Raw genomic sequence first — 72,089 nt, forward strand, 5'->3', positions numbered from 1 at the left:
TCACATAATTCCTTCGCTATATCTAGAACAAACCCTTTACTAGAATATCCTTTAGAACAGATCCTTTGCTAGAATATATTCTAGAGCAACTGTAGTGCAAGAACAAGGGACCAAAGCCACCCACGCAAGAAATAGAGAACGCAGTAAATCCTTCGAGACAAGTATTTTCCAAAGGCAAGAATGCAAACCCGCTCGCAGATTCGGAAGCAGGAGCGCCATAATATCCCTAATAGTTTCCTTTCTCTCGGGTTTTGGGAGGCTCGCTGTTTGTCTTAAAGGATCAGGCTCACGTATTTGTAATCATTTCGGGGACTTGGATGGCTAGCTTAGCGTGCGCCTGGGGCTAACGCGATATGACATTTTAATTTACCGATCTTCCACCAGAGTGAGCCTTCTGGCAACTCGTCCGCTGTGGGGCTAGATCAAACTGACTAGAGCTTCGTTTAATGAAAAGGTAAACAAGTTTACTTTTGTTTTACGAATTCGTGATAGGCAGGTAGATATAACTACAAGTGGAAAAATTATATAATGTTGATTGTTCCCCCGAGATGGTTGGAGGCTGAAGAGGAAGCCGTAGTCCCATCATCGTAGTGCAAGTTTCGGATGCGTGCGCGCGGCAGAGCGAGCGGGTGAGCCAGCCAATCAGGGGCTTTCCCGCGTAATCTCACCAAATTGATTTTCCAGAAGAGAAAAAGAGTGCGGAGATGGAAACACAGGAGACACCAGAAACTCCTCTCAGAGCCACTTTCTAAGATGCTGGGCTTTTGACTGCAACATGGACGCGGACTTGTGCTTGTGTAAGATGCCCTTCAAGTAGCACTTAAGTTGAAGGAGGAGGATTCTGGAGGTGAGCCGCGTTGCTCTGTAGATGATCTATAACGGATTTATTTTTAAGTCCACGAGAAGTGGCTTTACATGATCAGCTTTTTGTTTGTGTGCGTCTTTAAAGAGAATGGTAACAGTAACGTTTTGCATATATGACACATATTCTTTTTGACTTTGTTATTTCAAGGTTTACGTAACCGTAATCTTGGTGTAGTCACAACACAGCAAGGTAAGGCATCGCGCCATCTTTGCCTTGGTTTTATAAAAGCTTGACTCGTACGTTAATACTACGTAATGAAGTCTCAGATCTTTCCCATTTCTTGTCAGTAAGTCGCGTGTGTAAGAGAGAGAGAGAGAGAGAGAGAGAGAGAGAGAGAGAGAGAGAGAGAGAGAGAGAGAGAGAGAGAGAGAGAGAGAGAGAGAAAACAATAAGGAAGCACGTATTTACCTGCATATGGGCTGCGGAAGGAATGAGTTTAACGCAGGAAAAGAACACTGTAGAGATTGATGTACCTTTCTCCTGGGCGGATCTGACGTGGCAAGAGACGAATGAAGATCAACACTGGACCAAAAAGTTTCAGTTGAGTTTTCTGCTCAGGAAGGGGAGGAGTAGAGCAGAGAGGCAGAGGAAAGAGAGACAGAATATCTACCAACTTAAGAATACCTTCGACAAGGTTATGCAGTCAGGCAGAGCTAGCGCTTATCGCTGACCGCAAGAAAATTTAGAGTTAAGAATGAAGAGTCCTTTGAGTTACGCATTGGTAAGTGTTATGTGTGTGTGTGTGTGTGTGTGTGTGTGTGTGTGTTTGTGTGATGACCACCTGCAGTAAATTTCTATGTTTAGACTTTTCCAGCTGTCCACCATCCTTACACTGAAACATTACTTTACGTCTTCTCTAACAAACTTCTGGCCCAGCGCCTCTGGTTACTCTGTTGCTGAATCTCATAAAGAACTGTTCACCGTCATCGTCATGCAACTGATCTAGAAACCTGAGGGTTGTCGTCACGTCACGTGTCTCATCTTTTCTGTGGTGGAGAAATTTGTAGCCCTCAACCTGTGGTTGTGGCTGAGTCTCGTTAGGTACTGTGGTAATGGCTGCTCACTGGACCTCCTCAAGTAGACCGTTTTGCTTCTCTAGAACGGTGACCAGTTCTGTGAGCCATAACCCATTTTTGTTGTGTTGTGAATACCTTGCCAAACACTTTTCTAATTCATAGACATGAATGTCATTCTAATATTTGCCAGCATACTGTTTGATTCTCGTACAGTTATCTTGGCACGTAACTGGTGGCAGGTTAGGCAAGATTTCGACGCTGGGTTGTCAGTCAAGAGCCTCGGAACTGTAATTAAACAGGAACTCACAGACCTCTCTGAAGCTAATAGACACTACAGACAGACACATGTAGAAACACTATCACAGTAAAATGTGTAAAGTGAGACATGTATATTGAGAGAACAGTAAGATCAGCGAGTTGTAAGATGTCAACGCTTGACTAACGTTAGGCTATAGTGCTCTTGGCGCTCTGACCTAACTGGAGATGTTATCACATGAGTCAAAGTTTATGGCCAAAGATAAGGACACAAACCAGAACACTGTGTCTAAAGGCCTGTCTACACGAGCGGGCCTGATCGGCGGGTTTGCCCGTTAACGGGCAAATTCTGGCGGGCCTGCCTGTGAATGTTGTCCACACGACCGAAGTGATGAACAGCCGGGCCTGCCCGACGATGTTGCCAGTAGCGGGTGGAGTGCGGTACGAGAACCATGGTGCCTAGCATTGTCAAGAAAAAGATTTTGTGCTCTATGATGATAGCTTTGTGTCTCAAGAAGAAAAAGAAGAAAAGGATATGGTGTAAAGATTGGTTAAAGAAAGGAAGTATGTTTGCAAGCACTGCAACAATACTTCATAAACTACAAAGTAGTGAGGAACGACTTCAGAAATTACCTGAGGATGAGTGTAAACACTTTTTACATCTTGTCATCAAAGGTGGAGCCATACATAGTGAAGAAAGACACAGTTATGAGAAACAGCATTACAGCAGAAGCTCGTCTGGAAGCAACTCTGCGATTATAAGCAAGTGGGTCTACTTATTCAGCTTCACATTCCATAAACATGGATTCTTACGATAAAGGTCAATCAAAGTACTAGTAAGTGCTTTAGACCAAAAAATTGTTGGTGGCTCACTAGAGTTATCCTGGGCTGCCATCGTTAAATGTTCACTGTGCTACTATGCCGTGGGATGTGGGCCCGCTGTGGGTTCACGATATTATCTTGCGTCTGGCACGGTAGAAACTCCAGCTACCGGGCACCAGCTCAGTGATTTCGCTCGGCGGGCTTTCGGGCAATTTGATCGTTTGCCCGTCAAATATGCCCGTTAACGGGCAAGCCCGCCGATCAGGCCCGCTCGTGTAGACAGGCCTTTAGAATGTGAAAAAATCGCCATTAGGGATAGATCTAAACTAACCCTGCAAGAAATGTCACAACTTATTGTTAATAACAAAATACTTGAAATACATGCTTATATTCACTTTTTGCATCTAATCGGTAAAACTTAACATGTGAAAGACTGTTAGCTTATGTAATAAACCAAATGTATAAGTTGATTTAGTATTTAGTATCTGTCCACTAGGGTCTCGATTTCTTTCAGTCTGTCTCATCCTCATTATCTTGCTCTAACTTAGACTGAATCTCATCATCCATTTATCAGGCCACCACCTCTGTAAGCTCTTGCAATCATCGCCATTGTTTATTTCTCTCATGATGTTAGAATCATCCGCAGACATGCCTAGGGATGAATGCATTCCACTAAGGAAGACTTCCACACTCGCCGAGGGCAGCAGTGGATCCATGATGGAACTCTGGGGCACAATGCCCCTCTAACTAGAATCCTTTGTTTCCATCCATTACGATACTTACTCTTGTATCCAGTGAAAATGTCTGCCATTGTTCTTGCTTCTTGCTCTCGCTTCTTAGTGAACCTCCTGTTGAACCTCCAGTGGCAGTTCAGGAATGCACAGTCTAGCCATCCATCTCTGATCTTCCGTGAAGCTTATCCTGTCATGGAAGCCGAGGAGCTCCATACTAACATGACCTAAGTGGGCAGCACAGCTTGTTCACGCTGCAGGAGACTTACCCTACTTCTGCAAGAAGGTTCCATCCAACAATATGTGACCAAGAAACCTAACGCTGCCCTCACACATGAAACTGATCGAATATATAAGGATACTACGCCATGAACAAGACACAAAAATCCTGCACATCACTGAAGTACAAATTACCAAGGAACAACACCCATAGATAAACAACGACGCCATGCCCCATCATCGTCTTACAACCACTAAGCACGCAGCTCTACATACACCTTCCGCTTCAGGTATTACCCAGCCTCGCACGGCTACCCACATTAATGCTCACCTGCTTCGGTGACCTCCACACACTCCTGAAGATGATTGGATGGATTTATATCGAGACAGTCTGTGGAGGTATCCTACACATCCTTCCCAGCCATGTAAGAAGAAACTTTACATAACTTGAAAAATGATTAGAAAGAAACTGATAGAAATACAGAGAGAGAGAGAGAGAGAGAGAGAGAGAGAGAGAGAGAGAGAGAGAGAGAGAATTAAATTGATTTTCTCTGACATAAACTAAAGAGTTTAAAAGACATTTTTTTCAACGTGATCAAAATATTAAAAATTGTGCCCACTTCGTCCTGCTTTAATTATAATCGTTATAAATGTGAAAGTATTAATTTATGAGCAGTTCCAACCAATTTATTGTATTACATGTGCCAGTATATTATTTCAATATAGAATATTTCAACATGTATATACGGTAATTTGAATATAAATGTACAATCCTGCATGATTCATGGATGGAGTTATCGATCTCTTTGTTGACGTGGAGACCCAAAACGTATGGAAACAACACACCCTGGAAACCCATGCTACACACCACACAAACACCATTATATATATATATATATATATATATATATATATATATATATATATATATATATATATATATGTGTGTGTGTGTGTGTGTGTGTGTGTGTGTACTTGTTTCTCACGTTCTGAGTAGTGACAACAGGAAGAATGACCTCATTTGCTCGCATCTATTCTGCTGTAGCTGTCATGTGGAAATAATCTTAAGCTTCCCAGGTTGCATCCACAGTAATTTACTTTTCAAACACTCGATGAATAATCAGAACTCCCTACCTACAGCTAAGCCCATCAGACCTTTCTTTGGTTTCTCCTAACCACTTTATATACACTGGTTCAGCCCAGACTCTGACAGCAAGTCGTCCCGTGTATGCCACGTTGCTCCATTTTCTCTCGTAAACGTCTCCTGCGGCTTCCTCTTTGTGCAGACCACTGACCCTTCAGAGAGTATTTAACTCCATCATTCTATATCCAGTTCGACCTCTCCCTTATCCTTGACCCCCCCCCCCCTCTTCTAACATTTATACCTTCCTAATCAACTTCTCCCATATACTCTACATGTTCAGTCCACCACCGCACCCTCTTCAGCTCTCTCGAACTTACTCTTATTGCTGCTACACATCTTTCTTCCCTTGCAATTTCTTATTCACTTAACCCACCTCACCACATACTTTCCAACCTGTTCCGTTCTTTTTGGCCTAAAGTCCGTACTTTGCATTCATACGACATCGCTGGGAGGACTACTGTACCATCATACATACCCATCTTTGCCTTACAGACAGTGATACCTCGTGCACTCCTCGGTTCACTGAGGACCTGTCTCACACCTACCCCATGCCTAACCACAGAGGCGATGCTTCCATCCACCGCCATGTCCACTCCCGGGTATCTGAAACACTCATAGTGTTTCAGATTCTCTCCATTCATTCACGCCGCATCCAGCCTCTCTCTCTCTCTCTCTCTCTCTCTCTCTCTCTCTCTCTCTCTCTCTCTCTCTCTCTCTCTCTCTCTCTCTCCCCTCCTAATCGTTATAACCTTACTTTTATTTACATTGATTCTTGTATCTGTCCTTATAGACACTGCCAGACTCATATATCCACTTCTGCAGTTTGCCTGAGAGACGCTGGCCCCACATTTACCCTCAGAATGCATAATCGTTTTACTAAATTTACGTAATGCAATGTACGCTTAGCATCTCAGTATTCATCGAGTGTTTGAAAAGTGAATTACTGTGGATGCAACCTAGGAAGCATAAGATTATGTTAAGTTTCGTGTACTGTTGTCTATCGAGGTTTTGAATATTATGGCGAGTGCATAGCAGTTGCCAATCACTGAGTAAAAAAAAACCGTAGTCATTTATTATCTGGGTAAGATGTATACATGATGGCTCCAGGCTTAATAACTGGTCAAAGATTAATTTAACAAGCATTAACTACAAAAAGACCTATTTTTTCTAATATCTTAAGAAAATAAACTAAAAAGTCTGGTTAGTTAGGCAAGAAATTGGTAGGGCAGTGAACTTCATGTAAACGTTGGTTCGGACTTTTAAAAGCAGTTCCGTATCAGAGTTGACCGTATTCTTAACTTCAATTATTTGCATTTCAGAGGTGGTTTCGATGTTGTATATTCATTACTAACGTTCTGAAAAGTAAGTAAATCGTACACTCTTAGCAGCATGCAGACGCTTGCCCTCAGAGTGATACATTTTCCGGACAACAAGCTCGCTTCCGAGCATTTCCAAACAGTTCCGAAACCGTTACCCGTTCGCAGTTCCGTGTACCATTTTCACTGTTGAGAGGAAGAGTTAGAGGAATATAATGCAGTTGTGATCTCGTGTTTTGCGATGTTGTTATGTTGTTACAGTAATAAGCTGAGGAATAGACTTACTCAGGCCGATGTTAAGTGGCTTTCTGTGTATCGCATTCACGACTATGAAACGAGTGAACGTTGACGAACGTTGTGGATCTTGACCATTGTGCAGCAGGATGTAGGCAAATGTAAATGAGTTTTGAAACTAAAGTAATATTGTTCTTCATGGGTTGTTTGAACCACACAACAGTATCGGAGGGTGAGATCTAAGTCTCCAAGTGTTTCATTACACAGCAGTATAGATGAATCTCAACTGCCGAATCTATTGAAGCTCAGTCACTGCATCACACTACGTAGATAATGAGAGTGGTTGAACCTGCTGTGAGATCATCTTATTGTTACATCAGGTTAGGATGAGTGAGTCTGTTTCTAGAAACATATGATGTTTAGGTTTGGTTGGAGTGGGCGTTACTGTTTCAGAAAGTTAGAACAAGTTTTGTTACATGTTTGGTAAGGTTAGAAAAAGTTGTGTTTGAAGTTTGGTAAGGTCAGAAAAAGTTTCAGGTATGTGTTAGGTTAAGGTTAGAATAAACTATGTTAGATGTTAGGTTAAGTCAGAACAAGTTGTATTGGATGTTAGGTAAGGTCAAAACAAATTGTATTAAATGTTTGATAAGATTTACTTACGTTATTCATCACTGAGTGTGTAGTATACTTAACATATGCAATAGATACCTGATGTGCAGTGTATATAACATATCTAATATATGCACCGTATGTATTATATATAACATGTACGGTAAATATAGCATGTGCAGCATATATAACATACCCAGTATATACAATTTCGTGTAATTATCACATTGTTAGGAGAGATACGAGACTGAGATAGCAGACGTACAACATAAGTTGACATACAAGGAAGAGACGTGGTTAAGACCCCATTGGCTTGCTTCATTGCGCGAAAGTGCACTTGGGAACTTATCGTGTTTCATTTTCCTTATGGTTTTACGCTGGTGTGTGGAGCCTGGCGACCTGGCCACACATGCTGCTAGTATGTAGAACCTGGTAGCATGGCCACACCTGCTGCTGGTATGTGGAGCCTGACGGCCTGCCACATCTGCTGCTGGTACGCGGAGCCTGACGGCCTGCCAAACCTGCTGCTGGAGTGGAGCCGCACCTGCAGGAACCTCCAGTGCAGTCCTCTAGGTAGTAATGAGCTCGGGGAATATACAAGAGAGAAAAGTGTTGGGGATGTTCCCTTCCTCCTCCACCATACCCAAAGGGTCCTTCATCCAACCTTAGTGTCACTCCGAGCGCCTCTTAGCAGAGGGAGTCGACCTGGTGTACCAGAGAGCCATCTCGTCGACCCTGTGGTCATCTTGACACTGGAGAGCTTTACTTATTACGTTGGTAATCGGTGGTAACGCTGACGTATTATAACGCTTTATATTGTCATAATGAGGCACTTGTGTCTGTTTCATTGTTCTTTGTTCCTTTATAGATACATCCTCATGAGTTCTCATGCGATTCCCCTCATGGACCTTTCCTACCTTGCATGTTCTCATGTGACTCATCACTATCCTACATTATGATGTTGTACTTGCTTTTTCTTCATCTGCAGCAGTGCACCTCCCATACACTACTATATGACTAAACAGCGACCCTTACGTTGCCATGTTTCAAGTTCTTTGACCGTTTTGCTTCCTCGTTGGTACCCCTCCTAATCCTGAGCCTTCCCAGTTCTCTTAGTAAGTCGTCATGCTGAGTAGTTGTTCATCATGTATTCTTGTCTCGTGCGTTGTCTGGTCCCAACCTCTCTCTACAGGGTATCATACCCTGATACTTCACGTTGCTCACTTCCGTTACCTGATTGTCTTGTGACTATGCGTTTCTTTCACCAGGACTTCTCAGTCTGCGTGCGTTGCATCTGATATCCTGCTAACCTGCGGAGTTCTATCCACTACCAGTTCCAACTAAGACCGTTCTCTCATCCTGCTCATTTCTCTCCGTGAGCACATCAAACTCTGTATGTTTTCTTTCTTATGTTAGCTGAGACGTCACGGGCAACTGAAAGGAACGCATAGTCAGAAGACAGTCAGGTAACGGAAGTGAGCAACGTGAAGAAGCATCAGAGTACGATGTTAACTGTGGACCGGCTGCTGCAACCAGGATTCAGACCTATGCGCTGGACCTGGGCGGCCCGTTAATGCTTCATGGTCAGCAATATGAAATAAAGCTCCTCTCATACCCCTTCCTAGTTGCATTCCCAGGGCTCACATTCCTGAACCCCATCTCCCGTTGTCCCCATTTCTCTGGACCCTACCCCTCCGCAATCTCCCCCCCCCCCCCCCCCCACACACACACACACACACACACTCCCCAAGGCCCTTCCCCTTCTTCCCTCCCACGTCGCGGTGATAAGGGATCCTGGGTGTCTGCCTCAACTTTTAACTCCCATGAATAATGCAGGTCGGTGCTCAGTTCCTCTCACGCCCCGTCTCGCTCGCTGACCTGGCTTCCTCAGTGACTGGGATGAGAGACCTGTGACTAGGATGAGAGACCTGGAATCCTCAGTGACTGGTGCGAGAGACCTGAATTTCTTTGTGGATGAAAGCAGAGACCTGGCTTCCCTTCCGTCTAGGATGAGAGACTTGGCATCCTCATTTTCTGGGGTGAAGACGGGGCTTCCGCAATGGCATGGATGAGAGATTTGGCTTCTTTAGCGGCTAGGAAGAGACCTGCATGCTTTTATGGACAGAATAAGAGACTTGCCTTTCTTTGTGGTTGGGATGAAGAACCTGTCTCCCTCAGTCGTCCAGCTAGACATTGCCTTTCTCAGTCAGTAAGTGATCTGGCTTTAGATGAGACTTAGTTTCTTCAGTGGCTGTGATGAAAGGCTTAGGAAGGTTTGTTAATGGACAGAATGAGAGACTGTCTTGTTATGTCGATGAAATGAGATATCAGGTACTTAAGATTGTTAGGATGAGAGACGTTAACTTGTGTAGGTGAGAGCCTAGCTTTCTTAGGTGTTAGAGTGAGAAACCTGGCATGTTCAGTGTCTAGTGTAAAAGAATATGGCTTCTTTTCTGGTAGTGGAGGGAGACTTTCTCTCAGAGGCTGGAATGAAAGGCTTGACTTAAACTTTTGGTTAGAGATCTGACCTCCTCACTGACTGTGATGAGAAACCTAGCTTCCCTAGTCACTGAGCTCAGAGCCTTGATTTTTTTTAGTCAGTTATTTGGGAGAGTAGGCTTCCTCAGCAGCTGCGCTGAGAGGCTTGGCTTTTGTTGACACTAAGAAAGTTCTCATTAGCTGAGATTTCGAGGCTGGACGAGTGACTTGACTTCCTCGTTACATGAGATGAGAGCTGGCAGCCTCATTGGCCTGGTGTCCATGCTGGCTGGAATGAGAGACTTGGCTCTATCATTTGCTGATATTAGAGCCTTTGGCTTCCTTAGAGGCTTGGAAGAGAAAAATGAATTCCTCAGAGAATGAGTTGGATACCTTGACTTTCTCAGCCACTGTAGTGAAAGATTTGATATCCTCTTTGGCTGAGGTTAGAAACCTAGTTTGTTTAGTGTATGAATGAGAGACTGGCTTTCTCAGTGGCTCTGAAGAGAATCTGGCAACCTGAGTGGCTAGAATGGGAAATCTTAACCTCTTTTTGGAGTGGATGAAAGACGTAAGTTCCTTGGTGATTAGGATGATAAACTGTTTTCTTAGTTAATTTAGCAAGACTTGACCTTCCCCTTGCCTAGGATGAGTGACCTTGCTTCCATCATCATTCAGGTAAGGATTATGGCGTCAGCAGTAATTACAGTAAAAAAGACCTGACTTTCTTAGTCGTTAGAATGAGAAATTTTGTCATTCTTATTGGCTGAGATGAGAGATCTGCCTTTCCCAATGGCTTAGATGAGACGGCTTCTTTAGTGACTTGGATGAGAAACCTGGCTTACTTTGTGGCTGGGAGAAAAGTCCACGGCTTCCTTAGCGATTCAGATGAAAGATGTAGCTTCATTATTGGCTTAGTTGAGAAACATAACGACTCTTGGGAAGTACTGGAGAAGGAAGCAGCTGGAGGCATGAGAAGCGTGACGGCAGTGACCTCTTGCTACTGTTACAGCCAACAATAAATGGACTGGACTGTTGCCCATGAAGAGAACTGCTGTAGAAATTAGGCAGAAAGTGTTCATTGGTATGTGTCACAGTGACTACCCTCTGTTCATGTTGCAGAATCTGTAGAGGGACGTTGACGCCTGGCAAGTATTGTCAGTCAAAGGTTGAAGGCCAGTAAGTCTTGACAGCGATCCCAGTGAGATGTGAACCATGAATGATCACTTGCTACTGTCGCAGTGTGGCTGTTAGTTTGGCATTAACTCCTGAGGATGATGGCCACCTCACTGATAATATAGTGACGAATGAAAGTCGCAGTTGCACAGCAGTAATCTGTCAGCTGTAGGGGCGTGAAGGTGGATCATTGCCAGTAATGATGCAGTAACCCACATGTCGTAGCCAATGTCTGGACCCCGGCAGTAGCTCACGGGTGCCCTTGGGAACAGCCATAAAGTGAGAGAGGTAAGCTGGCCCGTCAGCGATGTCCCCCACTCCGGATGATAGAGGGGCGCACCTCATGGTGGGTTAGGGAACGTAAGGTCCAAAGGGACGGGTCTTTGTGTGATTCTGTTCATGCTGTAGGATTCAGCGGTCAGAAGTCTGGGTCCTTGTGAGAGTCCTGATGCTGTTTAGCGAAGGCTCTGGAGGCAGGGTCCTTACACAGAAGAGCTGGATCCAGAGGCGGGTTTCTTGTATGGTTTTGCTGATGTTGAGGGTGAACGATCCAAAGGTGGGATCTTGGTTCCGTCCTACTTATGCTAAAGGGAAAGGATCGAGGGTCGGGTCCTCCTAACATCTTGCTGACGTTTGTAATAGATGAGGAAACGCGGAATTCAAATTTGAGGTTTTTATATGGTTCCCATGTTGCCAGGTGCTGTAGGGTCTGGAGCTGGGATCCTTGTGAGCTCCTAATGACATTGTATTACACAGGGATGGAATCCTTGCGGGACGTTCCTGACTCTGTCAGAGGAGAGTTTAAGTAAGCGACTTGGAATCTAGGAGGGATGTCCCTGTCGGCTTTCTGGTGCTATAGGGAAGGTGCAGTAGAGAGATCCTCGTTGTGGACTTTTGGTACTCGGGAAAAGGAAGGCGCAAGCCTTTGGAATGAGGTTCTTGTGGGGCTCTGCAGCTGATGGGTTGTCACAGAACCAGAGACGGTGTCCCTGAGGGGTCCCATTGATGTACAGATGCAAAGAATCCAAAGGAAAAGTCTTTGCTCAGTCTTGTTTATGCTTTGATGAAAGAAAGAAGTCCTCCTGGGCTCCTGATGATGTATACTCGTAACGGTGAAATCCTATTGGCTTGGTTAAGGTCTTGCTGGCCTGTGTATGTCACATTGGAATCCTATCGGCCTGTGTCCATAGTGCTGGGGTCCTGCCGGTCTCTGTACGTAGTGCTGGGGTGCTTCCGGCCTGTGCTGGGGTGGTAATGGTGGGGTTTCACTCACTGGTGTCGCGACGCGAGAGTCCTGGTGTTTTGTGGTCTGCCTGGGGGTTTGTTAACACAAGCCATCTTCAACAATCCATAAAGAGTAAGATTTGGTTTTAAGATGGTAAACGAACAGACAGATAAACAAAAATACAGAGATATCACACAGACATATACACATATACAAACAGAAAAGATAGATACAAACCATCAGAAGGCCAGTTCTTAAACTGTCGAAGGCTCGTTAGTGGCAGGGAGGTAAGCTACCGCCTCTACTTAAGCTCAGATTCCAAACATATGATTATAACACGAGATGACTCAGGGCCGGCGTGACCCTCCTCCTCTCCTACACTTCATCTTGTAGGAACAATCCAACTGTGTTTGGGCTAATGGTCACAGCTCTGTCCACCCTGCTGCAGACCTTCTCTCCTCCAGGAAGCTTCTGGCGGTAGAGAAGAGTAAGGTTCAGGGGTTCTGGGTACAGTGTAGGTTGTTTACCATACGACTGCCTCCCGTGCATGGATTTTTTTTTATTTTATTTACATTGGAGGCTCCAGTCAGGGAGAAACGTCCACATCAAGGCCGGGGCTTAGTTGAAATATAGAGAGGTTAATGAAAGGGGAAAAGAGGAGGCAAGGAAAAGGACATGCAGATTTTAGAGGAAGTGTCAAACCTGCCTCTCCTCCCTCATTACGTAGACACATTTGTGATATTTTTTGATAATATCTTGAAGCACAGAGATAATGATGTGAGCAGCAGACAATACTAGTGACTACATTAGGAATTGTATGACCAGGTATTATCGTTATTATTATCATTATTATTATTATTATTATTATTATTATTATTATTATTATTATTATTAATATTATTATTATGTAGTGTTCGACTATATGAGATGTATATATTATTATTATTAATATTATTATTATGTAGTGTTCGACTATATGAGATGTATATGACCCTCATAGTGACTACAGTGCCTCTGTCAGCTGTCGGATTATGAATTTCTTTAACGTTTAGGATGTGTAGTACTGTAGTGGCGAGTAAAGCAACACAGGCAGTAGGAAGGAGTAGGTGGCAGGAGTGAGAGAAATACTGAAGAAAAATACCGTTGAAGATGCGGTCGAACATGGTGAATCATCAATCAGGAAATGAACTTAGTAAAGTATAGATATCTTTATTTGCCCACAGTGTAAGAGAGAGAGAGAGAGAGAGAGAGAGAGAGAGAGAGAGAGAGAGAGAGAGAGAGAGAGAGAGAGAGAGCATATCCCAGCATTGCAGAAGTTTCCCACTGTAGTGAGGAGAAGAGAGACAGGGACATCCTCGTGCTGCAGCTGTAAGTGGTGCTTGCGTCTCTCTTGGTTTCCTCAGGTCTGTGTGATTGTCGTAGTGCTCGCAGACCTCGATACGAGTCATGATTTTGGTGTATTGCATGTGCTTCATTTTTCCTCTGACGTGTTGCAGGTCTACTAGGTGACAAGCCTGTCTCTCTGGCTCTGCCCCTGTCCAATCTGTCGTACATGTGAGCATTAGCATCCTGGACGGTATTTGCAGGAGAAACACCAGGCTAGATCCCCGTAAGCTACACTCTGGCACCCACTCCTTTCCCAGGTGTTGACAACACCATACGCAGCCATCGTCGTAGATTATTAGGAATTATCTTGCTACTCGAACTGGTGTCGGTGTCCTGCTGGCTCACGGAGGGCTGGCCTCACTACTCACTCTCACTGATACAAATCAAGTGAGCTCAATTAAATCCCCAGATCCTCAAATACAATTTGTTGGGTTGACGCGGGTAGGAATTAAAAAGATTTGCCTTGTCGCCCCGTGCATCTGTGTGTGCGTCTCTCCTCTCCTCCTCCTCTTCTTTCTCTCTCTCTCTCTCTCTCTCTCTCTCTCTCTCTCTCTCTCTCTCTCTCTCTCTCTCTCTCTCTCTCTCTCCACTAGCTCCGCCTCATAAAATCTAGTCGCAGGTATCCGTACGTAGGGACCAGCTAAGAACCAATCGGACAGGTCCAATTAGCTGGTGAGTACCGTCCATGGCCGTCCTCAAGACATTCTCGCGTGGCACCAGCAGTTGCTCACGGGGGAGGTAGGCACCCAAGACGACAAATCCACCGGCCTTAGCATGACCACAACATAGCCCGGCTATGCTAATTGCTGCACACGAGCGTCACTTCATCCTCCTGCTGGTTTACCCTAACCACCTCACACTCACTCCAAACATCAGGTTTTTTATCTTTACCGGATCTATTGTGTTCTCTATTTTGATCTTTACCGGATCTATTGTGTTCTCTATTTTGATCATTACCGGATCTATTGTGTTCTCTATTTTGATCTTTACCGGATCTATTGTGTTCTCTATTTTGATCTTTACCGGATATATTGTGTACTCTATTTTGATCTTTACCGGATATATTGTGTTCTGTATTTTGATCTTTACCGGATATATAGTGTTCTCTATTTTGATCTTACCGGATCTATTGTGTTCTCTATTATGATCTTTACCGGATATATTGTGTTCTCTATTTTGATCTTACCGGATCTATTGGGTTCTCAATTTTGACAATTAATTGATTTGAAGATTCTGTTTTGTTTCAACGATATATGTTTTGTTTCAACGATATATCTATACTTGTGCGGTAATGTATTTGCATGTTGACATATCAAGATGTTAATTTGAAACTATTCAAATTTAACATTTCCTGTGATCAGAACCAGCTCGTGTGGCAGCCGTTCCTCTCACGGCCCCTCCTCCCGCCAAGCGGTTGTAGGTAGGATACATGATGGCTTGAGTCTGACCTGTGTTCCTCCACACGTGACACAAGGTCTGTTGAGGTAATGAATGTTGCTGCCGTCAGTAGGTGGCCGTAAGCCTGTACTGTACTGTACTGTGCTGTGATGTACTGTACTGTATTGTACTGTAGTGTGCTGTGCTGTACTGTATTGTGCTCTACTGTACTCTGCTGTACTGTGCAGTGCTGTGCTTCACTGTTCTTCGTCATTGGTTTTTGTTGACGTCATGGTTATAGTAACATTTTAGTTATTTTGTGTCACTTGTGAGTTCAGCGATGGTGACCTGTGGCCGCTACGTGGGTCACCACTGAGGCTCACGGCTTCAGGCCACGATATTCAGAGAATAAGTTAATGTAGTGCGCACAGTACAGTGTTGCCAAGCTTGCTAAAGTAGAGCGAGGTTTGTGGTTACACTTACCACTTATCAAAGACTATAGCCTGGGGTCCTCGCTGCAAGTCATCACAATAAACATCCTGAGAGTTAGGACTGCAGACTGGTGTTGTGGGGCACGGCCAGGGGTGGCAGGCAAGTGTGCGCCACACCTGCACATGTACAGTTTAAGTTTACTGCAGGTGAGGGGAAGGGGGGGGGGGGGAGGTCACCTGAGGCTTACCTTCTGAGGGAGGCCCGTGTGGGGAGAGGTATATGAAGCAGGCAAGTGTTGAGGTGTGGCACCTAAAGTAGGCCCGTGTGGGGTGTGGTACCTGTGGGAGGCCCGTATGTGGGTGGCACCTGGAGGAGGCCCGTGAGGGGGGTGGCACGTGGGGGAGGCTGTGGCTCTAGCCGCTGGTATGCGTGGTCTTGGCAGCGTCACCCAAGCTATTACCACCCGAGACCAGGTCACTAGCAGCCTCACCTGTGACCTGATCCCCGCCAGGCCAGGTCACCATCTTCCTGAGTGTGTAAATGTAACATCTCGTGCCACAACCATGGCTGTTATGTTACTTTAAGAAGGAGAAAATGTATATAAATCTCAGACGGGAAGTAGAAGAGTTGATGTATCAAGAACATTAAAAGTCGTTGCCGCGAACTGGTCAGGATATTTCTTCATCTGATTCACTTCATTTCACGATTGCGCTCCGCTGAGACCAAACCTGACCCAGCACGACCCAAGATAACGCTGCCGTATGTACGTCTTGCTGGCAGTATTGGCCGTAGGTTATGTGTCTTTTCCCATCTTTATGACCTGCACCAGCCGACAACTTTTGTTTGATGCTTTTACACCACAAGTTTTATTCTTTCTTTCCAGAATGCGGGAAGTGTTTCTTGGATTGTATTTCTGTTACTGTAAACATGTCTTGTGAGGTTTGAGAACTAGAGATTTTGTGGCAAGGAGAGGGAGTGATTGATGGTGAACATCAGGTATAGAAATGAGAAGATAAAGTTAGATTGTGGGAGAGTATTTCTTGGTTTCCCTGAAAACCAAGGACCTCGCCCAAGTGGACAGCAGCAGGGTGAGGGTGGACGGTGTGGCTGTGGTCTTCATTAATGAATGATAGAGAAGTAGTCCAGCCACCTCAGGTTACCACACACCATTATCATGGTCAAAATTACAAGTGTGGTAGGTAGTGACTGGATGTGTCATGTTGACCAGAGTTAGTGAAGTGTAACCTTCATAACGTGAGTGTGTTCCACCTTAACTTGGGTTGCCGCATCTTGAGTGAGGTTCGTGCAGCAGGTTAAGGTGAGGATGATTTACGTATAAAGAGATTTCTCTTCTTGCGGAGGCAAGGTGCCAGACCACACCTTCTCCGACCAGCCAGTCAGCGTAAGCTTAAGCTGATCTTCGGGCCAGCCAGTCAGCATCAGCTTGAGCTGGTCATTACGTCAAGTCTTAGCTGTGTTATGTGGAGGGCCGGAATTATTTACCTTATCTCACAAGATAGCGACAAACATTTTTTTTTTTTTTTTTTTTTTTTTATACTTTGTCGCTGTCTCCCGCGTTTGCGAGGTAGCGCAAGGAAACAGACGAAAGAAATGGCCCAACCCCCCCCCCCCCCCCATACACATGTACATACACACGTCCACACACGCAAATATACATACCTACACAGCTTTCCATGGTTTACCCCAGACGCTTCACATGCCCTGATTCAATCCACTGACAGCACGTCAACCCCTGTATACCACATGACTCCAATTCACTCTATTTCTTGCCCTCCTTTCACCCTCCTGCATGTTCAGGCCCCGATCACACAAAATCTTTTTCACTCCATCTTTCCACCTCCAATTTGGTCTCCCTCTTCTCCTCGTTCCCTCCACCTCCGACACATATATCCTCTTGGTCAATCTCTCCTCACTCATTCTCTCCATGTGCCCAAACCATTTCAAAACACCCTCTTCTGCTCTCTCGACCACGCTCTTTTTATTTCCACACATCTCTCTTACCCTTACGTTACTTACTCGATCAAACCACCTCACACCACACATTGTCCTCAAACATCTCATTTCCAGCACATCCATCCTCCTGCGCACATCTCTATCCATAGCCCACGCCTCGCAACCATACAGCATTGTTGGAACCACTATTCCCTCAAACATACCCATTTTTGCTTTCCGAGATAATGTTCTCGACTTCCACACATTTTTCAAGGCTCCCAAAATTTTCGCCCCCTCCCCCACCCTATGATCCACTTCCGCTTCCATGGTTCCATCCGCTGACAGATCCACTCCCAGATATCTAAAACACTTCACTTCCTCCAGTTTTTCTCCATTCAAACTCACCTCCCAATTGACTTGACCCTCACCCCTACTGTACCTAATAACCTTGCTCTTATTCACATTTACTCTCAACTTTCTTCTTCCACACACTTTACCAAACTCAGTCACCAGCTTCTGCAGTTTCTCACATGAATCAGCCACCAGCGCTGTATCATCAGCGAACAACAATTGACTCACTTCCCAAGCTCTCTCATCCCCAACAGACTTCATACTTGCCCCTCTTTCCATGTCATTATGAACGAAGAGCACATTTTATCATCCTTAAACTCACCCTTGTGAAGGTTGAGTAAGCAATGGCTCTCTCTCTCTCTCTCTCTCTCTCTCTCTCTCTCTCTCTCTCTCTCTCTCTCTCTCTCTCTCTCTCTCTCTCTCTCTCCTGCCGGTTCGTTCATCAACTTCTCGTATGACGTTACTGTCCATTGTATGGGGGTCGTTAGGCCTGGTTGATCACTGTACTACCATGACCACGTCAAGACGTCCTTCACAAGAAAACACAAGTGTTGTTGACGCTTCACTGCGTTCTGTTATCCATACTGCGTTCTACTCTGCTCTGTTCTGCGCTCTGTTCATGTGATGAAGGTTAAAGTATTTTTTTTTCTTTTTGTAGATTCATTGAGATCATATTTCCTTGGAGTATTATAAGACTCTCGACCTTACGACATTGGCAAGTGTCACCTCCTCTCCTGGCTGAGGATCTGTTGTGACGTCATCGTTTGTTGCATTTCAGTCCCTTCACCAAGTTTTTCTTGTTATTTTCACAGTTCCCGTCACCACCACTCCTTAGATTAATGATCATTATATTACGGGCAAAGTCGAGTTTGTAGTGCAAACATGTAATAAAATTACCACGTATGTTAAACATGGTTCAGGGTAAGATTCCGCTTCTTTCAGATTTATTGTAGAATTGCAACTTTTCAAAGTTCGTTGTAAGCAATATCAAATACATAAGGTGGTGGGTAGAGGCGAGCACTCTCCTCATCTGCTGGGTAAGTATAGCTTGACATTCCTGGCGCCTGTTGTAGCCGAAGCCGTAGCCCGTGGAGGCTCGTATATTCCGGTGGGCATCACCAAGTGGAACGCAAATTGGAGCGCCATTCAGACCAAACAAATTAGTAGTGGAATAAAAATTCAGTGTCAGACTGAGGATTAGCTCGAGGCAAATTGATGGCTCTGCGATTATGTGGATAATTGGCACACCGCTCCTTGCTGTGACCGTCCCAGCAGGGGGAGAGTGGTCGAGTTTTTCTCGCGGGTAAAACTTTTGTTCAGATTTAAGAATTAATTTATCCTATTAAGGGAACCCTGCATACTCTCGTCATGTTTATGTTGTGTATGTCTTATTTGAGCATGAGTGGTTTTGTGTAGCCAAGGATCACACTTAAGACCTTCACAAATGACGAGTTTGTCATCAACATTATTGAATTTTTGAGGAGAGAGTGTTTGGCAGCCAGCGTGGCTGAGATGCGTGATGTACGACACAAGGTGTTGACCATAAATCCCACGGTGCTGCACACGGCTGCCAACTGTGTCGAAACAAATTAGCGTTGGAGATGGTGGTGGTGTTGGGGAGAATTATTTGGTGTGTGTTGGTGGTGAAGTAATGATGGGGTATTTTGCAGCGTGTGGGATGACCTGACAGATAATTTACAATAAAGTGAGCAGATAGTGGCTCACACCTTACCTGTCTCGTCTCGTAAGAAAGTTTTTTGATTTTTTTTTCTTTTTTATATGTAATTCGTTGTCGTTTTGTCGCTTTTCTTTTGCTTTGAGTTTTTGATGTAACTATTTTCGTTTAAACCGTTCTTTATATAGAGAGACATTTCTCGACTTAAACGTTGGTTTTTAATTTAGGATATGAAAAACTGCGAACAGAATGTGACTAAACGTTATGGACCATCTCACTCGATCTACACCGCTGGATTTGATAACTTAATTTCCCCCAACATTCCGCTTCTTCGTGAATTGCTTAGAAGTTCTTTGATGATTTCTCGTCTTTGTTTCAGTAAAATGTAGACTATTCAGTCCGTGGTTTTACTGCCATTATTGACATCTTTATCACCTAAGTTACTACTGTGACGCAATCTGGTGGGCCACATCTACGACGAACGGGATCTTGCCTTCAGCAGCTCCACTTGTATCTTCTCTTATGAAAGATAGAATGAAAATCTTTTTATTAACTAGGAATGATTCCTGTGAGAGAAATTTAGCTTGTTAGTGGGATATTCAAATCATTAATTTGATAATGATTTCTTTTGGCCAAGATATACACACTCAGTGATGTATGTGGCCAAGATATACACACTCAGTGATGTATGTGGCCAAGATATACACACTCAGTGATGTATGTGGCCAAGATATACATACTCAGTGATGTATTTGGCCAAGATATACATACTCAGTGATGTATGTGGCCAAGATATACATACTCAGTGATGTATGTGGCCAAGATATACACACTGGGTGATGTAAGGTGTGGTAGGTGATGAGCCGGGACATGGTGGTACAGGAGGTGTGGTAGGTGATGAGCCGGGACATGGTGGTACTGGAGGTGTGGTAGGTGATGAGCCGGGACATGGTGGTACAGGAGGTGTGGTAGGTGATGAGCCGGGACATGGTGGTACAGGAGGTGTGGTAGGTGATGAGCCGGGACATGGTGGTACAGGAGGTGTGGTAGGTGATGAGCCGGGACATGGTGGTGCAGGAGGTGTGGTAGGTGATGAGCCGGGACATGGTGGTACAGGAGGTGTGGTAGGTGATGAGCCGGGACATGGTGGTACTGGAGGTGTGGTAGGTGATGAGCCGGGACATGGTGGTACTGGAGGTGTAGCATTGTGGTAGGAGAGGTGCGACGGCGTCAGGAGTCAGCTGGAGGTCTGCTAGAGACGGTTGGAAGTCATTAAAGTTATCCTTTGTGGGACGAGACTGGAAAACACAGTGTCGCTACGGTCACCTACAACCAGCACAGTAAAGCAAAATTTGATCTACATATAAATTATTTAGTTTTGTTGTCACGTTGGTCATGTGTCTGGCTGGCATACGTGTGTGTGTCATGGGTGTTCGTTCCCTCATGTGAAGTGCTCGGTAAATGTTTGGAACAATGTTTCGGACGATGACATGCCCATCATTGTGTAGGTAAGGTTTGAGTATGATGTTTATGCTTGATTACGATGTTTAGTTCTTGGATGATGATAAGATGACGTTGAAGGTATTAGGAAAGTTGTTAGCGTGAAGCTCAGAGCAAGATTGAGAGTTCTTGAGGGCTTGACCGACCCAAACTGGACAGAGCGTCACACATGACCCTCTGTTAGTGTGTCTAAATAGGTTCGCTCTAAACGGATTCACTTTGCACGGGCTTTGTTAGAACGCGGCCTCCACGCAAAGCTAGGGAAAGGTGTACATACACAGAGTTAAGACATGGTATACATGTAAGGTTATGAGACGGGGCAAAACAAGCATAAAACATTCCCGTAATACACACACACACACACACACACACACACACACACACACACACACACACACAATTTCATTTCCATTGAGTAACGTGTATATTCCTGTGTCTTTTACTGACTTTGTAGTTCTTATTCTTCATGATTCAGTCCACAGTAAGTCGTTGCCAGTACTGACCTGTGCTCCTCCAATATTGAGTCATTGTTACTTCAACAAAGACCATATGGCCTCTGACGTATCCTGATATCATGTAAATGGTGAAGAGATGTCTCATAGACCTGCTAGGAAGCAAGCATTCCCAATCACTTTTCCAAACCAATGTTTCCATTCCTAGACAATGTTCCCATTCCCGTCTACGTCTTTACCACCTCCCGTCATTTATCTGAACCGGACGGAGCAACCCAGGTGGGGCTGGAAGTGTCCTGACGTCGACCATGTCAAGTGATTGATGAAGTGATGTCTGTGAGGTGCGCCCGGGGCTCGGGCCACATATGACAACTTACATGAAGAAAGATTAAATTGTCACACGCACTCGGAATGGAAGGTAAATTCTCTCCGTACTCTTCGTTCGTTCTCACATTTTGTCGTTCTTAGTATGAGACTACTGGGAAAGCAACTGGCCCAAAACTTGTGGATGATTCTTTTTGTGATGTTTTACTGGTTGTTAAGATACTGCATGTGGAAGGTGAGCTGCTTAGAAAAGGGGGATGTTTCTCCTCCAGCGATACACGGTCGATAAAGTTATGTTAAGCAAGGGTTGTTGTCAGCCTTACTGAGGACAGGTTTCAGCATCTTCCTGACTCTAGCTGTTGTTGCACATTAGGAAGATTTTTCTTTGCCGCTTCTTTTGGGTCTTGTTTCCGGTGTCCTTCTGTCCCAGAGGCTCCGATGTTCCATGTCCCGTGTCCCAGAGGCTCCGGTGCCCTGTGTCCCGTTTTCCAGAGGCTCCGGTGTTCCATGTCCCGTGTCCCAGAGGCTCCTGTGTTCCAGAGGCTCCGATGTTCCATGTCCCGTGTCCCAGAGGCTCCGGTGCCCTGTGTGCTAGGAAGTACTCTGAGAGAAAATGTAGTGTGGAAAGTGACGAAGTTTACTGGAATGTAGAGGGACTTATCAAGCTGTGATATTGTGATAAGCTTAAAGTATGACAAGATCTAATTAATTATGACTTTATCTAACGTTATCGGTGTGAATGACGTATGTGTTTGCCCACTTCCCTTCCAGCCCCCCTGCCTTCATCCCAACTCACCCTACCTCCATCTCCACACCCCCCTCCTTGCTTTGCCTACCCCAATCCCCCTTTCCTCCCCCACACCCTCCCACAGTTCGCTAGATATCCGATGCCATGAGAGCTTCTTTCCCTATCAAAATACAGCACCTGAATCGGTTCAACGTGCGACAGTTGGATGAGGAACAGAGTTGAGGGTTTTAAACAATCAGACTCCTTCCCCTCCTTCCATGCGTCACTCACTTCTCTAATGAACACCCTCATATTATATTAACGATCCCTTGGCCACCATCTGCCCGAGATTTCTCCACCTTGAGGCCACCTGTCTCCCAGCCAACCTTTCAGCTATGAGTACTGCGGGACGATCACTGAGCGTGAAGGCAGACTGCTTCACTACACCTACGTGTAAATGTGTACAAGTCGTCCTTCGTTGAAGATACCAGACCCCAGGCAATGACCGGACTTTCCCCTTCCCTTTTATTAGTTACTCGACCAACTTTCCTCACACCACATATTGTCCTCATATCATTTCCAGCACCTCTATTTCCCCCACACAGCCTTATCTATAGTCTATGCCTCGCATCCATACAACATCGTTGGGACTACCATACGTTATTATTATTATTATTATTATTATTATTATTACTAGTAGTAGTAGTAAGGAAAGAAAGAGTGGGAAGAGGCTGACAAAGAGGGTATACGTGTATATCAGATGTTGAAGGGGAAAAAGAGAAGGGGTAGACTGAATTGGATATGGAGGAGGAATGGAGTGGATAAGGTTTTAAGTGTCTGGGGCTTGAACATGCAGGAGGGTGTAAGGAGTGAACGGGACAGATTTGATTGACGTGGTGTGCAGAAGGCGGTGTGTTGTCAGTGGACTTGAAGCAGGGCATATGAAGCGGTCAGGGGAAACCACGTAGAGGTTTGAGGGGGAGGGGGTGTAGTTTTGATGCAGAGTACATGACAGCTGGTGTGGGGAGGGGGAGGGGGAGTAGTTTTGATGCAGAGTACATGACAGCTGGTGTGGGGAGGGGGAGGGGGAGTAGTTTTGATGCAGAATACATGACAGCTGGTGTGGGGAGGGGGAGGGGGAGTAGTTTTGATGCAGAGTACATGACAGCTGGTGGAGTGGACGTGAGCAGTTGAGGTTGTTACCGTTTGTTCGTGGCGCTACTTCGTTAACACGGAAACCCGCGAACAAGAATGAAAAAAATATTATCATCACCTTCAATAATAATAATAATAATAATAATAATGATAATAATAATAATGATAATAGTAATAATAATGATTATAATAATAATAATAATAGTAATAATAATGATTATAATAATAATAATAGTAATAATAATGATTATAATAATAATAATAATAATAATAATAATAATAATAGTAATAATAATAATGCTAATAATAATAATAATAATAATAATAACGAGGGAACGAGAAGAAGAGGGAGACCAAATTGGAGGTAGAAAGATGGAGTGAAAAAGATTTTGTGTGATCGGGGCCTGAACATGCAGGAGGGTGAAAGGAGGGCAAGGAATAGAGTGAATTGGAGCGGTGTGGTATACCGGGGTTGACGTGCTGTCAGTGGGTTGAATCGGGGCATGTGAAGCGTCTGGGGTAAGCCATGGAAAGCTGTGTGGGTATGTATATTTGCGTGTGTGGACGTATGTATATACATGTGTATGGGGGTGGGTTGGGCCATTTCTTTCGTCTGTTTCCTTGCGCTACCTCGCAAACGCGGGAGACAGCGACAAAGCAAAAAAAAAAAAAAAAAAAATATTCCCTGGGGATAGGGGAGAAAGAATACTTCCCACGTATTCCCTGCGTGTCGTAGAAGGCGACTAAAAGGGAAGGGAGCGGGGGGCTGGAAATCCTCCCCTCTCGTTTTTTTTTTAATTTTCCAAAAGAAGGAACAGAGAATTGGGCCAGGTGAGGGTATTCCCTCAAAGGCCCAGTCCTCTGTTCTTAACGCTACCTCGCTAATGCGGGAAATGGCGAATAGTTTGAAAGAAAGAAAGAAAATAATAATAATAATAATATTATTATTATTATTATTATTATTATTATTATTATTATTATTATTATTATTATTATCATAACCGTATAAGGACTATTCCTTCGAGCAAATTTCATGTTTTTTCATCTGCCATAGCCATTCCTAGCAACCCCCCAACCCCTCATCCACCCACCCATACACACACCAGTAAGACGAGATGGGGTCAGTATATAGTGTTCTTCCTGATACATTTGTTTTCAGTAATTTACGAAATAATATTATATTATTTATATGAGACTGGTCCACTGGTCACCGGGGACTGAGATGTGTTTTTACAATGTCATATGATGTGAGTAAGGAGCATCATGTGTGGCTTGTGTAGCTGCTTCATGTTGGTGGCCTCCCACTGCTCACAAGGTGGGTCGCAATTCGTGTTGCTGTGGGTCGCCATAGATATTGCTCTAGCTCAACACTGACATTGCTGTGGGTGTCCCCTGATGTCGCTGTGGGTGTCCACTAACGTAACTGTGGGTGTCCACTGATGTTGCTGTGGGTGTCCACTGATGTTACTGCGGGTGTCCACTGATGCTGTACTGTAGGGCTGATAAGCCCTTAGCTTATTTCACATGTGCACAGTAGAGATGAAAGTCTAATGATGGAAGAAATTAAATAGTTACACCATAATGTTTGTATGTTATGGATATAGATACATTGTATCCCCAGGAGTATATATATATATATATATATATATATATATATATATATATATATATATATATATATATATATATATATAATTATTCCCTGGGGATAGGGGAGAAAGAATACTTCCCACGTATTCCCTGCGTGTCGTAGAAGGCGACTAAAAGGGAAGGGAGCGGGGGGCTGGAAATCCTCCCCTCTCGTTTTTTTTTTTTTTTCCAAAAGAAGGAACAGAGGAGAGGTCCAGGTGAGGATATTCCCTCAAAGGCCCAGTCCTCTGTTCTTAACGCTACCTCGCTATCGCGGGAAATAGCGAATAGTATGAAAAAAAAAAAAAAGAATATATATATATATATATATATAATATGATCCATGAGGAACCAACCGTGTGTCTTCGTATATTCTATGATTCGTAATGTGATGAAGAAGGAACAGTGTAACGTTAACTTCCTAAGGTTTTCGACATTGCTGCGGGTTGACTGTGAGAGTTAGGAACAGGCTGGGATTACGCTTGTTATCTGTCAAGGGTTGTGAAAAGTCACACAACCTTATCTCGTATGTAGACGAGGTATTCCCCCGACCACCGGAGGCTTATCATACCCGGCTGTTACTTTGTACCTGTCTCCGTGTGTCCGTCCCACTGTACCTGTCTCCGTGTCCGCCCGTCATGACTGTAGCTCTGGCTGCCTAACAGCACAACATGTGATGCTCCACAATGTCTTATAGACTCCCGGCTCCCGTCTGTGTCGAGGACTTATACTGAACTATATATGGCTTGTGCTGCATGACGCTCTACCTGTACTGCATGACTTTACCTGTCCCACATAACGCTGTACCTGTTCCTGTCTTACGGAGCAGTTTACATGGTTTCTATTACGGATAATATATATATATATATATATATATATATATATATATATATATATATATATATATATATACACACACACACAGGAGCAAATAAAAGATACGAAAATAAAAGGTTGAGAAACGGGGCAACACGAGTATAAAACTCTTTCCGTAACACAAACAGTAATAACACACACCCACACACACACACACACACACACACACACACACACACGGGGCACGGTCAGCAGACATGGGGCCAGTGTACAATACACTTCCCACACAATTCGCTCTTTTATACTTAATTTTCATGCCTTTAGCTTAATGTTCTCTGGTAAACCATTATTTTTGTCATATATTCCCGTAGTAACGGAGTTTGCCTTCAAGCAACACAGAACAAAACCGCACCGCAGCATCTGTAGTACAACACAGTATCATCAGTATCATTTCAAAGAACTACTCAACCAGCAACACTGCACCACCAGCAACACTACAACACCAGCAACACTGCACCACCAGCAACACTGCACCACCAGCAACACTACACCACCAGCAACACTACAACACCAGCAACACTACACCACCAGCAACACTGCACCACCAGCAACACTGCACCACCAGCAACACTACACCACCAGCAACACTACACCACCAGCAACACTGCACCACCAGCAACACTACACCACCAGCAACACTACACCACCAGCAACACTACACCACCAGCAACACTACACCACCAGCAACACTGCACCACCAGCAACACTGCGCCACCAGCAACACTACACTACCAGCATCACTACACCACCAGCATCACTACACCACCAGCAACACTACACCACCAGCAACACTACACCACCAGCAACACTGCACCACCAGCAACACTGCACCACCAGCAACACTACACCACCAGCAACACTACACCACCAGCAACACTACACCACCAGCAACACTACAACACCAGCAACACTACACCACCAGCAACACTGCACCACCAGCAACACTGCACCACCAGCAACACTACACCACCAGCAACACTACACCACCAGCAACACTGCACCACCAGCAACACTACACCACCAGCAACACTACACCACCAGCAACACTACACCACCAGCAACACTGCACCACCAGCAACACTGCACCACCAGCAACACTACACCACCAGCATCACTACACCACCAGCAACACTACACCACCAGCAACACTGCCCCACCAGCAACACTACACCACCAGCAACACTACACCACCAGCAACACTGCACCACCAGCAACACTACACCACCAGCAACACTACACCACCAGCAACACTGCACCACCAGCAACACTACACCACCAGCAACACTACACCACCAGCAACACTACAGTACATCAGTATAGTTATGGAACCTGGCAGGTTAGTACCTCACTGGCATAACCGCAGAACATGAGGAACTCTACAGAATACTGGCAGAACACCAACATCATTCCAGAACACCATCTGAACTCGGCGATCACGTCACAACTCCATCAAAACATTTCAGAATACAAATTGAACATTAGCATTACCACAGGCCATAAATATTGCACTGGTATCACTTGAGACCACAAGTAGAACAGCAGCATCAGTCCTAGAACACGAGTAGAACAGCAGCATCTGTCCTAGAACACAAGTAGAACACCAACGTTTCCAGAAGAGCACCCCATCCCCCCACCGCACCATCGTTGGGCAAATGAAGCAATTTTATGGTTGTTGTGCGTCGTGTGGCGTTTCATTTATTGGATTTCTGCCCCGATGATCCGTGTGAATAGTGGAGGGAGGGAGGGAATGCGAGAGTTACAGAGGGAGTGGAGGGAACGGAAGGGAGTGCGAGTTGACAGGAAGAGAAAGTTTATTGTAGAGACATGGGTGGTATAATGCAGGTGCGGTAGAGAGGTGCCTGTAGAGGGAGTGTCTTGGTGGGAGGGGTCGTCAAAGGTGAGCCACGACCAAGGCGGTCATAGGATCAAGGTAATGACCCGTCGCTCGTGCAGGAATGGTTCTCCTTCAGGCAGGTGTCCTTCTCCCTCCACAACGGAGCAGTCGTCCTCCTTCCACCACAGACCTGTTCTCCTTCCCTCACCAGGGACCAACACCACCCCGTCCTCCAGCAGCTAGGGCGTCAGTGTCACAGTATGATGGGCTGATGCTCTGAGATAAGGTTGCTGACTGACGGTTGTTGGTTCTGACATCCGGCTGCATGACGCTCCTCCTGGTGCTTTGACTGTTAATAAGTTTCTTATGATAATTGTATACTGACAGCACAGGGTGACCCCAGCATCACGGGGGATCGCAGCATCATGTGAGGTGGACAGATGGTCTTTGTGTGTGTGTGTGTGTGTGTGTGTGTAGGTAGGTAGGTAGGTAGGCAGGGTGGGAGCAGCAGTGTGACCATACAGTGTAACGTCTCCAGGTGCTGTTCTCCATGTTGACACAGAGAGCTGCAGCTCTACCGGCCTGGCTCGTACATCTTAAGGGAACACACTTCTTGTTGTGCGGCCGTACATCACCAGGATTCGAACCTTTACCGGTACCTCCAGACCACACAAGATCTACTCTTCCTGTCCATTCAGGAGCTGCTGCTGCTGCTCACTACCTTAAGCCAGGTGGATGTTCTCTGGTCAGGGGTAATAGCTGCAGTAGGTCAACCAGCCAGCTGACCAAGCACCAACACCAATCATTCACCCGCTATCCAGACCATCATCCATTAGCCGCCTTCATACCCAGTCAGCCAACCAACCAGTCGGTCAGCTAGCTATCCAGGCCCCCAGCACCAACCAGCCCCTACCACCAGCCTCACAAGATATCTCAATCAGGGTCGGTGATTTGGCGTGTAATCGCTGCGAATATGTGTCTTGTGGTGTGACTAACGGATGTGTGTGTCGGGGGGGATGGCGAGGAAGAGGGAGGTAGCGGGAGAGAAGAGGGCAGAAATAGCCAGGGGTGCGAGTCAGAGAAAGGGCAGTAAATGAGGCACGAAGTAACCGGGGATGACGGGGGAGTAACAAGACTTGTGAGAGGAATTCTCGAGAGAGAGATAGGGAGAGAGGAGAGAAGAGGAGTGGTGGGAGCAGTTCCTGGGAATTAATAATTCTTACGATAAGATGGTACCATAAGTCAGGCTACCGCGTACCGTTTACTGCATTACAATACAGAGTTGTGACCAACCAGTCATTATAGTAAAGTGTTGCAGTGCGTCAGGTGGAGAAAGTGGATGTTTGTGAACATAAACCCAGCAGCCCATTTGAGGGGGAGACAGAAAGAAAAGACAGCTGTCTGGGTCAAAAGAGTGATAATTGACAGCCACTGTATTACAGGTGGGTATTACCGGCAGAGCCTCCCTGAGAGATAGATAGATAGATAGATATATAGATAGATAGATAGATAGATAGATAGAGAGAGAGAGAGAGAGAGAGAGAGAGAGAGAGGTGGAGTGGGGGGGGGGGGGGGGTTTGAAGTTGAGTAAGACAGAGGAGTACCATTATGAATGATGGCTTGATGAACGGGTGGTAGGAAGTATGAGTGCCTGGTAGCATGACATGATGGTTTGGTTGATAGATTGGTGCTCAGAAGATGGATGGATAAATCGATTAATAGTTGGGTAGATGTTTGGATGAATGGGTATACTGGTGCATGGTTGGAAAGATGGGTGGATTGATAAATAGATGGAAGCCTGAACGAAAATGTATTTGGTTTCATAGTTGTGGAGACTGGCTCATATATGGTTGACTGAATGGATGCAACAATTGTTGAGTGGTCAGAAGACTGGATAGATAGTTCAGTAAATGGGTTCTTGGGCGAATGAAGGACCTGATGTGTGCGTGAATAAATAAGTTGTTTGTACGAATAAGACTGTTGATGTGGATCTAGAGCAGTGGATGAGTTGTTCAATGTTGGATGTATATACTGTACAGGGTTTTAGGGTTGGTGGATGTATAATAATAATAATAATAATGATAATAATAATGTTACTGATAATAATAATGATTATTATAATGATATTAATAATAATGATAATAATGATAATAATAATAATGATAATAATGATGATAATGACAGTAATAATTGATAATAATAATAATGATGGTGGTAGTGATGGGATGAGGAAGAAAAGTTACTACTGAGAGAGAGGAAAGTGATGTGTTTGGGCGGTACTTAACACTGGTTGGTGGATATAAAAGAAAACGGCGGGAAGTCAGGAAGGTGCAGTGGTTGAAAAAGGGGGCAAATGAGAGGTGGAGTGCGCGAACATCGGTAAACTTTAAGGATGATAAGATGTTTTGGAAGGGAGTTCATGATTGCGAAAAGCAAGAAAAGAAAACAGATGAGAACATCGATGAAAGGGGCAAAAAGTAAAGTGGTAACAGGTAGTGATGATATTAGGAGGAGAGGAAGTGAGTAGTTTGAGGGACTTGTTAGATGATAGAGTAGCAGATATGCAGTCCTTGGGTCGAGGTCGAACGCGAAGTGAGTGAGTCATGGAGAGTGGTTTGATGAAGATCCAACACAGACGGAAAGTCAGTTCAATGTACTACAAAGCGAAATCAGAAACATGCGGAGGACAACTATTGAAACATGAAAAAAAAAAGATATATTGCTGAAAAGTTCCAGTTGAACCCAGGACTGGAAATTATGCACTGGGTCTGACGACAGACGATGTTATCTGTAGCAACGATTCCCAGCGCAGCTTCACAAAGCCTCGATGCTCTACCAGCAAACTGCCGTTGTGATGAAATCTCTCTTAAGCATACGACACTTCGACCACTGAATTTATCTCATCAAGCACCGGACATTAACCTCGTGTGACCCTTGTGACCTAGGGAGGCTATAGGTCAGGTGCGGAGCACGTAGATGACACTAAATTTCTCAACGTGAGGTTCACCAACGTCCAATTTCGAAACTCAAGTAAGCGATTTATAATCCTCCAGGGACCCGCCCGCCTTAATGCTTCGGTGGCCTCGGCCACACAGTTAATGCACCGGCATGGCCTACCCGACTTGTCCCTTGAATACCAGGGCGTAAGTGGAGTCATCAATCAAGCAGTCATCTTGCCGTAGATCACAGCCGCACTGCTCTGTCGCCTGAAGACATACCTCATGGCCATTTGACTCTAGAATAACCTTTCCCGATGAGAACCTGTGCGGCGACTTTTTCGGCAGCAGCTCCCAGGTACTCTTGCTCTTTCCCCTCGGGTAGGATTCCCGTCGTTGGTGCTCGTCTCCTGAAGCAGCTTAAACTGTGTGACCTTTTGCTGCGCCTTCTGCAGCGCAGAGTACAAACGGCAATTACCCACTAAATCAGGATCTCGGCAACACCTCCTTCCTGATACAAAAGCTCCATGAGACCTGGCATCCATGCAGTTCATGCAGGGAATGCGTGCCTCCCGTCCTGCATGTACACTAACCTCATGGGAACCTAGCAAACCTCATTTCATTGTACTTCATCTCGCCTGTCTTTCTGACGTAATCCTGCACCACGTGTAACAGCTCGCCTTGAAGTACATCACCTCTGTACTGTCCAGGTAGAACGCTGTGTTTTCGCATTCGTTACCGCACCCTCCCTCAGTCCTCAGCAGTACAGAACTTAGGCTGTAATAACACTCACTATATATCGTCCAAGCAAGACGTGCCGTGAGCACTACGCGTTAGCCCTGCCTATTGGCAAACTCTTGTCGTAGGGACTCGTAAGTGGATGGTAGGTTCTCTCTCTCTCTCTCTCTCTCTCTCTCTCTCTCTCTCTCTCTCTCTCTCTCTCTCTCTCTCTCTCTGCGGGACCTGCGGGTTGGAGGCAAGACCAAGTCCACAAAAACCGATGGTGAGGATGATCATAAAGTCATAACAAGCAGTCTGGTAGTTAGTCCCAGCTGATTTACTGGTTTGAACAGCCGGGCCTCTTTCCCACTAACTCTTGTTTTTATAACAGACATTTTAGCTTTCTCTTTGATCTGATAATAGTTTGTGGTGACGGAGTTCATGTGGTGATTTACTGTGATCGTTAGGGTGTCACACAAAGCGGTGGTTGTAAGATTCATAATCATGAATCAGTTTCAGGTCAAATATCTAACTGATAAACATTTCAATGAACTTTTCTTGGTCTATTCATTGTTTTCTTACGAGAGTTAACCTTAACTCATAAGTTCCACAAGTCCTCAGACAGTGCTAATTAGAAGTCTCGAGCTGCGAACACTCCCATCCGTATTTTTCACTCATTGTTATTGTTTAGTACGTTTAGCTTCTTGTGTCAGTGTTGGCTATGACATTCTCTCTTGGTGATCAGGTTACCACATGAGACTCCGTTCTCCCAAGTAATGTGATGTAAACATAAATCAACGAGGGTGTCCCCATCTCCTCCCCTTCCACCCATTGGTTTTCAGGAAGATGGTGATGTGATACGTTATATATCCTTTGGTTTCCACAGCTATGGCTACTACTATAAACCGTGGCTTCCACAGTCAAATTCATCTCTGAATTCATATTTTCTTTTTCCAAAGCTGTTGCGTCGACAGCTCCAGCTTTAATGTCATTATATCATCTGCACTTAAGTGTAGGCCGTCCATCAGTTTGTTGAAGTAACGAAGCGATCGTTGCAAAGTTCGCCTCTCTTGATGACAAACGCTCTCTACCCCGGGATGTTGTCAGGCAGTTAACATAGCCAAGCGTCTAGCATCTCTAGCAGAAAGTTGGCCTGAGTCAAGGAGACGATATGTTTTAGAAACGATTCTTCTTAGATTTATGTCGTTTTAATATTAGGTGATAATATTGTACGTAGAATATATTTATTATGAGCAGTAAGAACTTTTGTGTTGGGTCATGTTTTATATATATATATATATATATATATATATATATATATATATATATATATATATATATATATATATATATACGGAAGAGTTAGTTTATGTCAAACATTACGGGGGAAGGAGAGTTGTAGTAGCACTTGCAGTCGTCAGACTCTGATCATCACATTTAGCATGTGTCCTCTGTTTATAATCCCATGCCTTTAATGATCACGCGTAACAATCTCACCTGACCACGCTAAATACAGACTCGTATCCAGGCCTCTCCAGACCTCAGCCACATGTCTATAATCTGCCTCGATGCCTTACTATAATCCTGCCACGCCTTCTATAATCCCCCAAGCCCTAGCACTATCATCTCCCGGCAAACAAATTAGGCCGTGCGCTAACCCGACCAGAAAACCCAGAACAAGCGTCAGGTAAGACTGTTCAAACGTCTTGTAAGATGGCGAGGATCCCTTGGCTGACGGTGGCGGAGCTACTAGATCGCCAGCATTGTAAATGAAGGAGGGATGTGGTGTGTGTGTGTGTGTGTGGGGGGGGGGGGGGGAAGAATGAGGGAGGTGTACGTGGAGAGAAAGGGCGAAATATACAGTGTGGACGGAAGGCATAGCGAAAAGCTTTGAAGATGGAGAGAGAGGAAGGGATCGTATAGTAAGGAGGGATAGAGATAGATAGATTGAGAGGTGAGATGAGGATGAAAGAGAGAGCAGGCAAATGTTGTCAGAGAAGAGAAGAATGAGGGGGAGGATGTAGGTAGAGGAGGAAATCATAGAGATGAGGTAGGCGGAAGGGAGAGTGACGGCGAGGTAGGTTAGAGTAGAGAGGGAGAGGTGTAGAGGAAGAGTTAAATATGATGAGAGTTTGTAGAGTATGGAAGATGTGATATATTGGAAAGGTATGAGAGTGAGGGGGATAATACGACAGGGGATGGTAGAGTGAGACAGGTGGTGTAAATGGCAGACTAAGAGGAAAGAGAACGTGCAAAACTTGTTGGTGCAACAGTGAGAGTGGTTGTGGAAACAGATCAGAAAGCTGATGTAGGTGGAAGGGAAAATCAGCAACAGTTTACATGTAAGAATGAGAAAGATTATTAAGTGGAAAAGTAAGTGGGAGAGAAAAAGATTGTGTGGAGAAAGGCAAAGTTCAAGAAATGGTATTTGTAGAAGAGAGAGAGAGAGAGAGAGAGAGAGAGAGAGAGAGAGAGAGAGAGAGAGAGAGAGAGAGAGAGAGTTCTTGTGAGGAAAAATACAGAGAAAGAGATAACGTAAGAGAAGGAAATAATCAGTGGTAAGAAGATGAGAAAGAAGTTAGTTGTGGAAGTGCTTAGCAGAAGGAAGAGGAAGAAAGAAACGGATGGTGGAGGAGTTACGTGGGTCCACCTAGCTGCCTCGTATGCCTAGATTCAGTCCATTGGCTGCACGTCGCCCCCCGCACACAACATCTCTCCAATAACGCACTTCATCCCGTGCGCATCTTTCATCCTCCTGCATGCTCAGGCCTCGATCACTCAAAAGGTTTTTCATTCCATCCCTCCATTTGTAATTCAGTCTCCCCTTCTCCCTGTCTCCTTCAATTCCGACACATAGATCCTCTTTTAAAAACCTCTCCACATTCATTCTATGTGTCTAAACCATTTTGGCACACCCTGTTCAGCTCTTTCAATCGTACCTCTTCTTATAACCACACCTCTTTCTTACGTTGTCATTATTTACTTGATTAATCCACCCCACACCACATGTGATCTTTATACAATTAATTTCTAACACATGCACCCTCTTACGTACGTTCTCATCTGTAACCCATGCCTCACATACACACATTACTGGGACTACTATATATTCAAACATACACATTTTTGCCGTCCCAGATAGCTCCTTCCACACATACCTCAGTGCTCCCAGAACCTTCACCCCCTCACCCATCCTATGAATCACCTCCGCTTCCTTGGTTCTGTTCACTGCTGTTTCCACTCCTAGGTATTTACAGTACCCAGCTTCTCCCATTGTTTTTTTTTTTTTCTTTTTTCGTTCACGCTCATACCCCGACGCAAAGACCTGATGTACACATCCTTTATCACTCCTAAAACCTCGTTGCTCCTTTCCAGTCTGATGCACTGTGCATGCCACCACCCTCTCTAGCACCACTCTCCAAAACAGCGTACTGGGCACACATAACCTCTGTAATTCGAACACTCACCTTTGACCCCCCCCCCCCCTTGCCTTTATACGATACACGCATTCCGCCAGTCATCCGGCACCTTACCATGATCAACACATACATTTAAGATTTTACTTAACCAATCAGGAACACAGTCGCTCCATTTCTTGAGAAATACAACTTCACTGACATTCATTCCAGCCGCTGGTTACACTCCATCTGGTGTCAAGCTTTCACCACCTCTGATCTTTTGACGACATCACTGTTCATGACTCACTTGGCATACCTCCATCACCTAAACGCCTAACATTTGCCACCTTATCACCACATCCCATAATTCTTCAAAATATTAACTCCATCTCCTCTTCACTTCGTCACTGCCTGTTACCATTTTCCTTTATGTCCCCCTCACACACACACACACACACACACACACACACACACACACACACACACACAAAGTTCTGTACATATTTTTTTTTTTTTTCCATACTTGATATGTGTCAAAAGTGGAGGGAATAAGGAGAACGGGAAGACCAAATTGGAGATGGAAGGATTGAGGGAAAAATATTTTGAGTGATCTTGGCGTGAACATGCAAGAGCGTGGAAGGCGTGCACGGGATAGAGTGAATTGGAAGGATGTGTTATATTGGGGTCGACGGGATGTCAGTAGACTAAACTAGGGAATGTATCGCGTCTAGGGTAAACCATGGAAAGGTCTGTGGGGCCTAATTATGGATAGGAAGCTGTGGTTTCGATGCATTACGCACGACAGCAAAAGTGGATGTGAGCGGATGTGGCCTTTCTTCGTCTGTTCCTGGCGCTACCTTACTAACGCGGGAAACGGCTATCAAGTATATATATATATATATATATATATATATATATATATATATATATTGAATATTAAGAATATATGCATGTCTCATCATTAGAATATATCCATATATTACCTGTGCAAAACCTCAACACTGCCAACATTAAACTCTAATGAAGTCCCGACAATTAAAAAGCCATAACTGTCCCGGGTGGAGAACAAAGACTGAAAAATACATAAGTCATCCGGGAGCTTAGCGGCGGAGCCGTGTAAGCTCCCAACACACTTATACAACGCCGCGACATTTTTCAAACCAAGAGTTGACAAAGAGCTCACAGATCCTCACGTATTGATTACCTGGATTGGCAGGAAAAGCCAAAGGCCCAAGGAGAATCTAGTAGATCTAGCGCAGATCTAGTAAATCTAGCGCAAATCTAGCACAGATCAGTGGGTGATGCGGCAGCCTAGTCCACTACACCGCAGGGACTTGAGGGAACCAGCGGCGGCCGGGCTGCACACACGGACCTTCACATCACTCACACCAGCCACCTACTCTCTCTCTCTCTCTCTCTCTCTCTCTCTCTCTCTCTCTCTCTCTCTCTCTCTCTCTCTCTCTCTCTCACTGATTGTGAGGCAATATGCCGATTATTTTAGCGTTCCATTCATGGTTACTGATGGCGCGAACATACTGATAAATGTCAATAGAAATTTTTTTTTTAGTTTACCAAGCTTCAGCCTTGCCGGGGGAGGGGGGGGGGGAAGATATCTATAACTACCTCCACACACCTGCCACCACTGGCTGGTGGGTTACAATACACCTGCCACCACTGGCTGGTGGGTTACAATACACCTGCCACCACTGGCTGGTGGGTTACAATACACCTGCCACCACTGGCTGGTGGGTTACAATACATCTGCCACCACTGGCTGGTGGGTTACAATACACCTGCCACCACTGGCTGGTGGGTTACAATACACCTGCCACCACTGGCTGGTGGGTTACAATACACCTGCCACCACTTGCTGGTGGGACTAACTATAGCCACAATATAGCCAGTGTCAGTCGCTCCCCTCAGTGGGTGTTTGTTCGTCCGTACTGCTACGACACAACTCTCGTATCATCTCTGTAGTACAGGAAGGTAGCAACAATCTATCCCATTTGCATAACATGATAGATAAATGTATTTGATTTTTGTGATAGATTTATAAATTGTAGTCGACCATTGATTGACAGCGTGCTCCATCACAACCTATTTGTATCCGACTATTTACGGACACATCTGTTTGTGTCCGTCCATTAACGGACATTGTAGTCCATCAGATTGTGTTTGTGTTCGACCATTCACGGACGGTGCCTTCCATCATTGCACACGCTTACAGGAATTGCAATGTCATTTTCCCTTATGTTTAAACATCTTGAAAGATAGTTGTTTATGTTGCCATTCTTCGTCATGAACAACTGGCATTTTTCTGTTTTACGAAGGCTTTGTGGTTTGTTTTCGAAATTCTGGCGGGATGTGAAGATACAATAAAGTCAGTGTGTCGTGTGTGGAGAGGACGGTGAAGGAGGGTGTCCAGGCAAACAGTGTAGCTCTTGCCACAGGAGCAGCGTTTGTTGTGCATGGCTTCCTCTTATCTAGCGGGATTATATTACTTGCTCCATGGACGTGTGTCCAGTCTTGAGAAGCTTTACACCTCCTCCTCCTCCTCCTTCTCCTCCTCCCATCCACATCCTACGAACATAGCATCTGTTGACCTTAGGACGTAATGCAACTTCTTGTGTAGCGTAGACTTAATGGCATTTACCACAACCTTCATCATCACCAGTCATCCTACTATCACCAGTCCCCACCATCAACACTCACTCCAGCAACCACGATCATCATCCACTCTGTCACCAATACCATCACCACCACCATCATGACCACACCCCATACTACCACCATCACCATTACTACCACCACCATAACGCCACCACCCATCTCCACCAGCAACACCCCCCCCCCCCCCTCTCTGCAGGTGTTAGTCAGGTGGTAGACAACCATCGACCAGGGAGGCTCTGCCGTGACTACGCTTCTGGTTATGGGGAGGGTTAGTGACACTGCGCATTAAGTCGATACTTCAATGGCTGTCATGCTTCACTCCTTTTACCCAGTTTGCCATCTTTTCTATCTTCCTCTCCCACACGTTTCCTGCAGAAACATACAAACTCTCCACCTTACACATAACACTTGATAGCACATGACTCTTGTGACTGGTTCTTCGTAACTCTCGACTACCCTGAGGTAAGCGCTACGCGCCAGCCCTGACTTTTGGCAAAAAATCATCGTAAGTATATGGTCTCTCTGGATCTGTGTAACCTCCCACACTTCTCCACCCTCACCCTGTAGGTAATCCAGCCCCCTCCACCTTCCTGGCTCTCCCCTCACCCTGTAGACCAGCTCCCGACCTTCTCAGCTCCCCTCACCCTGTAGACCAGCCCCTCCCAGGTCTAACGAGCAATCAGACAGGAATCACCGGCAGATGAGAAGTTAATGCGGGCAAGAGTCCTTCCAGATCTGGTCAGAGCCCCTCCCAGATCTGGCTAGGACCCCAAGTAAAGCTCGCTCGAGCCCTTTACATCGTCCAGGGCTCCCCTGCGCTCCCTTACACCCGCCCGCCCTCCATCACCACTACAACCCAAAACCCAGCAGCTCCCATCTCCCCCAGCCTGCAGCTTCCTACCACCTCCCACACACCCCTCCACCACTGCAGCTCCCCATCACCACCCTCTCACATACCCCTTCAACTCTGCAGCTCTCCACCAACACCTCCCACCACCAGCGGAGCAGGTCACCAACCGCGACGTCTCCCTCCATGCTCGGGAAATTAATAAATATGTGTGTGTGTGTGTGTGTGTGTGTTTGGGGGGGGGGGGGAGTTCTCACTACCTCTCCGTCCAGCTGTATCAAGGACATTCTTCCTCGCTATTGGGGATTTTTGAAGCAGAATTCATGGGTCAGAAGAAGTAGCGGGAGGAAAATGAACCGGAATAGTAAACCGGGGGAAGGCTGGAGTGGTCACTGGTCATCTGTCGTTTGCCCTGTATAAAGGACTTTGTTCTTGATGTATCTGGCCAGAGTATGATACTTCCATATTACCCACGACCAGGCTCACTGGTGATGGTACAACTGGCTCACTGGTGTGTGGTGACTGGTGATGGTACAACTGGCTCACTGGTGTGTGGTGACTGGTGATGGTACAACTGGCTCACTGGTGTGTGGTGACTGGTGATGGTACAACTGGCTCACTGGTGTGTGGTGACTGTTAGTGCCTGTGGTACTCGTGTGTGGCACTCGGTCCCCAGGAGTCAGCCTTGGCCAATATTAAGCTTTGGATTTTTTTCTCTTTTTTTGTTCGAGCCAAACATGTTCCTTCTGACGAGTGTTGGCAATCTAGGAATGCAAGTTATCATCCTTCACTAAGATTTTTATTATATATGTCTTTGATATTATTATTATTATTATTATTATTATTATTATTATTATTATTATTATTATTATTATAATTAGTATTATCATTTTGTTATTCATGATTGTTTTCGGTTTCCCGCGTCATCGAGGTAGCGTCAGGAACAACAACTTTGACCCTTGCTCTGTTTATTTAATTTGTTTTTATTTTACTTTTTTGTCACGCTGGAGGTACGTGGGTAGTAGTCCTTCTCTGCTATACCCAGGGATATTATTGGTATTGTTATTATTATTATAATTATTAATAATTAACGGCTTGTGGTGGTGAGTGACGAGTCTTACGTAAGGCAAGGATAATGTAGACTATGTTACTGAGGGCAAGACCCGACCTCTCTCATCTGCTGACCATAACACAGCCTCTCCCAGGCAGACATGTTGCTCCCGGTGTTTGCCTCGTGTAGGACCGCCTGTACATGTTTACATGTGCTTTTAAAGATGATAGATAACAACACACACACACACACACACACACACACACACATACACACACACACACACACACACACACACACACACACACACACACACACCGTGGAGAGTGTTGTGTTGGGTTGTAACAGCAGCAGTGTTGGGTGAGTGTGTGTGGGCTTATTACAGTAAGGCCCGGCATATTTGTCCAGATTACAAGTATTAGGCGCCCAAACCTGCCATTCATCTTGCTGCTCGCGTCAGGGGTCCAGGTGGCTCTACCTACATGCTAACTCTCACCCTTCCAGATCACACACTGTATTCTAGAGGTTCATGCTTTACTTGAACAGGAATTGCATTTGTTTTTATATTTGTCCTGAAGATGTCACAGTACATATACTTGCTCTCTGTGTGTTGCGATTTGTTGTGCAAAATGTAGCTTTGGTTGGAGATTTGTGAGGCTTCCAACTATGCTAAATGCTCGACAGCTAGATAGATGCTGTAAGCTAAATGCTCGACATAATGGAATGCTCTAAGATATTGCTGCATAAACTGATGACCAGTGAGGACAGGTGTTGCTGCACACGTGTTTACCGCTGATGACCACTGAGGACAGGTGTTGCTGCACACGTGTTTACCGCTGATGACCAGTGAGGACAGGTGTTGCTGCACACGTGTTTACCGCTGATGACCAGTGAAGACAGGTGTTGCTGCACACGTGTTTACCGCTGATGACCAGTGAGGACAGGTGTTGCTGCACACGTGTCTACCGCTGATGACCAGTGAGGACAGGTGTTGCCGCACACGTGTCTGCCGCTGGTGGGTGTTATTATGTTGGTGTTGGGGGAGAAGTTCCCCAACAGTGTCGGCATTATGATGTTAAGGAAGTGGCTAAAAGGATTACTCTCTGATGTCCTGAAGCAGATACAAGCCACTGTTCATTAGACACTGTAGTATGCCACAGAGAAATGTTGGGTGTGCAGAGTTCCGGCCAACTGCTTATTCTATTGCTTTATTATGATGTATGATAAGACAACCTACATACCAGCCGGTATTCTACTGGCAGGTAGCTTTATACTCATAGGTATCTTGATCATTCTGTATCAAACAACCATCTATTCATTTATTTTATTCCTTTCATCCACCATTCTTATACTTTAAAGATAGTTTCTCGCATCCTTCTTAACAAGTTTCTTACTTAGTTTCGTGTCATGTCCTCTGGTTGTTCTTTACCTACATCTCTCGAGGAACTTTACACTGTCTTCGTCATCGATCTGTTTGAAAAACTTAAAAGTTGTACTCGGGTCACTCCTCACGCTTCTCTCTTCTAAGGTGGGCAACTTAAAGCCTCAAACCTTTCCTGTTAAGTCACCATTCTTAATTCTAGTATCATCTTTCTTGCCCTTCTCTGGATCTTCTCTATTAGCTATTTTTCGTTTTTTAAGTTAGGTGACCAAACTTGAGAAAAATATTTGAGTTTTGACATGGAGTTAGTCGTTCTTATGAGACAATTATTGCAGGTCCGTCGTGTGTGTGTGTGTGTGTGTGTGTGTGTGTGTGTGGCTGTTGTTGTAGCCTACAAGTTTACGTTGTAGCCTAGTTAATGAATGAACAGTCTGCTGGTCCTGCAGTATAGTGTAGGCTACTGATCCTGCAGTGTAGCGAGTGCACTGGTCCTGCAGTGTAGCGAGTGTATATGTTGTATGGTTGCGAGGCATGGGCTATTGATAGGGTTGTGCGGAGGAGGGTGGATGTGTTGGAAATGAAATGTTTGAGGACAATATTTGGTGTGAAGTGGTTTGATCTCCTACACTATAGAGAGTGTACTGGTCGTGCAGTGTAATGTAGGATGCTGGTCCTGTAGTGTAGGGAATGTACTGGTCCTGCAGTGTAGAGTGTACTGGTCCTGCAGTTTAGAGCGTACTGGTCCTATAGTGTAGCGATCGTTCTGTATAAACGTGTTGTCAGTACACTCAAACACCTGTGGTACGCCAGTCGTACAGTGCTTATCAATAACTATTATTTTTCTTCGTAATTCTAATTTGATAGATTTTCTGTAGTACTTGAAGAATGTCTGGAGTATTGTCAATATTATTGGAAACATTGAATAGCTTTCAACTTTACTGATTATTCAGTTCTTTTTTGTGTTTTACATATTAGGGGAATTTGGAGATTTTTCTTGAAATATAATGTTTGTCCGTCTATGTTCGAGTCTTCCTGCCTGTTATCGTCCATCTTGGTTTCTAAATCCTCAGCTGATCATTACGGACACAAAATGTAGGACCAAATTTAACCGACCCATTTTTCATTTGTCTTAAGAAATCCCATACAAGTCGCGAGGAATGTCCGTCCCCATATTTCTTTCATGATATCCTCCAGTTCATCTTTCACTGTTTAGTAGAAATCCACTTTTTCGACCCAATAAATCTCCATTCTCTACTCCAGAAACCCCACGCTTCACTCATCGGAAAATCCCTTTTCTTCATCTCGAAAGAAATCCCCTTTATCTCTGTTTCCGTCATTCCTCCTTCCTTTCTCAGACGCCCTTCATGTAACAGTAGCAGGAGCAATGAACAGCGGTAGAAGCCAATCAAGAGTTGGGTTACAAAACAGTGGGCCAGTCCCCGAGAAAATAAACACGGGTGAGCCCCGGGGGTAGGAATCCAATGGCCCCGGCCGGGTTTCTTGCTCACTGAGAGCCGACAGTCGTGACAGCCCGAGTTATGGTAGTGGCACTCATTAATCCATCATGATGAATGATCAAATAATTGGCTCTGCGACGAAGAATGACTGGCGTCTTTGGTGTTCCCCGTCTGTGGTGGACGTCGGTGGGGTGTTTTAGGTACCTCGTTGCAGTACAAGTGTCTGGGGTGAGTCATTCTGAACATTGTCGTGCCGGTTGTGGCAGGTTTTGACTTCGAGTAAACATTCTTTTTTAGTGTGAGTGTTTAATCCCCTTGGCTACTGTCCAAGCACTGATGAGATGGCGAGGGATACGGTCCCTCGTAGTGCCAGAATGAATGTTCCTTAACATTCTCTGTAAGCAGTTTATTATTGTCAGGAATTAATAAGTTGCTCAAATAAATGACTCTAGGTTGCAACACCGCGCAGACATTTGGAGAAAAGTGGGAGGAGTCAAAGTGAATCTGGCCAATAAGCGACAAGCCTCCGCCGCCAAGGGCCACGCGGGGTCTGCCATTGGCCATTTTTCTGGGGATCAGGTTCCAAACTTAAGCATAATCTCTTTCGGCTTTTATGATGGCCAGAAATATATCAGCCGTTATCCCTAGTAAACAGTTTGACCTGGTAAACACAAGTATTTAAAGCCATCTGTGATAATTGGAAAGAAATCTATAAAAAGAGGAAGAAGGTCGGTAACGCAACCCCTTGAGCCCATCCCCATCCACCTCGACCATCGGTAACCCCCCCCCCCCCCCCGAAGCCGCGGAGGGAATAGATAGGAGGTTTGGGGGTGGGGGAGGGGGGGGGGCAATGGACACAAGCAGTTTCTGAGGTCCTCTGTCTATTGAGCTCTTGATAAATGCGACGGCCTAAATTACTGGTAGCATTGGCGGCCGCTGGGGATGCGCTCACCCAAACCGATCGTTGTATTTTGTGGGTAGGTAGCTGGCTGGCAGGGAAATACCGGTGTTGTTGTAGGGATTCCACCCCTCCCATCCCCATCCACCCATGCCTGAGGGATACTGAGGCTGGCAAAGTTACTTGGTATTTCTTTGCATGGCAGTTTTCCGTGGAAATAGAAATATAAGATAAGGAAAATTAAGGTCTTGTGGAGGTCTGTTTCTTGATCATAATCTCTTCCTGCAGTGGCTCGGGCAGTTCCTATGTCGTGTTGCTCGTCTAGTACATTTACTGGTTCAGGAATGAACACCATTTGTAGAACTATTTAACCCACTACCTCCCCTTTATTGGATTCCGAATGAACAGCATTTCTAGCACTACCTTACTCACTACCTCCCTTCTCTCTGTACTAGACACATTTTCTCTCTTTGTCATATAGAAGATGGATGAAACATTTTTCCTCTTCTTCAGCCTCTGGGACCACCCTAGCAGGAGAGAGGCGCCCGGCCTCATCTTAATCCTGATCTGCACCTGATTCAGCCAAGGAGGGAAAGACGATGTCCGCCGACCTGTCTCTGATCGTGAGAGATAGCTCTCTCTCCTTGAATCCTTTCTCTCCCCAGACTCGCTATATATTTGCCCTCAGGCTGCAGCAAGTCCCCTCCTTCCCTCGGCCACGCTCTGGGTGTGGGAGAAGAGCAGAACGTCTGTCTCTATCTCATTTATGTCTCGCAGTGGATGGACGGCCAGAGAGACTCTTTGTGTCTTATTTAGATTTTTCCATTCCGCCATGCAGCTTGTGTCGTGGTTGTGGCTGGCTACGTCTGACTTAGTTATTGTTTATCGGTTTTGGGTGGCGGCGGCTCTTGTATCGCCCTTCTTGTGGCGACTTAACTTTTGTTCTCTAGTTTTGAGGATTCCGATGTACTTGTTGCCTGATTCTAGGAGACTACGTTTGACCCAACTTTTATTGTGTGATTCGACTTTATTGTCTCGCAGTGTCGCACATAATGATCCAGTCTGAGTCCTTATCTATGGTCACTAACATTGCCATCCAGAAAGGCTCAAGTGCCAATAATATTTACAAGTAGTACCTAGAGCCATGTTAACCTGACAACATTTTGTGATGTGATGATAATCTTCTCATTATTCATGTTTGACTTTATACGTGTCAGTGTCATGGAAAATGTTTCTGTTTTGTGCCTGTTTGCATTCGTCTGTTTGCTTCATTATGTTAGTTTCTGCCACATTATAGAGGGATTTCATTCGTCTGTTTGCATCATTATGTTAGTTTCTGCCACATTATAGAGGGATTTCATTGGCCTGACTTTTGTGTCAGGTTTCTGGGATTGTAGTTACATTTGAGGACCTTGTTTAGTCGAGCTCTTATTGCTATTATTATCTTTCCTTGCTATTTTGGTGGGGTTGTCGGGTGGAGTGGGGTTGGTTGGGGCGGGAACACGTTTGATCCTTTTGTCCTCCGACCTTGGGAAGCTGTGCTGCTTGAACCAGCTTTTCTTTGTTACCTGTGGACGGGCTACATGTGGCCTAGCTGTTTTCTGTTTGATGGGTCGCGATTAACATAGCTTTTGTTTTCTTGATCGAGAGGACCACATACCACATGGTATTTCTCTTCTTTTTTATGTAAGTTTGTGACCAGCTTTTAGTTAGCCACGTATCACCTAATTCTTTACCTGTAATGTTCATGCTACGTGACTGATCCTTACCTTCATGTCTAGTGTACATCTTCGTCCTCTCCACTTTCTCGTCATGTACTGCGATTCAATCAGCGAGGAGCTGGAAATCCTTCCCTCCCTTTTTTTAATTTTCCAAAAGAAGGAACAGAGAAGGGGGCCAAGTGAGGATATTCCCTCTAAGGCTCAGTCCTCTGTTCTTAAAGCTACCTTGCTAACGCGGGATAAGGCGAATATGTATGGAAAAAAAGAATATATATATATATATATATATATATATATATATATATATATATATATATATATATACCTAGGGATAGGCGAGAAAGAATACTTTCCACGTATTCCCTGCGTGTCGTAGAAGGCGACTAAAAGGGGAGGGAGCGGGGGGCTGGAAATCCTCCCCTCTCATTATTTTCTTTTTAATTTTCCAAAAGAAGGAACAGAGAAGGGGGCCAGGTGAGGATATTCCCTCAAAGGCCCAGTTCTCTGTTCTTAACGCTACCTCGCTAACGCGGGAAATGGCGAAGTTTGAAAAAAAGAAAAGAATATATATATATATATATATATATATATATATATATATATATATATATATATATATATATATATATATATATATATATATTATTTTTTTTTCACCTGGCCCCCTTCTCTGTTCCTTCTTTTGGAAAATTAAGGAAAAAAATGAGAGGGGAGGATTTCCAGCCCCCCCGCTCCCATCCCTTTTAGTCGCCTTCTACGACACGCAGGTAATACGTGGGAAGTATTCTTTCTCCCCATCCCCAGGGATGATATATATATATATATATATATATATATATATATATATATATATATATATATATATATATATATATATATATATATATAAGTATAAAAAAAAAAAAAATATATATATATATATATAATATATATATATATATATTTTTTTTTTTTGTTTTGTCGCTGTCTCCCGCGTTTGCGAGGTAGCGCAAGGAAACAGACGAAAGAAATGGCCCAACCCACCCCCATACACATGTATATACATACGTCCACACACGCAAATATACATACCTACACAGCTTTCCATGGTTTACCCCAGACGCTTCACATGCCTTGATTCAATCCACTGACAGCACGTCAACCCCGGTATACCACATCGCTCCAATTCACTCTATTCCTTGCCCTCCTTTCACCGTCCTGCATGTTCAGGCCCCGATCACACAAAATCTTTTTCACTCCATCTTTCCACCTCCAATTTGGTCTCCCTCTTCTCCTCGTTTCCTCCACCTCCGACACATATATCCTCTTGGTCAATCTTTCCTCACTCATTCTCTCCATGTGACCAAACCATTTCAAAACACCCTCTTCTGCTCTCTCAACCACGCTCTTTTTATTTCCACACATCTCTCTTACCCTTACGTTACTTACTCGATCAAACCACCTCACACCACACATTGTCCTCAAACATCTCATTTCCAGCACATCCATCCTCCTGCGCACAACTCTATCCATAGTCCACGCCTCGCAACCATACAACATTGTTGGAACCACTATGCCTTCAAACATACCCATTTTTGCTTTCCGAGATAATGTTCTCGACTTCCACACATTCTTCAAGGCTCCCAGAATTTTCGCCCCCTCCCCCACCCTATGATCCACTTCCGCTTCCATGTTTCCATCCGCTGCCAGATCCACTCCCAGATATCTAAAACACTTCACTTCCTCCAGTTTTTCTCCATTCAAACTCACCTCCCAATTGAATTGACCCTCAACCCTACTGTACCTAATAACCTTGCTCTTATTCACATTTACTCTTAACTTTCTTCTTTCACACACTTTACCAAACTCAGTCACCAGCTTCTGCAGTTTCTCACATGAATCAGCCACCAGCGCTGTATCATCAGCGAACAACAACTGACTCACTTCCCAAGCTCTCTCATCCCCAACAGACTTCATACTTGCCCCTCTTTCCAAAACTCTTGCATTAACCTCCCTAACAACCCCATCCATAAACAAATTAAACAACCAAGGAGACATCACACACCCCTGCCGCAAACCTGCATTCACTGAGAACCAATCACTTTCCTCTCTTCCTACACGTACACATGCCTTACATCCTCGATAAAAACTTTTCACTGCTTCTAACAACTTGCCTCCCACACCATATATTCTTAATACCTTCCACAGAGCATCTCTATCAACTCTATCATATATATATATATATATATATATATATATATATATATATATATATATATATATATATATATATATTGCTTTGTCGCTGTCTCCCGCGTTTTATATATATATATATATATATATATATATATATATATATATATATATATATATATATATATATATATATATATTAGCCTAGATTAGTATAAATATTTTTGTAATTTTGTCTGTCAGAATGATTCTGGATAATCTAAATTTTTCAAGTTGTAAACAGTAATTGTGTTGATGTTGTTCGTCGTCTGATAATTAGGTGAACAATGCTTTAGTTCAGGTTATGTGGTGTGACAGTATTTTGCCTAAATTTTCAGGTTGAATTATCTTGAAGTTTACAGTAGTCTCGTAGCATTTGTTGTCTTGAAGGCCTCGGTTCTCTCTTACTTTTACTTCTTCAGATTTACTGTAATGATTTTTGTAAGAGCAGGGGAGGTGTACACTTCCGTCCCGTACATTTTGTAAGAGCATGGGAAGTGTACACTTCCCTCCCATACACTTTGTAAGAGCAGGGGAGGTGTACACTTCCCTCCTGTATACTTTGTAAGAGCAAAGGAGGTGCAAACTTCCCTCCCGTACACTTTGTAAGAGCAGGGGAGGTGTACACTTCCCTCCTGTACACTTTGTAAGAGCAAGGGAGGTGTACACTTCCCTCCTGTACACGACTGTATGTACATTTCTCCCAGTAAATCTGCTTATCAAGTCTCCGTCTACTGGCTATTATTAAGTCTCCGTCTACTGGCTTTTGTTAACAAGTCTCCGTCTACTGGCTATTGTTAGCAAGTCTCCGTCTACTGGCTATTGTTAACAAGTCTCCGTCTACTGGCTATTGTTAGCAAGTCTCCGTCTACTGGCTATTGTTAACAAGTCTCCGTCTACGGGCTATTGCCTTGAGGTCTGTGCTCCTGACCCCCCTTTCCGGTCCCTTGTCCCTGCCCCCAGTCCCTCCCTCCCAGTCCCTACCTTCAGTCCCCGTCCTCATTCCTCCATGATGTCACTGATAGCCTTGAGACTCCGTTGGAGTGGTATGGGTCTGTAAGCTGGGCCCGCTTGCTGGCCGGCTCTCCAACACACGACTCCAGTAATACGAGTGACTAACGTCCACCATATATATCACCACCATTCCCTCTGCTGGTGGTGCCAGTAGACTGGCTCTGTCATCACCATTCCCTCTGCTGGTGGTGCCAGTAGACTGGCTCTATCACCACCATTCCCCTAGCTGGTGGTGCCAGTAGACTGGCTCTATCCTAGCGTGTCTAAGATCAATAGCTGGCTGAGAACCAAGGCGGCTCGAGCGTCGCTCAAGAGAGCTCCACTACCGGACTCGACAAGTCCTGGCTAATGCCCGGCGCTCACCCTTCAGGCACTCGCCAAGTTGGGCCTCTCCTTAACGAACTCAACAAGGTCTCTCTCGAACGTATTCGAAAGGTAGCGTCTCCTCAGTGCATTCAGAAGAGGCCTTTCCTCACATCACAACACCAGCACGTCTTTTCCATCGCTTGTGTAGGGTCTCCTCCCCCATGACCCACCAGGAGTCAGGTCAGACATGGTAAGACAAGTCACACAAAAGGTCAAGCCTCCGCCATTCTAGTTGTGTTGTATTTACTCAGGAAGGAAGACTTATCCATAAGGGAGGAAGGTATATGTGTGCTCTTATTCTGTTGTGTATACAGCACGAGGGAAAAGGCAGCTAGAGAGGTTGAGGGAATCCGGTGTTTTCATATCTTGTGTGGTAGTGGTGGAAGGAGGAGGAGGAGGAGGGATATAGCATTTGTATCCTGGGACAACACAACAAAGGCAGGAGCAGGGCTTGGCACATTGTCTTGTGTGTATTATGAAAATGACAAAAGAAAAACATATTGAGGTGAGAGTAATACTTGTACCTCCTTTAGTTGAGGAGGGGGAGTTTCCTGCTGCTGTAGTGGTGTGTATGGTGATGGTGAGGGACTAGTCCCTTAGTGTGGACATCGTATAAGCGGCTGGTAATGTATACAGGGAAGGAGAATACTGTCTTGTTGTGGTAGACTGAGAGACGTTGTGGTAGTGGTGTGGCGCTGGCCAGGATGCAGCCTCATCGTCCTGGGGAACATGGTCGAAGGAAATTCTTTGTGTGTGTGTGTGTGTGTGTGTGTGTGTGTGTGTGTGTGTGTGTGGTGGCGTAAAAGTCAGGTGTAGAGGGTCATGGATTTTCACGTATATAAAAAGTGTTGATAAGCTTCCGTCAGATTAGCCAGGTTTAATGATTCATTATCTTATCTTACAAGATATTGTCGTATTTTGTTCTTTGGATTTGATTCTTACGTAAGCTTTTGTTTGTCACTCTTGTTTATCAATTTACTATCTTGTAAAGTTGTATTGAATCTTTTCATTTTGTGAATTATGGAACATGTTTGTTTCACAGCCATGATGGCAGTAAGGCGGGATTGGTATTACTACTATTGGATTATTGGAGTAAACAGGATACCATTAGTGAGGTCAGCTAATATTCTGTAGTGAATCATGTCGATAAACCGAATCTCCTAGATAAACTGAATGTCTCGTGGTGTATTATTTCGATAACCCGAATCTCGCTCTATGGTTCTGTCAGCAAAGCTTAATGTGAGACATGGTTTTGCTGAATCTGATCTGAACTTGTAGAATACTTGGATAACTTACATATCAACTTGTGAAATATTCTGTGAAATCATTTGTCTAGTTGTAAAATATTTTGATGAACTGATTCTTCAGTCATGCAGACCTAGAAGCAACCCGTCCTAAGTAGGTGGACTGCTTGAGAAAAACGAATCCCTTCTAGAAATTATTACCCTAACAATGTGGTCCTGTCCCTTACAATGTGGACCTGTCCCTTACAATGTGGACCTGTCCCTTACAATGTGGACCTGTCCCTTACAATGTGGACCTGTACCTTACAATGTGGACCTGTCCCTTATAGTGTGGACCTGTACCTTACAGTGTGGACCTGTCCCTTATAGTGTGGACCTGTCCCTTATAGTATGGACCTGTCCCTTACAATGTGGACCTGTCCCTTATAGTGTGGACCTGTACCTTACAGTGTGGACCTGTCATTTACAATGTGGACCTGTCCCTTATAGTGTGGACCTGTACCTTACAGTGTGGACCTGTCCCTTACAGTGTGGATCTGTCCCTTATAGTGTGGACCTGTCCCTTACAGTGTGGACCTGTCCCTTATAGTGTGGACCTGTCCCTTACAGTGTGGACCTGTCCCTTACAGTGTGGACCTGTCCCTTACAGTGTGGACCTGTCCCTTACAGTGTGGACCTGTCCCTTACAGTGTGGACCTGTCCCTTACAGTGTGGACCTGTCCCTTACAGTATGGACCTGTCCCTTACAGTGTGGACCAGTCCCTTACAGTGTGGACCTGCCCCTTACAGTATGGACGTGTCCCTTACAGTATGGACCTGCCCCTTACAGTATGGACGTGTCCCTAACAGTGTGGACCTGTCCCTTACAGTGTGGACCAGTCCGTTGTAGTGTGGACCTGCCCCTTACTGTGTGGACCTGTCCCTTACAGTGTGGACCTGTCCCTTACAGTGTGGACCTGTCCCTTACAGTGTGGACCTGTCCCTTACAGTATGGACCTGTCCCTTACAGTGTGGACCTGTCCCTTACAGTATGGACCTGCCCCTTACAGTATGGACCTGTCCCTTACAGTGTGGACCTGTCCCTTATAGTGTGGACCTGTCCCTTACAGTGTGGACCTGTCCCTTACAGTGTGGACCTGTCCCTTACAGTATGGACCTGCCCCTTACAGTATGGACCTGTCCCTTACAGTGTGGACCTGTCCTTTACAGTGTGGACCTGTCCCTTACAGTGTGGACCAGTCCCTTACAGTGTGGACCTGTCCCTTACAGTGTGGACTTGTCCCTTACAGTATGGACCTGCCCCTTACAGTATGGACCTGTCCCTTACAGTGTGGACCTGTCCCTTACAGTGTGGACCTGTCCCTTATAGTGTGGACCTGTCCCTTACAGTGTGGACCTGTCCCTTACAGTGTGGACCTGTCCCTTACAGTGTGGACCTGTCCCTTACTGTGTGGACCTGTCCCTTACAGTATGGACCTGTCCCTTACAGTGTGGACCTGTCCCTTATAGTATGGACCTGTCCCTTACAGTGTGGACCTGTCCCTTACAGTGTGGACCTGTCCCTTATAGTGTGGACCAGTCCCTTATAGTGTGGACCAGTCCCTTACAGTGTGGACCTGTCCCTTACAGTGTGGACCTGTCCCTTACTGTGTGGACCTGTCCCTTACAGTATGGACCTGTCCCTTACAGTATGGACCTGTCCCTTACAGTATGGACCTGTCCCTTACAGTGTGGACCTGTCCCTTACAGTATGGACCTGTCCCTTACAGTGTGGACCTGTCCCTTATAGTATGGACCTGTCCCTTACAGTGTGGACCTGTCCCTTATAGTGTGGACAAGGCCCTTACAGTATGGACCTGTCCCTTACAGTATGGACCTGTCCCTTATAGTGTGGACCAGTCCCTTACAGTGTGGACCTGTCCCTTACAGTGTGGACCTGTCCTTTATAGTGTGGACCTGTCCCTTACAGTATGGACCTGTCCCTTACAGTATGGACCTGTCCCTTACAGTGTGGACCTGTCCCTTATAGTGTGGACCAGTCCCTTACAGTATGGACCTGTCCCTTACAGTGTGGATCCTTCGAAACGCCTTTGATTCTTTAAGAAATCCCAGATAAACCTACTCACATACACAGATATAACGTACTCACATACACAGATATAACCTACTCACATACACAAATATAACCTACTCACATACCCAGATATAACCGACTCAAATACCCAGATATAACTTACATACACTGATGTAACTTACTCACATACACAGATATAACCTACTCACATACACAGATATAACCTACTCACATTCACAGATATAACAGACTCACATACCCAGATGTAACCTACTCACATTCACAGATGTAACTTACATACACAGATATAACCTACTCACATACACGGATATAACCTACTCACATACCCAGATATAACCTACTCACATACCCAGATATAACCTACTCACATACCCAGATATAACCTACTCACATACCCAGATATAACCTACTCACATACACAGATATAACCTACTCACATACACAGATATAACCTACTCACATACACAGATATAACCTACTCACATACACAGATATAATCTACTCACATACACAGATATAACTTACTCACATACACTGATGTAACCTACTCACATACCCAGATATAACCTACTCACATACCCAGATATAACCTACTCACATACCCAGATATAACCTACTCTCATTCACAGATATAACCTACTCACGTTCACAGATATAACCGACTCACATACCCAGATATAACTTACATACCCAGATATAACCTACTCACTTACATTGATATAACCTACTCGCATACACAGATATAACCTCCTCACATACCCAGATATAACCTCCTCACATACACAGATATAACCTACTCACATACACAGATATAACCTACTCACATACACAGATATAACCTACTCACATACACAGATATAACCTCCTCACATACCCAGATATAACCTCCTCACATACCCAGATATAACCTCCTCACATACCCAGATATAACCTCCTCACATACACAGATATAACCTACTCACATACCCAGATATAGCCTATTCTCATACACAGATATAACCTACTCACATACCCAGATATACCCTACTCACATGCACAGATATAACCTACTCACATACACAGATATAACCTCCTCACATACCCAGATATAACCTCCTCACATACACAGATATAACCTCCTCACATACACAGATGTAGCCTACTCTCATACACAGATATAACCTACTCACATACCCAGATATAACCTACTCACATACACAAATGTAACCTACTCACATGCAAAGATATCACCTATTCACCCAGGTATAACCTACTCACATACCCAGGTATAACCTACTCATGTCCAGATACAACCTACTCACATGTCCAGATATAACCAGTTCACATACCCAGATATAACCTGCTCATGTGCAGAATTTGATTTTTTGAATATTCTGTAACATCTTGCTCGAATAATGTTATGAACTGTATTTGAATATTCGGATAAACTTTGCTCATATGCTTGGATAGACTTTACTGGAATACTTGGATAAGTTTAACTTTACTGGAATACTTGAAGATTACTCAGTTATCTGGATAAACGTTGTTGAAATAAATCCTCACTGGAATATTATGTAAAGGTATAAGAATATTGTGCTTAAAGTCTTGTAGGACCAACCTGATGTGACTGGAATATCCAGAGACCAGCTGTACTGGACGCTGGCATATGACCAGCCTCTTGGCCAGGCCACCGCTAACTGATCCAGTTGGCGGCCGCCATAACCTGTGCTCTCTCTCTCTCTCTCTCTCTCTCTCTCTCTCTCTCTCTCTCTCTCTCTCTCTCTCTCTCTCTCTCTCTCTCTCCCCACTGACCGAGAGGGCACACCCGGCAACTGGACACAGCCGAGTGAGAGGTTATGAATTTTACAACCTGCCTTGAGGAGAGAGTGGGAGGCAAGTTTGTTGGGCGAAGGGAGAGTGAGAAACAAGGGTAGTGGGGTGAGCGGCACTAGCACGAAGGGGAGATGATAATGATGGTTATAGTGGAGAAGGAGAAGAGTGAAGGTGCGAAGGAAGGAAGATGAACTAAGAGAGAGAGAGAGAGAGAGAGAGGGGGGGGTGCAGATTAGTTTTAGGAAAAATGAAGTAATGACCAATGTTGATAAAAGTTTTGATGATGCGAGTCACATGAAGAGAATATAGCCAGGCCTGGGTGATGGGGACGGAATAGCCAGGCCTGGGTGATGGGGAGAGGATTGCTGGGAATGGGTGATGGGGAGAGGATTGCTGGGAATGGGTGATGGGGAGAGGATAGCCAGCCCAGGTTGTTGGGGAGAGGAAGCCTGGCCACGATGATGGGGTGAGGATAGCCAGGCCAAGGTTATCAGAACAGGGTGATGGGGAGATGATGGGCAGGCCAGAGCCAGGGTGGCCAGGCTAGGGTGACCAGGATGGGCTAAAAGGAAAGAAACCGTTAAAAGACCAATAATGAAAAGGAAGAAGGGGAAAGTAGGGAAAAATATGGGAGACGGTAGTAAAGAGGGGAAGAGGGAGAGGCAAGGAAGTGTTTACAGAGAAGGGGAGAGAATATAAGATAAGATAAGAAACAGGGGAGGCGATGCTTCCCACACACACATGATGATGTTAATAGGGAAAAAATATTGGAAAGAAGCAGATGATGATGAAGAGGAAGAGGGGGAGAGAGCGAAGGAGTGCGTGAATTCAATGAAGAAGGTTTATTAAGAGATTTGGCCGAGGGGAAATGAGAGAGGGAAGCACAGAGGAGTCAGAAAGGAAGAGGGGAGAGGGGAAGTCTGAGGAGGAAGACCAGCACTGGCAGGATGGAGGTCTGTACCTCGCTCGTGGGGTCTCTCCTAACCTCAATGTGGAAGTCATTAATGTTGTTCATCATTATGTGTGTCACTTAACGTATCACAACATAGTGAGAAATATCATTATAACCATACCTGTGTCTGTCTGCCATGATGACTACACCTTTAACTTGTGTATGTCTGTGTGTGTGTGTGTGTGTGTGTGTGTGTGTGATTTTGATGGCCAGAATTGTGTTCTTTTCTTATCCTGTTTTAATATTATTATTATTATTATTATTAATCTATTATTATTATTATTATCATTATTATTATTATTATTATTATTAATATTATTATTACTACTACTAGTAGTAGTAATGGTAGTAGTATTAGAATTAGTAGTAGTAGTAGCACTAATAAAAATAATAATAATAATGATGAAAATAATATTGAGAATAATGATAATAATAATAATAATAATAATAATAATAATAATAATAATAATAATAATAACAAAGACAACAACAACAACACTCAGGAGTGTGTCATTATTGTGAGTTGTGTCTCGACTGCTTCCTGTCTCCAGACCAGGAGTTGTTATTAGTTGCCAATTTACTGTACTGGTCTTATTTTTACTGTCATGGTCACAACATTGGAGGGGTTTACTGTGTTATGGTCACAACATTGGAGGGGTTTACTGTGTTATGGTCACAACATTGGAGGGGTTTACTGTGTTATGGTCACAACATTGGAGGGGTTTACTGTGTTATGGTCACAACATTGGAGGGGTTTACTGTGTTATGGTCACAACATTGGAGGGGTTTACTGTGTTATGGTTACAACACTGGAGGGGTTTACTGTGTTATGGTTACAACACTGGAGGGGTTTACTGTGTTATGGTTACAACACTGGAGGGGTTTACTGTGTTATGGTTACAACATTGGAGGGGTTTACTGTGTTATGGTCACAACATTGGAAAGGTTTACTGTGTCATGGTTACAACATTGGAGGGGTTTACTCTGTCTTGGTAACAACATTGGAGGTGTTTACTCTGTCATGGTTACAACATTGGAGGGGTTTACTCTGTCTTGGTAACAACATTGGAGGGGTTTACTCTGTCTTGGTAACAACATTGGAGGGGTTTACTCTGTCTTGGTAACAACATTGGAGGGGTTTACTCTGTCTTGGTAACAACATTGGAGGGGTTTACTCTGTCTTGGTAACAACATTGGAGGTGTTTACTCTGTCATGGTTACAACATTGGAGGGGTTTACTCTGTCTTGGTTACAACATTGGAGGGGTTTACTCTGTCTTGGTAACAACATTGGAGGGGTTTACTCTGTCTTGGTTACAACATTGGAGGGGTTTACTCTGTCTTGGTAACAACATTGGAGGGGTTTACTCTGTCTTGGTAACAACATTGGAGGGGTTTACTCTGTCTTGGTAACAACATTGGAGGGGTTTACTCTGTCTTGGTTACAACATTGGAGGGGTTTACTCTGTCTTGGTAACAACATTGGAGGGGTTTACTCTGTCTTGGTAACAACATTGGAGGGGTTTACTCTGTCTTGGTAACAACATTGGAGGGGTTTGCTCTGTCTTGGTAACAACATTGGAGGGGTTTGCTCTGTCTTGGTAACAACATTGGAGGGGTTTGCTCTGTCTTGGTAACAACATTGGAGGGGTTTGCTCTGTCTTGGTAACAACATTGGAGGGGTGTACCTTGCTATCAGGTGAGACACTAGACAGGTGTAAACCTGGGATCAAGACAGTACAGGACACAGTAATATTTGACCTCACCTTTGGTTGATGTGAACACATGGGACAGGACGGAACAGACAGGAAGGTGGTCACGGCAGATGGTAAAGGGCATAAAGAAATGGGATCTGTGTAGACAAATGTATGAGAAGATGGCGAAGGAGAAGTTGATCTATGTATATAAACGTAAGGCTTCATTAGACTAAAGGAGAAAAGGTAGCGCAGACAAGAGACGGGCGCCATAGATGAAAAAGTGGCGGGGAGAGGGCGACTCACGGCTCCAAGAGGCGTATAAGTCCCCTTGTCAAAACAACCTTACTCGGGGGAGAGCCTTCAGGGAGGGGTGCAGAGGGACGGGGAGTGGATACGCTGGGGCGACGTGGAAGGAGGGGGAGAAGGGAACGTGAGGATAAACGAGAAGTGAGAGAAAAGATGGAATTAATGAGGAGATGGGGTGAGTCAGGGGGTAGAAAAGGAAAGCAGAAGGGGAGATAAGGCGGGAAGGAAGACTGGGTGGCAGGGAGAGTACTGAAGGGAGGCCAGCCGGGTCGTGTTCTACCAGGGAATCAGCTAAGTGGACCTGGCGGCCAAGGGACGGACCTGGTGGCCGAGGGACACACACACACACACACACACACACACACACACACACACACACACACACACACACACACACATGGAACGTACAAACCTGCTCCATAATGCAACAAGAAACTCAACAGAAAACGTCCAGATGTACTGCAGCCAGCCGGTGGAAGTTGATTGTAAGATCTCGTCTCCAGTGAGACACCATCGAGGATCCACTTTAAGCTCACGAGGGAAAAAAATCTAAGACAGCGGCAGAAAAAACTAGTGGGTTGTGAGACGGTCTCCTCCCCGGACGAGATGGTGGGATGCCATCATGGAATCCCAGTCACCTGCCCCGGCCGGCGTCTTGTGACGCTGACGAAGCCTCAAGTACGAGGAGTCAGCTGACCCCAGACACTTACCCCCACACATCTACAGTAAGCACAACAACAACAACAACAACAACAACAATAAAATAGAGACAAGCGTGTGAGTTTCACGTGTCAGATACTATGGTCTTGAGGGATGTGTTGTAAACGCTGACCAGCCCAGTGTGATGCTGACCAGGCCACTGTAGTGCTAACTAGGCGAGATTTTGTCAACAGTGTAGCAGTGTATCACAATATACAGACTTACAATTGGAGGAGCGTACCACTGTATAATATTTAGTGTAATATTTCAGGTATGGCGGCCCTTATTGTTAAGATGACCAACACTTCTGTCAATCCCTTCCACACTGGGTCATTCCCCTCTACACTGCGAGGGTCTGATATACTGGGACCATAGGTGACTAGGTGTTCAATGTCTTCACCCACACCTGGATGGCTTTGCCACTGGAGTAACCCTAGGATACCGCCCCAAGGGCGCCGCCCCCAAGTTACCGTTTAGACGGTGCTTCCCTTGGTGTACAGCTCCTTGGATGTTCCCCAAATATGCCGCCCCAGGGTGTTAGGGGGGGGGGGGGGTGGATGCCATCCCTAAATGTTTAACCCCAGGGAGGTCGACCCCCAGGGTGCTCTCCTTCCACCCTCCGCCCCCCCAGGGTGCTTCCCTCCCGCCCTCCAGGGTCCTTCCCACCCATTTCTGTGGGACCAGACTAGTCACTTTCTTTGATCATAGTCAAAGGTAAATCATGTGGCTGTATTGGTATTTAGAAGTCATGTGGCTGTGCTGGCACTGGGGAGTCATGTGGCTATGCTGGCACTGGGGAGTCATGTGGCTATGCTGGCACTGGGGAGTCATGTGGCTATGCTGGCACTGGGGAGTCATGTGGCTATGCTGGCACTGGGGAGCCGTGTGGCTATGTTGGGATTTGGGCGTCATGTGGCTATGCCGGTAGAGCGTTAATCAGCTGATGTTGTGATGTTAATAACTGGTCAAAGGCTTTGCTGTGTCACATAATTGGTTGAATCCCCTAAGGCAGCCACTGGGGTAATTACCAAAGAATTTCATGTTGAGATACTCGGTCATGTGAGCGGTATTGCTGTAGTTGTAATCAAATTATTGTAACACCAGACAGGAGCAACCGTGAGGGTTAGTGTAGCTAGTGAGGTGTGAGCCATGAGGGTCGTGTGAGCAGCAATGGTCAGTGTGGTTTATGAGGCGTGAGCAGTGATGGTTGATAAGGCTGGTGAGGTGTGAGCAGTGAGGGTTGATATGGCTGGTGAGGTGTGAGCAGTGAGGGTTGATATGGCTGGTGAGGTGTGAGCAGTGAGGGTTGATATGGCTGGTGAGGTGTGAGCAGTGAGGGTTGATATGGCTGGTGAGGTGTGAGCAGTGAGGGTTGATATGGCTGGTGAGGTGTGAGCAGTGAGGGTTGATAAGGCTGGTGAGGTGTGAGCAGTGAGGGTTGATAAGGCTGGTGAGGTGTGAGCAGTGAGGGTTGATATGGCTGGTAAGGTGTGAGCAGTGAGGGTTGATAAGGCTGGTGAGGTGTGAGCAGTGAGGGTTGATATGGCTGGTGAGGTGTGAGCAGTGAGGGTTGATATGGCTGGTGAGGTGTGAGCAGTGAGGGTTGATATGGCTGGTGAGGTGTGAGCAGTGAGGGTTGATATGGCTGGTGAGGTGTGAGCAGTGAGGGTTGATATGGCTGGTGAGGTGTGAGCAGTGAGGGTTGATAAGGCTGGTGAGGTGTGAGCAGTGAGGGTTGATATGGCTGGTGAGGTGTGAGCAGTGAGGGTTGATATGGCTGGTGAGGTGTGAGCAGTGAGGGTTGATATGGCTGGTGAGGTGTGAGCAGTGAGGGTTGATATGGCTGGTGTGGTGTGAGGAGTGAGGGTTGATATGGCTGGTGAGGTGTGAGCAGTGAGGGTTGATATGGCTGGTGAGGTGTGAGCAGTGAGGGTTGATATGGCTGGTGAGGTGTGAGCGGTGAGGGTGTAGAGTTGAGGAGTGATCTGAGGGAGTTTAGTTTGTTTTAGGGTTATAGTGTTGATGTTTGGGTGACAAGTGATGTGTGTCATACACGAGTCTGGTTGAGTGGTGAGAGTGAAGGTACAAGGTGGTTGCGGACCTGCACACATCTTGTGAACTGCGTGACGTCATCTGTGTTGCTACTAGTGTAGTGTTTGGTTCTGTGATGTGATCAATACATGAAAAGCTCTGGTTTATTGGAAGTCAGGTAAGAGGGTCTTCACACTCTGGTTTACTGGGAGTGCAGGGAGTCAGGTCAGAGGGTCTTCATAAAGACCCCCATCCTGAGGTACTCCACTCTGGAGGTTGAGCATTTTGGAGGTGAATCCTTTGTGAACGACTGCCTTACCTGTCGGCTGTGATATTGGCTAAACACTTTGTGTTATTTTTGTGGAAGTAGGAAGGTAGTGCCAAGCATCGTCTGTGTTAAGATATGTCAGATGAAAGCATGTGAGAAGAAAGCATGTCAGGTGAAAGCATCAACAGCTTTGTTAATGTGTATTGTCAGTAGTGCCGTGCGGGAGGCTCATTGTGTGATTAAAGCCATGAAGGATATCTTGTTTGAGGTCTGTAGTCATTGTGGAAGTTGGAATGATAGCAAGTCAGTAACCAAGATACTGGAAACTGTATTTGTAACCCCGGGTGACGCTTCGGTGCTTCAGTGACCCTAGGGAGGCACTCCGGTGCTTTAGTGGCGTTAGGGAGGCACATAGGTGCTTCAGTGACGCTAGGGAGGCACTCCGGTGCTTCAGCGACCCTAGGGGTGTCAGCACTCTGATTAATCACAAGATGGCCAATACGGTGGAGGCAACCCAGGCGGTGAGAATTATGCACCCAGTCCTGAGGGAGACACCCAGTCAGTAGGGAGACGACACCCTATATCGGTAGGAATAAGTTGGTGGTGACAGGTTAGGTGCCAAGTCGTCACAACCCTGTGACCGTATCACTCGCGATCTCAAGTTACAACTTACTGCATATCCTAAGTGTCAACTCAAGGTCTAACGTCAGTGTTAACTTGTATGTCGGCCTGAGTGGCTTAGATTAACGTTGGGAATGAGAGAGAGAGAGAGAGAGAGAGAGAGAGAGAGAGAGAGAGAGAGAGAGAGAGAGAGAGAGAGAGAGAGAGAGAGAGAGAGAGATTCTCAGATGGTCTGCAGGACATTATCTATAGTGCTATGACCACGTTTGTGGCAGTGGGCATCAGGATATAGTGCCAAGGTAAGGTGAATGGTAGCGAGTGGTTTAGGTATAGTACCATAACCAGGTGTATGGTAGGTTGACCGTAGAGGAGAAGTATAGTGTTGTTATAATGACATGACATGTTTGGTTATTATAACATGACATGTTTGGTTATTATAACATGACATGTTTGGTTATTATAACATGACATGTTTGGTTATTATAACATGACATGTTTGGTTATTATAACATGACATGTTTGGTTATTATAACATGACATGTTTGGTTATTATAACATGACATGTTTGGTTATTATAACATGACATGTTTGGTTATTATAACATGACATGTTTGGTTATTATAACATGACATGTTTGGTTCGAGAAACATGCATGTTGCTGTTCCATGATTACTGCCGTCACATATCATGTGGCAAGTGGGCACTACACATTGAAAGTTTTCTTCTCTACCATGATGAGGGTAGGTGTCTGATTCTCTACCATGATGAGGGTAGATGTCTGATTCTCTACCATGATGAGGGTAGATGTCTGATTCTCTACCATGATGAGGGTAGATGCCTGATTCTCTACCATGATGAGGGTAGATGTCTGATTCTCTACCATGATGAAGGTAGATGTCTGATTGTTAAACCCACCTGGTCTCCCTACTGGCCCTTCTCCTGGTCTCCTCCCTGCTCGTCTCCTCTCACTTCCTCTTACGTTAGATTGTTAACTTATGAAATTCCAGTTTATTACAAAGCGGCTGATGCTTTCTCCCTTCCTCCCTCCCTCACTTCTTCCTTCATCTCCCTCACTCCCTCTTTCACTCTCTTCATCACCATCCTTCTCACTTTCCCTCTCCTTCCCCCTCTCTCCCTCCCTCACTCCCCATGGTTTACTCTCCCTCCCCAGCCCCAGATCAATCCGTGGAAAGTGCCACTTGACAATTTTTTTCCTTTTTTCCTCTTTTGTTGAAAAGTTTTATGTGTTGTGTGTTTTGATTGTATTACCCAGGCGGTGGGTCCTCTCATGGCGCCCTGGCCGGGACGTCTCTCTCCCTCTATGTGTATATGTATGTATGTATGTATGTATGTATAAATGTATGTGATTATAAAAGTGTGTATGTGATTATGTTTATGTATTTCTCATAGGTTATATGTAATTAATGGATTTCATGTAAGTATGCATGTGATGCATGTATGTGATTAAGTGGCTCCATGTGTGTTTGTATGTATGTGATTCATGGCTGCTTATATGAACCTGTGCCAGTGTGTTGAGTGCACATGTGCTGTGGGTACGAGGCTCAAGCTGAAGGTACATTCACGTCCAGGCAGTGTTGCCTCCCGTCCGCACGATGATCATCTGCACCACCACAAGTGCTGAATAACAGACATGGCAGCCGTTGTTATGATCGATGTTGGCTTAAGAAACACGAGGACGTGGCACACCAGCACTGGCTCTCAGTGTGATGCTACACCAATACATCAGGCCTACTGATACGTCTCACAGGTCGCTACGAAACTCCGTGACGTGTCGCAGGAATGTCTTGTCCCTCATGTATGTTGAGACAGATTTCTTACTATCATATGCGGAACAGGCGTCTAGGTCATTAGCTTTAGCCTAACGCAGACATACAAGGCCTTTAACAAGCATCCACTAGGCCCCTGCTGGTCGTGTCGTCCTGGCTTCTGCATGACTTTCTTTCACGTGATCATGATGATAACGTGTCCGGGGTGACGCTGGCGTGGCGACATTCATGTCATGCTTTATATAAGGGGGTGAGGGTGGCTGGTCGACACTTGACATGTTCACATGTAGGTTTGTTGTCTTGTGTCAACCTGCATGGTCAAGCTTGTGTTGGAAACTGATAGCTGTACTTCAGTGAGTGATAATAATAATAATAATAATAATAATAATAATAATAATAATAATAATGATAATAATAATGATAATGTGGATGAGGCAAACTGACAAAACGTGACAAAACTTGATGAAATACTTGAGGTCACACATGATGGTACCAGCAAACCCAACATTATTCCCTAGATAAACTCAAATCTTATTTCTCTTTCCACCGCAAAGCTCAGCACACACACACACACACACACACACACACACACACACACACACACACACACACACACAAAATCCTTATTCTCTCTCTCTCTCTCCCTCCATCCTTCCCTGCTTGCTCATAATAATTTACACTCCCTGTCTTAGCCGAGCTGACCTCATAATCACTCACAAGGCCCAAGAAATCTTGTTCTTACTGCGGGAATTACTTTTAATCGCGCTGGGGCAAACAGTTTAGCCCAGGCTCCAGCGCCCAGTAAGGCCACACAATCCATTGAAAGAACCCGCGCTAAGTCAACGTTCCACACGGCCGTAAACACTCCAGCTGCCCCTTACTTGTTGACATTTGGGTCGATACCTGAGCTAGAGAGGTCTTAGGCTGCTCCCACATGCTCCTCAGTTATTCTAAGCTTATGGGTCACTTATAAACATGTGAGAATGTAAATCAGAATTGTAAAAGCAGATTAGGAAGAGATCCGGTGGAGTTGGCGGGCTAAGCGGGTGATCGCGGCCAGCTCTGGGGAAGACGTTCCCCCCACCCCATCCCCCATCACTTAGTGGAAAATGCTGCTAAATGTTGTCGTAATAGATTATATTTTTTGTTGGGGTCGGGGGTGAGGAGGAAGCCAGGAGAAACTTGTTAAATTGTATCGTAAAAGATTATTTTCTTTGTACAAGTGCAGAGAAATGTTGTTACATGCTGTTGTAATACAATGAATTATTTAAGGAACTTTTCCAATTTCTATCTTACTATTATTATTATTTTTTTGTGGAGAGGAGGAGGGAGAAGTGTGGGGGTGGTGGAGCAAGCAAATATGTCACTAAAATTTATCGTAAAAAAAATTATTTCTTCCTGGGGAAGCCGCCACGCTGGACACCAAGAATTACATTAGGATGAGAATTACGTCCGTCTAGCTAGCCGGGCTGACGCCTTGCGCGAGAGTGTAAGACCATCGGGAGAGCTCCAGGCAGAACACGACCAGGGTAGGAGCCACAGGGCGGAGGGAACCAGAGGGACGGCAGGAGGAGCCAGTACAAGTGTGGAGACAAAGGGTAATTGGGAAGACATAGTTATGTCACAAGAGAAAGTGGATAAGTGGGTGGAAAGCAGAGTGGATGCGACGTCATAGTACAGGGATAAGTCAAGAAAACCATATATATATATATATATATATATATATATATATATATATATATATATATATATATATATATATGTATATATATATATATCACCACTACTTATCACCTTCCCATTTGCGCCCTTCACTGAAGTTCCCATTTGCTCCCTTGTCTTACGCACTTTATTTACCTCCTTCCAGAACATCTTTTTATTCTCCCTAAAATTTAATGATACTCTCTCACCCCAACTCTCATTTGCCCTTTTTTTCACCTCTTGCACCTTTCTCTTGACCTCCTGTCTCTTTCTTTTATACATCTCCCACTCAATTGCATTTTTTCCCTGCAAAAATCGTCCAAATGCCTCTCTCTTCTCTTTCACTAATACTCTTACTTCTTCATCCCACCACTCACTACCCTTTCTAATCAACCCACCTCCCATTCTTCTCATGCCACAAGCATCTTTTGCGCAATCCATCACTGATGATAGAGTGGCAGATATAGGGTGTTTTGGTCGAGGTGGTGTGCAAAGTGAGAGGGTTAGGGAAAATGATTTGGTAAACAGAGAAGAGGTAGTAAAAGCTTTGCGGAAGATGAAAGCCGGCAAGGCAGCAGGTTTGGATGGTATTGCAGTGGAATTTATTAAAAAAGGGGGTGACTGTATTGTTGACTGGTTGGTAAGGTTATTTAATGTATGTATGACTCATGGTGAGGTGCCTGAGGATTGGCGGAATGCGTGCATAGTGCCATTGTACAAAGGCAAAGGGGATAAGAGTGAGTGCTCAAATTACAGAGGTATAAGTTTGTTGAGTATTCCTGGTAAATTATATGGGAGGGTATTGATTGAGAGGGTGAAGGCATGTACAGAGCATCAGATTGGGGAAGAGCAGTGTGGTTTCAGAAGTGGTAGAGGATGTGTGGATCAGGTGTTTGCTTTGAAGAATGTATGTGAGAAATACTTAGAAAAGCAAATGGATTTGTATGTAGCATTTATGGATCTGGAGAAGGCATATGATAGAGTTGATAGAGATGCTCTGTGGAAGGTATTAAGAATATATGGTGTGGGAGGCAAGTTGTTAGAAGCAGTGAAAATTTTTTATCGAGGATGTAAGGCATGTGTACGTGTAGGAAGAGAGGAAAGTGATTGGTTCTCAGTGAATGTAGGTTTGCGGCAGGGGTGTGTGATGTCTCCATGGTTGTTTAATTTGGTTATGGATGGGGTTGTTATGGAGGTGAATGCAAGAGTTTTGGAAAGAGGGGCAAGTATGAAGTCTGTTGGGGATGAGAGAGCTTGGGAAGTGAGTCAGTTGTTGTTCGCTGATGATACAGCGCTGGTGGCTGATTCATGTGAGAAACTGCAGAAGCTGGTGACTGAGTTTGGTAAAGTGTGTGAAAGAAGAAAGTTAAGAGCAAATGTGAATAAGAGCAAGGTTATTAGGTACAGTAGGGTTGAGGGTCAAGTCAATTGGGAGGTGAGTTTGAATGGAGAAAAACTGGAGGAAGTGAAGTGTTTTAGATATCTGGGAGTGGATCTGGCAGCGGATGGAACCATGGAAGCGGAAGTGGATCATAGGGTGGGGGAGGGGGCGAAAATTCTGGGAGCCTTGAAGAATGTGTGGAAGTCGAGAACATTATCTCGGAAAGCAAAAATGGGTATGTTTGAAGGAATAGTGGTTCCAACAATGTTGTATGGTTGCGAGGCGTGGGCTATGGATAGAGTGGTGCGCAGGAGGATGGATGTGCTGGAAATGAGATGTTTGAGGACAATGTGTGGTGTGAGGTGGTTTGATCGAGTAAGTAACGTAAGGGTAAGAGAGATGTGTGGAAATAAAAAGAGCGTGGTTGAGAGAGCAGAAGAGGGTGTTTTGAAATGGTTTGGTCACATGGAGAGAATGAGTGAGGAAAGATTGACCAAGAGGATATATGTGTCGGAGGTGGAGGGAACGAGGAGAAGAGGGAGACCAAATTGGAGGTGGAAAGATGGAGTGAAAAAGATTTTGTGTGATCGGGGCCTGAACATGCAGGAGGGTGAAAGGAGGGCAAGGAATAGAGTGAATTGGAGCGATGTGGTGTACCGGGGTTGACGTGCTGTCAGTGGATTGAATCAGGGCATGTGAAGCGTCTGGGGTAAACCATGGAAAGCTGTGTAGGTATGTATATTTGTGTGTGTGGACGTATGTATATACATGTGTATGGGGGTGGGTTGGGCCATTTCTTTCGTCTGTTTCCTTGCGCTACCTCGCAAACGCGGGAGACAGCGACAAAGAAAAAAGAAAAAATATATATATATATATATATATTTTCCCTGGGGATAGGGGACAAAGAATACTTCCCACGTATTCCCTGCGTGTCGTAAAAGGCGACTAAAAGGGGAGGGAGCGGGGGGCTGGAAATCCTCCCCTCTCGTTTTTTTTTTTTTTAATTTTCCAAAAGAAGGAACAGAGAATTGGGCCAGGTGAGGGTATTCCCTCAAAGGCCCAGTCCTCTGTTCTTAACGCTACCTCGCTAATGCGGGAAATGGCGAAGTTTGAAAGAAAGAAAAGAATATATATATATATATATATATATATATATATATATATATATATATATATATATATATATATATATATATATATATATATGAATGAGGAAAGATTGACAAAGAGGGTATATGTGTCAGAGGTGGAGGGAACGAGAAGTGGGAGACCAAATTGGAGATGGAAGGATGAAGTGAAAAAGATTTTGAGCGATCGGGGCCTGAACATGCAGGAGGGTGAAAAGCGTGCAAGGAATAGAGTGAATTGGAACGATGTGGTATACCGGGGTGGACGTGCTGTCAGTGGATTGAACCAGGGCATGTGAAGCGTCTGGGGTAAACCATGGAAAGTTTTATGGGGCCTGGATGTGGAAAGGGAGCTGTGGTTTCGGTGCGTTTTACATGACAGCTATAGACTGAGTGTGGGCGAATGTGGCCTTTGTTGTCTTTTCCTAGCATACCTCGCGCGCATGCGGGTGAGGGAGGTGTCATTTCATGCGTGGCGGGGTGGCGACGGGAATTAATAAAGGCAGACAGTATGAATTATGTACATGTGTATATATGTATACGTTGAAATGTATAGGTATGTATATGTGCGTGTGTGGACGTGTATGTATATACATGTGTATGTGGGTGGGTTGGCCATTCTTTCGTTTGTTTCCTTGCGCTGCCTCGCTAACGCTGGAGACAGCGACAAAGTATGATAAAAGATATATATATATATATATATATATATATATATATATATATATATATATATATATATATATTTTTTTTTTTTTTCCAAAAGAAGGAACAGAGAAGGGGGACAGGTGAGGGTATTCCCTCAAAGGCCCAGTCCTTTGTTCTTAACGCTACCTCGCTATCGCGGGAAATGGCGAATAGTATGAAAAATATATATATATATATATATATATATATATATATATATATATATATATATATATATATATATATATATATATATGTATATCGTGTGTGTGTACGAGTGTGAGTGTGTACCCGCGCGACATATATTCTCGTCCTTGGACAACATGAGATCCTCACATCAATTTCCATGAGGGAAGACGTGGCTGACCGACTCACCCACGTCCTCCCGGACCTGACAGACTGGTGTGCACTCTGCTAGACTTCCATTTCTATGGCTGTTCTTTGGCTTTAGTAAAGTCAGTTTACATTTGATTATTCTCATATCACTTCTCATGAATTCCAGACTGCTAGACTTTCCCAGCGCTCTTGTAGACACTTATGGTTTTCAACAAAGACTCCTTAACCTCTTCAGAGTGTCAGGCTCTCCAGGAGTCTTGTTAGACTGTCAGGTTTTCCGAAAGTCATGATCTGCCTCCTGTAGACTATGGAATTTCCTGAACTTCGCCAAACTCTCGAAGAAAGTTATGATATCATGAACTCCTGGAGTCTGGACTCCGTTACATCTCTTACACTATTTAAACTCTTCTGGAATTTTCCGAACTTAAAGATTTAATAATAAGATTTTTGTTATCGGACCTTTACCTGACTCTCCAGAAGAGATTTTATGACTCTCTTAAACATTGTCAGGTATATTAGCGCTTTGATGTTTGTCTGCCAGACTCTTGCAGACAGTAGCAGACTCTCCCTGATGTTAGTAGACTCTCCTTGTAACTAACAGACTTTCTCAAACGCAAGAAGAATCTCCCAGACGCGAGCAGACTCTCCCAGCTACTACCACACCCTCCCAGCTACAAGCAGACTCTCCCAGCTACTACCACACCCTCCCAGCTACAAGCAGACTCTCCCAGCTACTACCACATCCTCCCAGCTACAAGCAGACTCTCCCAGCTACTACCACACCCTCCCAGCTGCTAGCAGACTCTCCCAGCTACTACCACACCCTCCCAGCTACAAGCAGACTCTCCCAGCTACTACCACACCCTGCCAGCTACGAACAGACTCTTCCAGCTACTAGCAGACTCTCTCAGCTACTACCACACCCTCCCAGCTACGAACAGACTCTTCCAGCTACTAGCAGACTCTCCCAGCTACTAGCAGACTCTCCCAAATACTAGTATAACCTCTCAGACACTAGCTCACTCTCCCAGACACCAGTTTACTCTCATAAGACTCATAGTGAACATCTTCTTTACAGGCAAGGCTCTACCCTGCCGTCCGGGCTCGTGTGAGCTCGCGCACTCGGGTGGGTATGCGCTTGTTCCCCTGCCGCACGTAAGTTCCTGCCATGATTAACCGCTGTGAAATTATTTCTCTTGTTTCTTCCTTCCTTGTTGTCATATTGTTTGACTGTTTATGGTTTTCGACGTCGTCTTTTTTTTTTTGTAGATTTTTTCTTTCCTCTCTTCATCCTCTTCTTCTTTCTCATTTTGTTCTGTATAATTTCTTTTAAGTACCCGATATGTCGAGCAGAATCACTCCCCAGGTAAAGCCATGTCGGATGGAAAGATAAAATTATTAGTTGAATATGGAAGGGGATCCCTGCGAGTTGATTGGGTGTTTGTAGATCCTACCGTTGAAAGTGAAAATGTGGTCGGTCTTCACACATAAAGTATGGGAAGAACCAGACAGTTAGAAGCTGTGAGTCAGGGAGTTAAGGGCTGGGACACAAGTAGCTACGTCCAGAAAGCAGCGGCTGAAATGACTGTATTGTTGACCAGATGTGAGGGAAGCAACATCACAGCAGATGTGGCGGAGGGGAGGTGATATCAGGAGAGGTGATGAAGCAAGAACGCTATTAATTTTACCTTGTCAGAGTGTGGTGGAAGCAGAGCTGCCCCATATATATATCATTACCTTGTCAGAGTGTGATGGAAGCAGAGCTGCCCCATATATATATCATTACCTTGTCAGAGTGTGATGGAAGCAGAGCTGCCCCATATATATATCAACAGTTCTACAGTCAGGGATGAATGATGCACCTGTGTAAAGGAACAGATGTAGTCATAGCACGTTTACATAAAACAGTGTCCCCCAGCACAAAATTGCGGTGTTGTACATCATTATTGTAACTTCCAGAGTAGAGTGGAGGATATGGTTGTTATGCTCTTCGTGTTTATGTTGCTGTTGTGAACTGTGGCGCTTTGTAAATGTACAACAGGAAACAAAGAAGATCCAGGAAATGATAGACAGAAACTATCTAAACTGTTGAACTTGACTATGTTACTGTAACCTTCCCTGGAGATGCTGCTGTGCCAAATGCTGTCCATGTTTGTCATCTTTTTCTGTCCTCCTTCTTTGATCGACTCAACCTGGCCACAGAATCCTCCGTCAGGAGTGATTTCACGCGCCCTCTACTGAGCGCTGCTGGTGAATGAGACCTTGGGGATCTTCGTTCACTAATGGTGGTATATGTCAGGTGTGGGTGGTAGTGGTGGTGGTGCTGGCGTGAGGACGTGTAGATGGTGGTGGTGGTCGCGGTGCGAGGGAAGGTAGGATTGTGATGGTGTTCGTGATGTAAAGGGAAGACAGAATAGTGAGAGAGATGGTGATGAGAGGCAAGGGTTATAAGAGAGATGGTGGTAGTATGTTAGTTGTCTGGATATAGTGGTAGTAGCATGGTGGAGGATGATGCCAGGTGAGGTATGGTATTAACGTCATGAGAAATGTTGGTAGTTACTGGAGCTGCTTCAGTTATTGTGATGATTTTGGAAGTTATGCTGGATGAATGGTGTTTGGTGTGGACGTTATAGTTGTGGTTACGGTCATGAATGGTGATGGTTCTCTTAGGAATGGTAGTAGTTTTAGAGGGAGTGTTAGAGATGTTAGTTGTAACTAGTAGGGCTGGTTGTAGTCGTGGTAACTGCTAGGGATGATGTTAGTTGTGGTAACTGTTAGGGATGTGGCAACTGTTTCAGCGATGATGGTAGGTATATAAAAGATGGTGGTAGTTGTGGTAATTTTCAGGATAGTTGTAGTTTCAGTAACTGTGTTAGCGATGATGGTAGGAGCAGGAGAGATGGTAGTTGTGTGACATGGTAGCAGTTGCATTAGGTATGTGGATGGTGGTATTTGTACGATCGTTGCAGGGAAATGGAAGGGGATGGTGGTAGTGTGATGGAAGGGGATGGTGGTAGTGTGATGGAAGTGGATAGTGGTAGTGTGATGGAAGGAAGCGAGTGTTGGTGGTAGTGATGGTGGCGGCGGTGAGAGGGGCGCGGGTGATGGCAGGGCAGCACAGGCTCTCCCCTCTCCCTCAAATCCAGGTGGATTAAGGGTGTGGGGCCTAGAGCACAGTGGGGCCGGTGCTGTCTGTGTAGGGCGACCTGCTCTCTCTCTCTCTCTCTCTCTCTCTCTCTCTCTCTCTCTCTCTCTCTCTCTCTCTCTCTCTCTCTCTCTCTCTCTGTGAACAAAGAAAACATGGCTAGTATTCAAGAATACCATGAAGTATACCACAAAGATGTTAAAAAAAATTACGGGTCCTGCAGGGAAGGTAGAAGCACTTTCCGTGAAGTTGTTGGGGACATAAGAAACGTGTATGAAACAACTGTTGAAACATTTACAACTTGATGTATGGCTGAAGTCAGTCCAAGATGAAGCAATGATGACTGATATTTACGTAACGAGAGTAGTGATGGTAATAGTGTCTGTCACTCATTAAGTAATGACGGCTTAGCTCCAGCAGCCCGGCCTCTTGCTTAGGTCTTGTCTCGTAGGCAGGTCCCCTCTCTCTCTCTCTCTCTCTCTCTCTCTCTCTCTCTCTCTCTCTCTCTCTCTCTCTCTCTCTCTCTCTCCGCATGATATGGTACTACTCTCATATGTATAAATTAATGGAAGAAGCTTATTGTGGATGACGATACATTAGAAATAGTTTCATCCTACACTGTGGAAGTGGTGTGACCCTGTACAGTAGGTGAGGCTGTCTTGCTTTAGCATCAGGAATTTTCAGCAGCACAAACTAGACAGTCGACCGATCACTGGACAGATTTTCATTATGAAAGGAAGTGAAATTTCAATAGACAGTAATAAGAAACCAACGTGGAAATATTCTATAAGATGATAAGATAAAGTGACTGACCATGGTAAAGAAGAAAGTTAGTCCAGAACGGAAGATATCAAGACAAATGATAGAAAACGGAAGATATCAAGATAGAAATAATAGAAAAACATGCAAGAAGACAACAAATTTCAGCAACAACTGAAGAAAAAGAATTTCATGAAAGAAATTAAGAATGTTGATGACATGTTGTGACACAAATCCACAGTTATTAATCTCATCCAGGAACACAGTTATTATTCTTTATCAAGAAACAATGTGTTATTCACGTCCAAGATCGAAGAAAAACGAGAAATCAAGAGATCAAACTCGTAAAGTGGAAGGAAAGTACGAAAATGACCCCAGAGAAATGTGTAAATTATTAAATGTGCTGTACACATGTGTAGTAGAGATGTGCAGTACACATGTGTAATAGAAATCTGCAGTACTTTTAATTATTCATCTCAAAATCAACAAAGAGAAATTAGATGATGAAGTAAGTAACATGAGAATGGACTCATGATATTGGAAAATTGTGTTGCTAGAGAAAACCACCTGTGACACCAGATGAACTTCTGGCTGGCTACCTTCGTTAATAGCACAAGAAAACAGCAACAGCGAAACACGTGATGGAGTCTCTCAGTGAGGTTGTGGCAGGTGTAAAACCAACACACAAAGGATGATCCTACCTAACACTTCAGCAGTATAAACCAGTCAGCTTAACTTGATACACAATAACAGTCTTACAAGGTCACACACAAGAACGTGTCAAGAACAACTATATGAATAAAGGCTAACATGGGCGGCACACACCCACACAGTGATTAAAGAAACGAGACAATAAGTAAGGAAACAAGACAATGAGAAAGGCAACAAGACAATAAGTAAGGAAACAAGACAATAAGTAAGGCAAGAAGACAATAAGTAAGGCAACAAGACAATAAGTAAGGAAACAAGACAATAAGTAAGGAAACAAGACAATAAGTAAGGAAACAAGATAAT

This window comes from Panulirus ornatus, chromosome 49, assembly GCF_036320965.1.
Source record: "Panulirus ornatus isolate Po-2019 chromosome 49, ASM3632096v1, whole genome shotgun sequence".
In the NCBI taxonomy this organism is placed as follows: Eukaryota; Metazoa; Arthropoda; class Malacostraca; order Decapoda; family Palinuridae; genus Panulirus; species Panulirus ornatus.